Source organism: Nicotiana tabacum, chromosome 15, assembly GCF_000715075.1.
Source record: "Nicotiana tabacum cultivar K326 chromosome 15, ASM71507v2, whole genome shotgun sequence".
Classification (NCBI taxonomy): Eukaryota; Viridiplantae; Streptophyta; class Magnoliopsida; order Solanales; family Solanaceae; genus Nicotiana; species Nicotiana tabacum.
The window spans coordinates 44,311,560-44,383,648 of NC_134094.1; the positions used below are offsets into that span (position 1 = coordinate 44,311,560).

Here is a 72,089-nt window from a genome sequence, read left to right on the forward strand (position 1 = left end):
CTGTATTCTGCTTCAGCAGAAGATAGAGCAATAGTGGCTTGTTTCTTAGACTTCCAGGATACAGGACACCCAACCAATAATAAAACATAGCCACTGACAGACTTCTTTGAAATAGAGCAACTTGCCCAATCAGAATCACAATAACCAGTCAAGGCAAATGAAGGAGACTCATTAAACAACAGCCCCAAGTCAGGTGTACCAATAAGGTACCGTAACACATGCAAAGCTGCCTCAAAATGTGGGACCCTCGGTTGTGCCATGAATTGATTAAGTTGTTGCACACTATAAGAAATGTCAGGGCGAGTGTGTTGCAGGAAATTTAGTTTCCCAACTAACTTCCTGAACAAAGAAGGGTCAGGAAGAATATCACCAGAATCAGCAGAGAGTTTAAAATGAGCATCCAAAGGAGATACCACAGAAGTAACATGAAGACAATTAAATTCAGCAAGTAAATCCAAGAGAAACTTTTGTTGAGTGACAAGGAGACCTTGAGGCTTCTTGATGATCTGCAATCCCAGAAAGTAATGAGCCTCCCATAGGTCTTTAATTTTGAATTGCTCATCCAGAATCTGTTTAAGGCTTGTATTTCACATAAATCATCACCAGTTAAAAGAATATCATCCACATATACGGTTACAACCGTGAGAGAAGAACCATACTCTTTAACAAACAAGGAATAATCATTTTTGCTAGAAACATAACCTCTAGATTGCAAGGCATTGGACAACTTGGCATACCACTGTCTGGAAGCTTGTCTACGTCCATAAAGAGACTTGTTAAGCTTACAAACTAGAGTGGAAGGAGAATCAGAAACTTGCAACCCAAGAGGAACTTTCATATATACCTCCTCCTCTAAATCACCACGCAAAAAGGCATTATTAACATTCAGTTCGAAAATAGGCCAGTGTCGCTTAACAGCAACACTTAGCAAACACTTAATGGTGGTGAGTTTCACAACTGGGAAAAAAGTTTCAATGAAATCTATACCTTCCTGTTGGGTGTCCCCCCTTATCACCAACCTAGCTTTATATCTTTCTATACTACCATCGGCTTTCTGTTTGATCTTATAAACCCACTTAAAAGATATAGCTTTCTTACCGGGAGGCAAAGGGACAATTGTCCATGTATTGTTAGCCTCCAATGCTTGAAACTCTTTCAACATAGCATCCTGCCATGCAAGATTAGAAACTGCCTGATGATAGAATTGTGGTTCAGGCAAGCAACCTTCAGGAACAAAGTTAGTATTCTTAGAAATAAAAACATTGGTGCAAACATAATCTTTGAGGAAAGATGGGGGATTGGTCGGTCTAGAGGACCTCCTCAAAGGTATAGAATCAACAGGAACAGATAGAGAATGGGTTGTTACACCCTATATTTTCGTACATAAAAATGCGTCGTAAGCAAACTAATGTAGGACCAAAAATGAGATAATATTTAAAAGTATATAAAGTAATTTAATTATGTTACCTCTGAGGTTACAAATATTGAAGATCATGAACAACAAGTACAAAGAGGGTTGGACGGTTCAGAAGCTAAAGCAATTGAAGAAAATAATGTTTCGTCAAAAGTCGACAAGTTGGGAATGTTATAACATATACCTTTGGGGTGAGACTAGGGTGCTTAACATGATAAGGAGATTATGTTATGATTTATATTAGTCGTATGACATCCGTGTGTTATGTTTTGAAGTCAAGCGAGTTGTGGAACAAAAGTCGATGAAAGTCATCACAAGTTACATTCATAAGTTTTACTGAAACTTTGGGTCAAATGTAACTGCGATTTTCTCCCAATATACTTAGAGTTATGGGGTGTTCCACCCATAAAATTAAATATCTATGAGTCTATTTTCCAACGCATTAAACCGTTTATCAATACGACATTGGAGTAGAAAGATATGGGCATTTGTGCGATACTGCGCAAGCTGCTAGGTGACAAGTAGGTGTGTCACCTACTTGCTTAAATGAGAGCCCAAAAAAATAGGCCATTTCGGGTCGTCCAAAGAGGCCTTTTAAGGGCCTATTTTCTTCATATATTAGACTTAAAATAGAGCATAATAACCAGACATAAGCTCTGCAAAGAATCCTCCCAAAAATTTCCCACAAACCCTAATTGATTTTCTCTCCCTTTCAAGTTCCAATTGGAGGTAAAACCTAGAGTTTGAAGAACCAAGATAAGAGCTGAGTTATCCAACAAATAAGGTGAGTTTACTGCTCTCTTTCATCCAATTTTTCTTCTATAAATTCATGGTAAGTCGTTCTATACTTGTAAGAACTCACGGGACGGTGATCGGAAGCCGTGAGTTCGAGTTATTCACTTGTAGCGGACTGTTTTGTGGACTGTTTTGTGTTGCTGTTGGGCTGCGTGTTTTACTACTATTTTGTGGAGTTTTGGAGGAGGAAGGGGGTTTATAAACACCATATAAATGTAGGGTGATTGGCTGGTCGTTCGTCATAATATTTTCGGGTCGTTTGACACTACTACGGTGGTCGTTTTGTGTACGAAGAGATTGGGGTGTGTTGGGCTATTTTGTAGTATTTGATGGTGTATATAGGGCTGGAAAATGATGTATATATGTTGTTATTGTTCTGTTCTTGTATTGTTGGTGTTATCTTGAATTTGGAGGAAGTAAGGATTATAAGGGAGATGCTGCCCGTTTTAATACAAAATAGGTTTGTCGTTCGTTGTGCGATAGTTGTACCTTTCGTAACTTAACGATAGTATTATTATCATTCTTGTATATTAAGGTGCGAAGAGGTGAGTTCAACTTGGTGATTGGAAAGATTGTGATAAGGTATGTTAAGGCTAAGCCTTCCTTCATTTTGGCATGATCTCGTAGCTACATGTGTTAGTAATGAGACAAAAAGAGAAGTTCATATTCATGAATTTATTCACACTATTCTAGTCTCATAATTTACAATATTATTCCTTATCGAGACTCTATATTCAATTTTAGTATTGTCTTCTTCCAGTCAAGAGAGCAGCAAGCCTATATATACAGTATTACAGTATTTTCATTACCATCGAGCTATAATCGATGGGCAGGCCCCTATTGGGCAACCTCTGATCAGATGGAAAGTTATATACTGAGCCTACTGTGGCCGAGCGCCTATGAGCGAGCCCAGCATGGCCGAGATACATAGCCTAGTATGGCCAAGCGCCTATGAGCGAGCCTACTATGGCAGAGCAGTTATATATATACCGAGCCTTATAAGGCCGTACAATTATTTTACTTACTATATTGAAGGAGTTGAATCAGTATCAGCAGGTAAGTATATCTCCAGATCATCTTTGACTCCCAGTTACTTCCAGTTATTATATTATCAGTTCAGTTTTGATTTTCAGTTATGTTATTGCCTTACATACTCGGTACATTATTTCGTACTGACGTCCCTTTTCCGGGGACGCTGCATTTCATGCATGCAAGTTCAGATAGACGGACGAGTAGATCTCCTCAGTAGGTGTTTCCCGAGTTCAGCCTGATCGGTAAGCTCCATGTCTTTCGGAGTTACCAGGTCTAGAGTGTTGTGTACATCTTATGTATATCTGTATATATGTTATGGGTAGGTCGGGGCCCTGTTCCGATCATAGTACATCTATCAGTAGAGGCTTGTAGACATATCCTGTTGGTTAGTGCAGTATGTTGGGTTTGTAGGCCTGGTATGTATATTTGATGGTTTGTCAGCTGTAGTAGCTATGACGGCCTTGTCGGCCTAGCTTTATATTGATGTTTAGTTAGCGCTAGTTTCCATTCAGTTTTATATTTTGCTTTGCAAATTGTCTTGCAAGGTGGCCCCATGGCGAAAGTATGACATTATATGTTCAGAGTCCCTTGGTCGCAATTTGGTACGCCAGGTTAGGTGAGGCACCGGGTGCTTGTCTCGCTCCTAGGTTCGGGGTGTGACAAACTTGGTATCAGAGCAGTTCTATCCTAGGGAGTCTACAAGCTGTGTCTAGTAGAGTCTTGTTTATAGATGTGTTGTGCACCACATTATATAAGCAGGGCACTACAGGGAATTTAGGAGTTAGTTACCCTTCTTTGAAATCTAAATCGTGCTACAGAACTGAGTTATAGGAAATTTGAATTAAACTTATGTGTTGGTGTTTGCATGCACAGATGACGGTGACTAGGAAGACTACGTCTAGCCAGAGGAGAGATACACCCATACTCAGCCATTACCGGCTCCTCCACCAACTATGGAGATTCCTAGGGAAACCGCACATCCAGTTCCCCCTCCACTTCCATCAGATCAGGACTTGAGGAGTGCGGTGCATTTGTTGACACAGTTGGTAGCTACCCAGCAACAGGCTAGGGCATCAGCTAGTGCAGGAACTTCTGAGGGGTCTGGGAGTTCAAGGGTCCGAAAGTTTATTGCTTTGAGTCCCCCAGAGTTCACGGGGACAGATCAGAGGGAGGACTCGCATGATTTCATAGATCAGCTTCACAGGATCTTTCGTGTTATGCATGCCACGGAGAAAGAGGCAGTTGAGCTAGCAGCTTTTCGACTCCGAGATATAGCCATCCTTTGGTACGAGGGATGGGAGAGGTCCAGGGGACGTGATGCACCTCCAGCTGTTTGGGAGAATTTTTCAGATGCCTTCCTTGACCAGTACTTACAACGGGAGATCTGACAGGCTCGAGTCGATCAGTTTCTAGCCCTCAAGCAGGGTAATATGAGTGTTCGAGAGTATAGTCTCCATTTTGACTCATTGGCCAGATATGCACCATCCATAGTTGCTACTATGCGGGACAGGATTCACAGGTTTATAGCAGGGTTAGCCCCAGAGTTAACTGAGGCATGTGCCACCGCTGCATTGCAGGATAGTATGGATATCTCCCGGATTCAGGCATTCGCCCAGAATATATAGAGAGGGCTGAGCAAGGGCAACGTAAAAGGATGAGATTTCCCAGGTCTCAGGAGCAATCTCAGGGTAGTTATAGGACCAAGTACTTCGGACGGCCACCTAGGCCTCCGCCACCTCAGTTACAGGGTTACAGGTATGACCGCTATATTCAGTCAAGACCAGGTGAGAGCTCACGGGCGTCGGGTTTGCAGCGACAGCGAGGATCTGCGCAGACATGGTCATTTCCTCCACGGTGTGACATCTGTGGTAGAGGACACTTGGGCCAATGCCGAGCAGGTTCTGATGCTTGTTATACATGTGGGCGTCCGGGGCATATGATGCGAGATTGCCCAAATAGAGATTCGGATGGAATGGCACAACCAGCGAGTTCAGCAACAGGATCATCTATGTCCGTGCATCCTTTAGGGCGCGAGTCTCAGTCTTCGGCTGGTAGAGGTCGGGGCAGAGGTAGAGGTTCCAGTTCAAGTGGTAATCAGAACCGTATCTATGCTTTAGCGGGTCGACAGGACCAGGAGTCTTCACCAGACGTTGTGACAGGTATATTAACCATTTGCTCTCACGATGCTTATGCTTTGATAGACCCAGGATCTACTTTATCGTATATTACCCCATTTGTCGCGAGGAAGTTTGGTATAGTGCTTGAAATACTAAGTGATCCTTTTGCGATATCTACACCGGTCGGAGAATCGATTATTGCTAGATGGGTTTACCGAGGTTGTACGGTGACAATTTGTAGTCGTCAGACCTCAGCTGACCTAGTTGAGCTAGAGATGATGGATTTTGATGCTATCATGGGCATGGACTGGTTGGCAGCTTGCTATGCCACAGTTGATTGCCGAGCAAAGGCAGCCAGATTTCAATTTCCGGGTGAGCCAGTCCTTGAATGGGTAGGTAATACACCAACACCCAGAGGTAGGTTTATTTCCTATCTGAAGGCAATGAAAATGATCGCAAAAGGGTGCATTTATCATATTGTGGGAGTTAGAGATGCAGATGCTGAGATACCTACACTTCAGTCTATTCCAGTAGTCAAAGAGTATGCAGATGTGTTTCCAGATGAGCTTCCAGGTATTCCTCCAGAGCGAGAGATTGATTTTAGCATCGATTTGCTTCCAGGAACTCAACCAATATCCGTCCCTCCGTATAGAATGGCACCTGGTGAATTGAAGGAGTTGAAGGAGCAGTTAAAATATTTGTTGGAGAAAGGTTACATCAGGCCCAGTACCTTACCTTGGGGTGCACCAGTACTATTTGTGCGGAAGAAAGATGACTCGCTGAGGATGTGTATCGATTATAGGCAGCTGAACAAGGTAACTATTAAGAATAAGTATCCACTTCCAAGGATCGATGACTTGTTTGATCAGTTGCAGGGGGCTAGATGCTTTTCAAAGATAGATTTGAGGTCGGGGTACCACCAAGTCAGAGTTCGGGAAAAAGATATTCCGAAGACAGCCTTCAGGACCCGATATGGCCACTTTGAGTTCCTTGTCATGTCCTTCGGGTTGACTAATGCACCCGCTGTATTTATGGACTTGATGAATAGCCTATTCCGACCATTTTTAGATCTATTCGTGATAGTATTTATTGATGATATTCTGGTTTATTCCCGTTCAGAGGATGAGCATGCGGACCACCTGCGAGCGGTACTCCAAACCCTCTGTGATTGTAAGTTGTATGCTAAGTTTTCTAAATGTGAGTTCTGGTTGAAGTCTGTAGCATTCTTGGGGCATATTGTATCAGATGAAGGGATAAAGGTGGACACTCAGAAGATTGAGGCTGTGAAATCTTGGCCTAGACCTACCACTCCGACAGAGGTTCGTAGCTTTCTAGGCTTAGCAGGATACTATCGGAGGTTCGTAGAGGGGTTTTCTTCCCTTTCGGCACCATTGACGAAGTTGATACAGAAAGAAACTAAGTTTCAATGGACAGAGGCTTGTGAGCGGAGTTTCCAAGAGCTTAAGAACAGGTTGACCTCAGCTCCAGTTTTGCACTTCCAGAGGGTCTAGAGGGTTATGCCGTGTATTGTGATGCATCAGGTGTCGGGTTAGGATGTGTCCTGATGCAACATGGGAAGGTAATTGCGTATGCTTCAAGGCAGTTGAGGAAGCACGAGAGGAATTATCCGACCCACGACCTCGAGTTAGCTGCGGTTGTCCATGCACTTAAGATATGGCGGCATTATTTATATGGTGTTCATGTTGATGTATTTACTGATCATAAAAGCCTACAATATATCTTCAAGCAGAAAGAGTTGAATTTGCGACAGAGGCGATGGCTTGAGTTATTGAAAGATTACGATGTTAACATTCTCTACCATCCAGGGAAAGCTAATGTTGTAGCAGATGCCTTAAGTCGCCGATCTATGGGTAGCTTAGCACATGTAGAGCCCAAGAAAAGACAATTAGCTAGAGAGATTTATCAATTGTCTTCGTTGGGGGTTCGGTTAGTAGATTCTGAGGATGGTGGAGTTGTACTCCAAAACACTACAAAATCATCCCTCATAGCGGAAGTCAAGGAAAGGCAGTACGAGGACCCAGAGTTGGTCGAGCTGAGAGAGCGAGTTCCGCAGCAGAAGAAGCCACTGTTAGAGCTCAAGGGAGATGGGGTTCTCAGATACAGGGGTCGTTTGTGTGTTCCAGATGTAGCAGGGCTACGAGACAGGATTATGTCAGAGGCACATTATTCATGGTATTCCATCCATCCTGGATCGACGAAGATGTATCATGACATTAAGGATGTGTACTGGTGGAATGATATGAAGAAGAACATTGCTGAGTTTGTCGCCCAATGTACTAGTTGCCAGCAAGTGAAGGTAGAGCACCAGAAGCCTGGAGGACTAATGCAGACTATAGAGATCCCGACATGGAAATGGGAGGCGATAAACATGGACTTTATCACGGGTTTACCTCGTTCTAATCGTAAGTTCGATTCCATATGGGTGATAGTTGATAGGCTCACAAAATCAGCTCACTTCCTACCGGTCAGATCTACATATACAGCAGAAGATTATGCAAAGTTATATATTAAGGAGATAGTGCGGCTACACGGAGTACCAGTTTCTATTATATCTGACCGTGGGGCTCAGTTTACAGCACATTTTTGGAGGTCATTTCAGAGAGGTCTAGGGACTCAGGTGAATCTCAGCATAGCTTTTCATCCACAGACTGATGGACAAGCCGAGCGCACAATTCAGACGCTCGAGGATATGTTACGAGTATGTGTGTTGGATTTTAAAAGAAGTTGGGATGAACATCTACCTCTTATCGAGTTTGCATATAATAACAGTTACCACTCCAGTATTCAGATGGCTCCGTACGAGGCTTTGTATGGGCGTAAGTGCAGATCTCCTATAGGGTGGTTTGATGTTGGGGAATCTGGGTTATATGGGCCAGACCTGGTTCAACAGGCTATAGAGAAAGTAAAGCTTATCCGGGAGCGACTGTTGACAGCTCAGAGTCGTCAGAAGTCATATTCTGACGTGCGGCGACGAGACTTAGAGTTCAGGATTTAATGACTGGGTATTCTTAAAGGTATCACCTATGAAGGGTGTGATGAGGTTTGGCAAGAAAGGCAAGCTTAGCCCACGGTATATTGGGCCTTATAGGATCATTCGGAGAGTGGGCCAAGTAGCTTATGAGTTAGAGTTGCCCTCAGAATTGGAGTCTGTCCATCCAGTTTTTCACGTATCTATGCTACGGAAGTGCATTGGCGATCCTACCCGAGTGGTGCCCACGGATGATGTACAGATTACAGAGGACTTGTCATACGAGGAAATTTCCAGTTGCCATCCTAGACCGACAAATCCGCAAGCTACGAAATAAGGAGGTAGCTTCCGTGAAGGTTTTATGGAGGAGCAAGAATGTAGAAGAGATGACGTGGGAATCGGAGGGAGAAATGAAGTCTAAATACCCCCACCTATTTCAAACTGAAGATATGGCTCGAGATGGGATGCTACAACACAGCTCTATTCAGGCTAGCAGGTCATCAGGTAAGCTTTTATTTTTCACTTTCAATATTTATGATTTACGGTCGGTGAGGCAAATTGCTGCTATTTATAAAGATTGGCCATGTGTGGCATGCATAGTATATTTTCTGGCTGCGTGCAGGTTGGTTTTAACCTAGTGTACGAAGGATACTCTGGCAAACTTTTCCAAAGTCTCTAAGAGTAAACATTCGAGGACGAATGTTCCCAAGGGGGGAGTGATGTTACACCCTATATTTTCGTACATAAAAATGCGTCGTAAGCAAACTAATGTAGGACCAAAAATGAGATAATATTTAAAAGTATATAAAGTAATTTAATTATGTTACCTCTAAGGTTACAAATATTGAAGATCATGAACAACAAGTACAAAGAGGGTTGGACGGTTCAGAAGCTAAAGCAATTGAAGAAAATAATGTTTCGTCGAAAGTCGACAAGTTGGGAATGTTATAACATATACCTTTGGGGTGAGACTAGGGTGCTTAACATGATAAGGAGATTATGTTATGATTTATATTAGTCGTATGACATCCGTGTGTTATGTTTTGAAGTCAAGCGAGTTGTGGAACAAAAGTCGATGAAAGTCATCACAAGTTACATTCATAAGTTTTACTGAAACTTTGGGTCAAATGTAACTGCGATTTTCTCCCAATATACTTAGAGTTATGGGGTGTTCCACCCATCAAATTAAAGATCTATGAGTCTATTTTCCAACGCATTAAACCGTTTGTCAATACAACATTGGAGTAGAAAGATATGGGCATTTGTGCGATACTGCGCAAGCTGCTAGGTGACAAGTAGGTGTGTCACCTACTTGCTTAAATGAGAGCCCAAAAAAAGGGGCCATTTCGGGTCGTCCAAAGAGGCCTTTTAAGGGCCTATTTTCTTCATATATTAGACTTAAAATAGAGCATAATAACCAGACATAAACTCTGCAAAGAATCCTCCCAAAAATTTTCCACAAACCCTAATTGATTTTCTCTCCCTTTCAAGTTCCAATTGGAGGTAAAACCTAGAGTTTGAAGAACCAAGATAAGAGCTGAGTTATCCAACAAATAAGGTGAGTTTACTGCTCTCTTTCATCCAATTTTTCTTCTATAAATTCATGGTAAGTCGTTCTATACTTGTAAGAACTCACGGGACGGTGATCGGAAGCCGTGAGTTCGAGTTATTCACTTGTAGCGGACTGTTTTGTGGACTGTTTTGTGTTGCTGTTGGGCTGCGTGTTTTACTACTATTTTGTGGAGTTTTGGAGGAGGAAGGGGGTTTATAAACACCATATAAATGTAGGGTGGTTGGCTGGTCGTTCGTCATAACATTTTCGGGTCGTTTGACACTACTACGGTGGTCGTTTTGTGTACGAAGAGATTGGGGTGTGTTGGGCTATTTTGTAGTATTTGATGGTGTATATAGGGCTGGAAAATGATGTATATATGTTGTTATTGTTCTGTTCTTGTATTGTTGGTGTTATCTTGAATTTGGAGGAAGTAAGGATTATAGGGGAGATACTGCCCGTTTTAATACAAAATAGGTTTGTCGTTCGTTGTGCGATAGTTGTACCTTTCGTAACTTAACGATAGTATTATTATCATTCTTGTAGATTAAGGTGCGAAGAGGTGAGTTCAACTTGGTGATTGGAAAGATTGTGATAAGGTATGTTAAGGCTAAGCCTTCCTTCATTTTGGCATGATCTCGTAGCTACATGTGTTAGTAATGAGACAAAAAGAGAAGTTCATATTCATGAATTTATTCACACTATTCTAGTCTCATAAGTTACAATATTATTCCTTATCGAGACTCTATATTCAATTTTAGTATTGTCTTCTTCCAGTCAAGAGAGCAGCAAGCCTATATATACAGTATTACAGTATTTTCATTACTATCGAGCTATAATCGATGGGCAGGCCCCTATTGGGCAACCTCTGATCAGATGGAAAGTTATATACTGAGCCTACTGTGGCCGAGCGCCTATGAGCGAGCCCAGCATGGCCGAGATACATAGCCTAGTATGGCCGAGCGCCTATGAGCGAGCCTACTATGGCAGAGCAGTTATATATATACCGAGCCTTATAAGGCCGTACAATTATTTTACTTACTATATTGAAGGAGTTGAGTCAGTATCAGCAGGTAAGTATATCTCTAGATCATCTTTGACTCCCAGTTACTTCCAGTTATTATATTATCAGTTCAGTTTTGATTTTCAGTTATGTTATTGCCTTACATACTCGGTACATTATTTCGTACTGACGTCCCTTTTCCGGGGACGCTGCATTTCATGCATGCAGGTTCAGATAGACGGACGAGTAGATCTCCTCAGTAGGTGTTTCCCGAGTTCAGCCTGATCGGTAAGCTCCATGTCTTTCGGAGTTACCAGGTCTAGAGTGTTGTGTACATCTTATGTATATCTGTATATATGTTATGGGTAGGTCGGGGCCCTGTTCCGATCATAGTACATCTATCAGTAGAGGCTTGTAGACATATCCTGTTGGTTAGTGCAGTATGTTGGGTTTGTAGGCCTGGTATGTATATTTGATGGTTTGTCAGCTGTAGTAGCTATGACGGCCTTGTCGGCCTAGCTTTATATTGATGTTTAGTTAGCGCTAGTTTCCATTCAGTTTTATATTTTGCTTTGCAAATTGTCTTGCAAGGTGGCCCCATGGCGAAAGTATGACATTATATGTTCAGAGTCCCTTAGTCGCAATTTGGTACGCTAGGTTAGGTGAGGCACCGGGTGCTTGTCTCGCTCCTAGGTTCGGGGCGTGACATGGGTAGAAGCAGAAATTGGAGCAGATGTAACTGGAGGAGATGGAGCAGAGAAATCAACAGATATATGTGCAGTAGAAGGAAAAAGGCAAGTAGGAGAAGGAGAGAAATATGGGAAAACAGATTCATGAAAAAGGACATCTGCAGAGAAGAAAATATTGTGTTTGGTCAGATTCAACAACTTAAAAGCCTTTTTAGTCATGCTATATCCAAAAAACATACAAGAAACAGTCCTTGAATGAAATTTATCCCTATAAGGCTTAGGAACAGCAGCAAAACATAGACAACCAAAAACTCTAAGGTGAGAGTATATAGGAGGAATACCAAAAAACAGCTCATAAGGTGTTTTGTGATTTAAAAGAGGTGAGGGAAACCTATTGATCAAATAAGTGGCAGTAAGTACACATTCCCCCCAATATTTTAGTGGAAGTTTAGACTGAAAAAGTAAGGATCTAGCAGTCTCTAACAAATGTTTGTATTTTCTTTCCACAACTCCATTCTGTTGAAGAGTATGTGGACAGGAAGTTTTGTGAATGATTCCCTGAGAAGAGAAGAAAGAGGTGGCTTCAGCACTAGATCCTAACTCAAAAGCATTATCAGACCTGAGTGTCTTGACAGAAGAATGAAACTGATTTTGGACAAGAAATATGAAGGATTTCAATAAAGTAAAAGCATTAGACTTGGTAGACAACAAATGAGTCCAACTAGCCCTAGTAAAGTCATCTACAATAGTCAAAAAATACCTAAAACCATTGTATGTTTGTGTATGGTAAGGATCCCATAAATCCACATGGACAAGTTGAAAAGGCTTGGTAGTCTTAATGGAACTATCAGGAAAAGGATGTCTTTGCTACCTAGCCATTGGACAAACTTCACAAACAAAAGACTGTTTCTTAGATAGCTTATCTTTAATATGAGTAATAGATTTCATTTTATGAAAAGGCATGTGACCAAGTCGAAGATGCCAAAACATATCAAAATTAAAAACAGGAACAGAATCATTTGTAGAAGACACAGAAGTAGAAATAATTTTATTAACATCAATGGTATTTACAGTGTTGTCAGGAACAAAATCATTTGTAGAAGGCACAGAAGTAGAAACAGTTTTATTGGCATCAATGATATTTATAGTGTTGACAGGAGCAAAACAAGATGAAGAATTAGTATAATCAGCAGTCGTAGCATTGACAACTTCACCAATTGAAGTAGCAGAAATTGAGTTAGGGGCGAATTGTAGCAGATAAAGTCCATTTGAGATTTTACCAAAAATCAGTGGCCTCCTCAGAGAAAGGCCCTGTAAGACACAATCATAGGCAGAAAATAAAGCATTACAATGAAGTTGCAATAAGGGCTGATGTAGGGAAACTAAATTGTACTGGAAAGAAGGTATAAGTAAAACATTTTTCAAAATCAACTCGTTAGATAAAGGAAGTATGTCAGAACAAGTGACCTTCACCCTATAACCATTGGGAAGTATGACAAGGTAAGGGATTGCTAGTGGTTTAAGATTTATTAAGAGAGATTTCTGATGAGTTATATGATTTGTAGCACCTGAATCTATTATCCAAGGATTACCAACTAAGCGAGAAAGATTGCAAGCAAACATACAACAATGTCTAGTATCAACACAATGTACCAAACCTGTAAGGTTGGCAGATCCAGAGGTAGTAGCATCATGAGAGATCTTAGACTGTTGAAACATGTTCAACAAGTGCTCATACTGCTCCTATGTGAAACCATGGTTCTTAGAATCAAACTGTTCAATCCTATTATCAGAAGCATACCCATCTGTTGGTCCCAGACTTTGAGTCTCTGAAACATAAGCATAACCAGTAGGCTTCTTAAATCTGTTGGACTGGACAGTGCTCTGAAAAGTGTTAGGATACCCATGAAGTTTGTAACATTTTTCTATGGTGTGGCCAGGCTTTTTTGCAGTACTTGTATATGACATTTGCCCTTTTAGGATCGAAATTAACCTTTTGTGAATAAGGTTTTCGGATGCCAGCAGGGGAAGAACCAGTATATGGCTTCTGAACACTAGTGGAGAAAGAAGCAGACTCAGAAGAGAAAGATGGAACTAAAGCTTGTGACTCACATTGACTTTCATCATTAACCAGCATAGCATACGTTGTGTCTATGTCTGGAAGAGGTTTCATAGCCAGAATGTTCCTTCTGATGGTAGAATAATTATCGTTCAAACCCATACGAAACTGATGAAGCTTCTGAACTTCTTCCAATTTTTTATAAGCCTCTTTACATCCACATACACAATCAGGATATGTTATGGAATATGCTAGCTTATCCCACAACTTCTTAATTCTGGAAAAGTAGGAAGCAATATTTGAAGCTCCTTGAGAAATAGATGAGAGAGCCTTACGAATCTGATACACTTTGCTCCCATTGGGCTGTCCATATCGTTTCTCAATGTCCATCCATAACTTTGCAACTGACTCTGTATATATAACACTTTCCCTAATTTCAGCTTCCAAGCTATTCAGTATCCAAGAAATTACCATGTCATTACATCGACACCAAGGCTCATACAATGGAGATGTAACATTAGGTTTGGAAATAGTCCCATTGATTATGCCTAGCTTATTCTTACATGACAAACCAATCAGCATTCCCCTTCTCCAACTTCCATATCCCATACCATTGAATCGATCGGCAACGATAATAGTACCGGGGTTGTCAGTAGGATAGAGGTACAGTGGATTTGAGGGCTCAACAGTAACCGAATTGGCAGATACGGTAGAAGTAGAAGTATCAGATGCATTTTCTAGTGGAGCCATAACAGATTTAAGAAACTAGGGTTTCAAATTCAAATCGAACAAAAAAAAATGGTAACAAAATCGAAGAAGGTACCAGTCTTCTCCACCAAATCAACAACTTTCTCCAGCAAATCGAAGAAACAGAACCTTGGATTTTCGTAGAAGTAAGAATTTATCGGAAACAACCACAAACTTCACCAAACTCTACACCGAAAAATGAAAAATAACTCCAAAATTGTCCGTCAAGGGTAACATCGGACGACGGTCGATGCTCCGATTCACCCAAATTCGGGCTCTGATACCATGTTACGCACAAGGATCGAAGCAATTTGATGAAATGAAGGGGTGAACCCCATGCTTACCAAGAGAGAGAAAATATGGACTCTTATTTTAGATGTGTCTCTTACGGAGAGAATCTGAATATTTTAGAACTATACATTTTTATATACAACTAATAAAAATGGCTATCCCTGTAAAAGAAAAGGCTACACTTGTAAGTTAACTTGTATGTACAGCTAAGTACTTCAAGTTGGGCCTTCAGTTTTGTGTTGGGCCGCTGGACCACTTGTAACTTCAACAGTTTCTACATAAAATATTCAAATTGAGAGAAGTTTTATTTGTATTTCTTATTATGTCAATACTCCAGTGCTTCATAGCATTACATATATATATAGTCTATGCACGCGCGAGTGGCTAGGTACATTTTTTGGTAGGTTTAACGTCATCTGTATTTATTTAGACTTGTTCTGATGTATTGAATTCTAAATAGGGAGATTGTGACTTGCATATTCAGGGTTATTTCCTTCTCGGTGTTGTGTACTCCATTGAATTCTCTTTTTGTAAGGTGTCTCCGACTCCGTGGATGGTAATTTCTCATATAATTAGTGGGTTTACAGAGGATATCCACCGATGACAAACATCTTCGTTTTGCATACTGCTACTTGATAGTGTCGGTGCATAAGACACTTGGTAGAAAAGATTCATTAGCAGAAGTTGGTACCTTTCTAGGACAGATTAGAACTATTTCCTCTTAAGATAGTTTGAACTTCGAAGCACCTGCATGGGAAATACACTTGGCAACTAATTTAAAGGATAAACTAGAACTTTTTATTTTGTAGATGGTGATAACTGTCTGTCCCGCATATAGCAGGTAATAGTTTCTAATTTCGTTATTGGAATTTTGTAGTAGTTGATTGTTGGGAAAAATTAGGGGAAAAGAAATGAAATATATTGTGCAATAGAAAATTTAGACCTGAGAAGAACCGAAATAGAAAGCAGCATTTTCACCCCATAAGTACCATTTTCTTTAAAAATATCAGCAGACTATTTCCTTATGTCATGATTCTTTTTCTTTTATTTCGTAGACTTTTTTAAATGTTTGTAGAACTATCTTGACTTGGTTACCTCCTGGAATCTTCTGAAAATTACTTAATTTTTTTATTATAAAATGCTTCTGGAAGATAATTGTGATTTTCATTATTACATTTGCAGGCTTATGGTGTTAAAAATTAGCTCCAAGTTCGAACTCCGACGGTTTTGCCGTACCACTGGGGCTGTTGCAGTTGTAAGCATGCTGGTGTTATATAGAGCCCACACAAATATGTATTAAGAATCACACATATTAATACACATGTAAAACATGTATGTGTATTTATATATGCACACACCTGTATGTCTGTGTGCGCGCGCTCGAGCGGGCAGAAGAGTTCATTTCTGTTTATCCTAATATTCTTGTTTGATTGTGAGAACAGGTGAAGCTTAGCCAGCCAAATCCAGATGACCTCGGCTATGTTGATTCTGTTTCAGTGGAGGAAATCAGTGGTGCTAGGGTAATATTCATCTTTGTTCAATTTACAGTCAAAATCTTATAGGTCTTGTTTGCATTAGTAGTACCTTTGATTCCTTATATTTGCAACAGGTTACAGTTGTGAGGAATGAAGAAGTTGGAAATTCTGTCTCCACTATTGTTTTGCGAGGAAGCACTGATAGTATCTTGGATGACCTTGAAAGAGTAGTTGATGATGGCGTAAATACATACAAGGTAGCCAAAGTAGAAGAGGAAATTCACCTAATAGCTACTAATGGAAGCATTATGATTTATCTTTAAAAAACGTCCCTTTCACTGTGTTGGGATACATTTTATTGTTGGACATTGGAGATTAGGTACATTTCGAATATACGTTGCTACAGATGGAAGATCTATTGGGATCTGACTTTTGTTGCTTTATGTTTGTACCAGGCAATGTGCAGGGACAGTCGGATTGTACTTGGGGCTGCTGCAACTGAAATTGAGTTGGCAAGAAAACTGAAAGAATTTTCTTGCAAAGAAACTGGGTATTGTTTCTGTTGCTTTTGCAATGCAGATGAGCTCTCCCTTCCTGCTGCGTGCACTTACTCTTGTTCTGTGTGACATCACACTAATTACTTTCGAAATGGTTCCTAAGACGCTAGCTGAGAATGCTGGCCTCAATGCAATGGAAATTATATCATCCTTGTATGCTGAACATGCATCTGGAAACATTAAAGTGGGCATTAACTTGGAGAGAGGTGTCTCTGAGGATGTTTCCACCATGAATGTATGGGACCTCCATGTCACCAAGTAAGCTGCCTTTTCCACCGGTTACTGCAACCTGCTATTTTTATTTTGTTCAATGAGTGGAGGAAAGGTTTTACTTGGACATTGAACATCTATCTTGAAATGTGACAGCCTAAACTTGACGTATGTGGTTCACACTCAATTGTAATTGCTGAAGTGAATCACTTATAAAAAATAAAGCAATTGCTGCAGTGAAAGAGGTCTCACCTAGCTCATTATTGATTTCACTCTTCATTTTGTATATATCCTGACAATTAAAGTATTTTTAGTTGAATATTGTTTCTCGACTAAATTTCTTCATAAAAGATTTGATTGTTGTGATGCAATTCCCATTCCTCATGACTGATGCCTCCCCCTAAACAGGTTCTTTGCTCTAAAATATGCTGCGGATGCCGTTTGCACAGTGCTTCGGGTAGACCAGGTAATCAGCTATTAGTCATTCATAAACTTATGTAGCACAATGAATAATAGTAAAGTTTGGAGTTTGGAATGAGGGGAAAAAGCTGCTAATCTACCAACATTATAATAAGGAAAATTGCGGCTCTCCAAAATGCTGATCGACATGAAATTATCACTAATTCTCTTTTGCTTGATGAATCGTCATTTATTAAATTTTGTCTTCATTTTGAAGTCTTTTAACCTTTATGCATTCTCTTTAAATTTTGTATATTGTTCAGATTATTATGGCAAAACCAGCTGGTGGTCCAAGCAGGAGAGATCAACCGGCAGGGTTGGAAGAGGATTGAATCTTTATTCACATCATATTATGTCGAGTCTTCTTTCATATCAATGCATGATACATCTTCTCTGGGCTTGGTTTCTTTCTTTTTTATTTTTTTGACTTTATTTTCTTGTTAAGAGAATGACTCAACAAAATTTTGATAACTTTGGAACTGTTTGTATATGCCACTTATATTACACTTGCTTAGGTTGGTGCCAAAAGCTGTAGTCCGTTGGGTTCCTCCGGTGATCTTGGGTACTGTAAGCAAATTGGGTGTCGTTTGCTGTATGTTAGCAGTCTGTGATAGTCTGTGATAGCATTGTCAATTTGTATGCGAGAGCAGAACCCTGCACTCGAACAATTCTTTTTGTTCTGGTGACTCGTCAGGGAGCATCATTGGTTTGAAACACTAATGATCCAAGCTGTTTTGGCACTGTCCTGTGTTGAGAGTATTTTGAAATATATCTCTATTTATACTTGTTTTTCTCACACACATGGACACCTATACGTTTGTATGGTTCGACTTGTAAAACAGATTTCTGCTGGATTCGAATTAGATCCCTACGGGTTGAGGTCAGACCGTTATTTCTAAAAGTTTGCTGCTTTGAGAGTATCTGAACGTCATCCCAATATCTATAAGCCACTTCATTCCCCTTCATGTACCCAAAAGAACCTCAAACAGAGATTTTTGCTCTAAAGCACTCTCCAATTAATCTGAAACTGTTCCTTTTTATCTCTTGAATGTTGCATTATAGGATCAATAATGATACAGAAGTACTCTATGTTTCTGACATAATCCAACACTAAATCTCAAATTCTTAACCAAATAAAGTATCCGTAAATCCTTAAGTATCACATCTTGAAACTTGAACCCACTAGAACCATTCTCGAGAGTCACCTACTGTCACGACCCGAAATTTCCCACCGACGGGACCGTGATGGCGCCTAACATTTCACTTGTCAGGCAAACCAATGTTAGAAAATCGTTAAACTAATTCCTTATTTCCATTCAGTAAATAACAATAATTAACTAAGATGAAATAAAATAAGTACGGAATATTATAAAACTGTATTATTTACTACCACCCGGATCTGGAGTCACAATTCACGAGCATTCTAGAATTTACTACAAGTAATAGTATGAAAGAAATACAATTGTCTGAATGAAAGAAAACAACAGTGACATAAAAAAGGTAGACGAAGACTTCAAGGTCTGTGAACGCCGACAGATCTACCTTGAGTCTCCGGACAGCGGACCAATAGCAAAACCTCGATCAACCTGAGTCGGTATCAAAGTCTGCACAGAAAGTGCAGAGTACAGCATCAGTACAACCGACCCCATGTACTGGTAAGTGTTGAGCCTAACCCCGACGAAGTAGTGACGAGGCTAGGACAAGACACCCACATATAACCTGAACAGTATAATCATGCTAGTGGCAACAACAGTAAATAAAGAAATAACGCAGAAATAATGGGAAGGGAACATACAGTGGGGGAATACAACATAAAGAGTGAGAATAATGAAAAGACAGAAATAAACCGAAAATCCTTAAATGAATTGAGCAATTAAAACAGCAAGGAAAACTGCACGGCATCACCCTTCGTGCTTTTACTCTCAACCTCACCAAATAAATAAATAAATAGAACGACATGGCATCACCCTTCGTGTATTTACTCTAAACCTCACCAAATAAATAAATAGAACGGCACGGCATCACCCTTCGTGCATTAAACCTCTCATAATATACACTGCATCACCCTTCGTACTTTAAACCTCTCATAATATACACATCACCCTTCGTGCTTTACACTCTTCCTCACAATATAAATAATGCATGCACAGCATCACCCTTCGTGCTTTACACTCCTCCTCACCAATCACAGAATCAATAACAACGGATAGATAAGAGTATCACAAAGAAACCAGTATTTTACCCATAATCAATAGCACAATGTAATCTCAACCTTGAATTAATATTCGAAAGTTACCAAATCTCAGTGAAACCAGATATGAGTCACCCAACATTTCAAATAACCCGCTAAGCACGGATAGTAGAATTTAAGGCTACAAAATAGACAATAATAGAATTTCACTCGCATGCTATGACTCGACAACGACGCATAGATGCTCGTCACCTCACCTATACATCGTATTTAACAACCAAACACGTAGCAAATGAACACATAATACCTATTCCCTCAAGCCAAAGTTAGACACGACACTTACCTCGCTCCGAAGGCCACATAATTCTCAATCACAACTTTTCCTTTGGAATTCACCTCCAAACCACTCGTATCTATTCAAAAATGACTCAATAATATCAAACATTGCTAAAGGAATCAAGTTTAATGAATAATTACAGATTTCTCAAATTTTTCCTCCAAAAAGTCAAAAATCGACCCCGGGCCCACTTGGTCAAAATCCGATGTTCGGATCAAAATCCATTTACCCATTCATCCCCGAGCCCGAATATGTAATTAGTTTTGAAATCCGACCTCAAATTGGGGTCTAAATCCTCAAATTTCTGAAATCCCTAGTTTCTACCCTAACCCCTAATTCTACCATGAAAACTCTAGAATTTAGGTTGATAATTCATAAAATGTAATGGGTAATTGAAAGAAAATGGTTTAGAATCACTTGCCAACAATTTGGAGAAGAAATGGCTCTTGAAAAATCGCCTCTCACCGTTTGGTTTTTGAGAAAAATAAATTTTTGGCTAAAATCCCGTTTTTGGATTCTGTTAAGTGCTGGGCGACAGTGTTCATCGTGTTCGCGAAGGGTACTAGCTGCCAAGCCTTCACGTTCGCGAGACCCAGCTCGCGTTCGCAATGGTTACTCCCCCTGGCCTTCGTGTTCGCGAGGCATTGCTCGCATTCGCGATGAAGGAGCGACTGACTCCCCCTCCCCAATGCCTAACACTACACGTTCGCGATGGGCTTGTCACGTTTGCGAAGGGTAACACCCCCATTGCTTCGCATTCGTGACCAAGTCTTCGCGAAGAAGAAATCCCTGCCTCATCAGTTTACTCTTCGCGTTCGCGAGAGGACCTTCGCGAACGCGAAGAAGGATATGTGAGACACCAGAATCTACAGAAAACCAGATTTTTTCCAAGTCCAAAATATCCCGTGGCCTATCCGAAACTCACCCGAGCCCTCGGGGCTCCAAACCAAATATGCACACAAGTCTAAAAACATCATACGAACTTGCTCGCACGATCAAATCGCCAAAATAACACATAGAACTACGAATTTAGCACCAAATCAAATGAAATTCTCAAAAAAACTTTAAAATTTCTATTTTTTCAACTGGATGCCCGAATCACGTCAAATCAACTCCGTTTCTCACCAAATTTCACAGACACGTCTTAAATATCATAACGAACCTGTACCGGGCTTCGGATCTAACAATGCCAAATATCAATCAATTCTTAAAAACAAATAATTTTCAGACTTTTAGTTTTCATCAAAAATTCATAACTCAAGCTAGGGACCTCCGAATTCAATTCGCATACGCCCAGGTCCCATAATTCGATACGAACCTACCGGGACCGTCAAAGCACGGATCCGGACCTGTTTACCAAAAATATTGACCGAAGACAACAAAAATTAACTTTTAAGGCAAAAATTCTTATTTTCCTTAGTTTTCAACATAAAAGCTTTCCGGAAACCTGCCCGGACTGCGCACGCAAATCGAGTAGGGTAAAAATGATATTTGTAAGGCTTATGAGTTCAGATTCGAGTTTTAAGACATAAGATGACCTTTTGGGTCATCATATTCTCCACCTCTAAAATAACCGTTCGTCCTCGAACGGACATAGAAAAGTACCTGGGCTGGTGAAAAAGTGGGGATATCTACTCCGCATATCGGACTCGGACTCCCAAGTAGCTTCCTCAATAGGCTGACCTCTCCATTGCACTCGAACTGAAGGGTAACCTTTTGATCTCAACTGGCGAACTTGCCGGGCTAGAATTGCCACCGGCTCCTTCTCGTAAGTCAAATCCTTGTCCAACTGGACAGAGCTGAAATCTAACACATAGGACGGATCGCCGTGATACTTTCGAAGCATGGACACATGGAATACCGAATGAAAAACTGCTAAATTAGGTGGCAATGCAAGCTTGTAATCCACCCCTCCCACTCTCTCCAGAATCTCAAAAGGTCTGATATACCTAGGGCTCAACTTGCCCTTCTTTCCGAACTTCATTACACCCTTCATGGGTGATACCCGAAGTAACACTCTCTCTCCAATCATGAATGCAACATCACGAACTCTACGATGGGCATAACTCTTTTACCTGGACTGAGCTGTGTGAAGTCGATCCTGAATAATCTTGACCTTATCCAAGGCATCATGTACTAAGTCTGTGCCCAACAACCGAGCCTCTCCCGGCTCGAATCACCCAACTGGCGACCGACACCGCCTACCATATAATGCCTCATAGGGATCCGTGTGAATGCTCGACTGGTAGCTGTTGCTGTAGGCAAACTCTGCAAGGGGCAAGAACTGATCCCACGATCTTCCGAAGTCTATAACACAAGCGCGGAGCATATCCTCCAAGATGTGAATAGTACGCTCGGACTGCCCGTCCATCTGAGGATGAAATGTTGTGCTCAACTCAAATCGCGTACCCAACTCACGCTGAACTGCCCTCCAAAAGTGCGAGGTAAACTACGTAACTCGATCAGAAATGATAGACACGGGCACACCGTGAAGACGGACGATCTCACGAATATAAATCTCTACCAACCGTTCCGAAGAATAGGTAATTACCACAGGAATGAAGTGCACTGACTTAGTCAGCCTATCCACAATGACCCAAACTGCATCGAACTTCCTGTGAGTTCGTGTGAGTCCAACAACAAAATCCATAGTGATACGCTCCCACTTTCACTCAGAAATCTCTAACCTCTGAAGTAAACCACCAGGTCTCTGATGCTCACACTTCACCTGCTAGCAATTTAGGCACCGAGCTACATAGGCAACTATGTCCTTCTTCATTCGCCTCCACCAATAATGCTGCCTCAAGTCTTGATACATCTTGGCGGCGCCCGGATGAATAGAATACCGGGAACTGTGGGACTCCTCAAGGATTAACTCACGAAGTCCATCCACATTAGGCACACAAATACGACCATGCATCCTCAAAACTCTGTCATCTCCAAAAGTAATCTGCTTGGCACCACCGTGCCGCACTGTGTCTCTAAGGACAAGTAAATGAGGATCGTCATCCTGCCGATCTCTGATGCGCTCAAACAAAGAAGACCGAGCAACTATACAAGCTAGAACACGGCTGGGCTAAAAAATATCTAACCTAACGAACTGGTTGGCCAAAGCCTGAACATCCAATGCAAGCGGTCTCTCACCAACTTGAATATATGCAAGGCTACCCATACTGACTGACTTTCTACTCAAAGCGTCGGCTACCACGTTGGCCTTCCCGGGATGATATAATATGGTGATATCATAGTCTTTCAATAGCTCCAGCCACCTCCTCTGCCTCAAATAGAGTTCCTTCTTCTTGAACAAATATGCAAGCTCCGATGATCAGTGAATACCTCACATGGCACGCCGTAAAGATAGTGCCTCCAAATCTTTAGCGCGTGAACAATGGCTGCCACCTCCTTTGCTGTGGCCTTCGGTTCGTTCGTAAGGCACAAACCGGCCCCTCGAAGTCCGCCTGTCCGCGTCATAATCATCCTTTGATTTTTCCTTGTTCTTTTCTCATCCTTTGGTCGACGATGAAAAACCAACATGATCATCTTCGATCCTTATTTTTGATTCATACCGGTTGTGGACGTCCGCCCAGGTCGTTGCTTGAAACTCGAGTGGGCTCTTCTTCAATTTCCTAGAAGCGTCTGAACCCTTCGGATTCAATCCTTTGGTGAATCACTTGGGGTCTAAAGTTCCGTAATACTTTGGCATTTCAGGCATTTTGAACCGCTTCGGGATTAACTCTGGTGCCGTACTTGGCTTGTACGGCAATTGAGTATACTTCTTCGAGTCCGGACCTTTTAGCACTGGTGGCGCGCCCGGGATCTGGTCCATGCGGGCATTTACTTCCCTCGTGAATCGTAAAAATTCATTCTTGAAATAATCATTCTCGTTGTTGAGACCGGATCCGTTCCCCCCTACCCCATCGGAGCCAATTTCACCCTAGGAGTGTTGTTGTCGATCCTCCATGTTGTTTGATTCGTGAGAATCCCGGGAGGAATCAGATCTCGTATGTTTGCATTATTTGAAGCTCCCGGCAGCACTTACTTCAACTCCGTCATAACTTTATCATATTGCATGAGGTGGCTTAGAATGATCGCATGTTGTTCTTGCAAGACCCTTACCGCGTCGACGACATGCTCCTCATCAGCGTCATCGGGAGTGGTCCCCCGAACATGTCGAGGATATTGCCTATCATGCACTGGTGTATCGTCACTCCCTTCGTTATGGGTGTCGCTGATTGAGTCCTCGGAATAAGGCTGATCCCCTCGAATCTCGGGGTTGTACATGTCGTTAACAGTGTTATCTGCCAATTCTTATGATTTTTTTTAGACAAAAACAATCAAAACATGTTAGTAAAAAAGGCAAGGATCAATTTAGTTACACGACTATCTAGGCCCCACGGTGGGCACCAAACTGTTTACCTGAAAAATGGTATAAATGAATTTATACGTGGTTTCTAGATAAGTGAATTAATTTGATCCCGAAATAAATAAATAATTGAAAAGTTACGCAATACTTAGCCTTAAGATATAGACGAAACAACAGAAGCAACAATTTCAGGAACAGGATTTTCGGGCACAACAACAAAAGAATCAAAAAATAAGAAGATAAGATTGGATTGAGCTTTGAATAAAATATAGTGCAAGTTTTCCAGAAAATTCATCCCCCTTACAATAACAACTGAGCTCACTATTTATAGCTATGAAGAAGGTCCTAGGGTCGTGCCCTTCTTTAATGTCAATTATGAGGGGCATTGATGAAGATATAACGGTGAACATAAATGTCAAATTCCTTATAACGGGTAACTGCTCTTAATGCTATGAATATTCTCTATTGAATGCTATCGGGAGAATAACACTTATCACATCTTTATGAGCATTATTCTTCCCGGTGACAAACGAAACAGTTGTCTTCAATCTTCAGTCATCCCCTATCTTGAGTTCCACGTGTCCCTTTCTTGGACGGCTACATGTCATAACAGATTTTACCCTATACAATTTCCCAGCCACATTATTCACATGCCAAATAAAAGAAATGAAAAAAATAATTATCATATATTAACCTATATAACAATTTACATTGCTAAAAAATATGTTAAAACTTAAATGGCAATCTACATTCCTTGATTTCTGATCATTTATCGAGAGTAAGCCCCTCAATTTTGAAATTGAGTTTTTAGGTACGCGCTAACCCTCTTCCAATGGGGAATCATTGACCCATAAAACTGCACTTGCACTGATCTTTTTAGCCCCTCACGAGAAAAATCCAAGTCTCTGGCAACATCATAATCAACATTTTCTGGAGTTTCAAGCAGAGGCAATGCAACTGATCCATGGGACTCTAAGCTCCTTACCCATCCACGGAGCAGAAAATTCACGACCTGTACATGTAAAATCGCCTTCACATGTCTGAACTTACACTAATAATAACTTATAGACTATTCATTGTTTTCATTTGTATATCTCATGTTGCCCCAGAAAAAAACTGTCACAATCAAGAATCAGTCCAGTGCCAAGTGCCAGTGCCAACTTAAAATGTAAGCTATTTATCTTTGAAAGAATTACAAGCGCAGTTAAATCGACTTCAAAAGCAGTCTCAGAATGTTAACCAAAGATGATGAGAAAATTTATTTACTAAGCTTTTCCTTGCATTACTAAGCAAGAACGTGCATAAGCTCTTACAGTTGGCTATGATCCATGCACCAGTCAACGAACGTAAAAGCATAATGTAGGATGACTGAAGGGTCTGGGACAAGGCTCTTTCAGGAAGACGACAAATTTACAGATTTTGTGGGTCTACGACAAGGCTCTTTCATGAAGGCAGGAGAAATTAACAGATTTGAGTGTCTGTGACATACCTCTGGAGCTTCATCATGGGGACAATGGCCGGCAGGGCTAATCTCATAATATGGAGCTTCAGGCAGTTGCCGTTTCACCTGTAAACCCCAAATAGGCTTCACCCATGGATCTTGTTTCCCATACATGAGACAGACAGGCACATTCTTCATTTGACACCTACGAAAATGTAAAAACTGGAAGCTTTGTAATCTTGTTTAGTAAAACTAGTGATAAATAAGCCAAGTGCAGCAATGTAATGCGTTGCTCTACCTACCCAGATAAAGCCTCTTCAAAAGAAACTTGTCCTCTAGGAGCAAACATTATTGAGGCAAAGGCTGCCGCTGCTGCAGGATGTTTTGCCGTCTCAAGTATCCGAGTGAAAACTTTATCAAACTTTGTGGTGTGATCAGCATAAACTTGTTTCAGTACCTTAGCAATAAATTCAGGACCACTAATTTTCTCCCATCTGAAAGCATAATAAAGCAGACGCATACATTTAGGGTACAACAGAAGGCAAACTTTTGTTTTTTTTTAAGACAAGCCGTAAAACAATCCTGAAGACTTCAAAAGAATAACTCACATTATGTTAAACCAAATAGCCAATGACACCATGCATTTTGTTTCATGTAAGTTACAACACGTAATAGACATATTAATTGAATAATATTTGGTTTCTGTAGGTCTTAACTGAATTTAAGAAAACTAGTTAACCTGACTTAAAAAGGCTCTCTACTTCAGGAGACAAGTTTACAGGCCTGAGGGAACTGCATAATAACATTCTTAAAAGAATCATATAACTTACAGAAGTTCTGTGAGCATTCTGACAGAGGTGGGAAGAGGAAAGCTCCCAGTCCAGGGAAATACTCTAGATAATCTTGGGGATTTAACAGGATTCGGAAAAAATCCCCAAAATGGTGTTGCGTTCAGCAAAGTTACACCTTTAACCAAATGAGGATAACGTGCTGCGAAGTAAATGGCAACATACCCACCAAGAGAATTCCCCACAATGTAAACTGGCTCTTTAATAACCTGCACCATAAGATCTGTTCGAGTTTATGTATTCCTCATGAGCTATAACTGATATAAATAAAGTTAAACCAACCAAAACTAAAAGACTTTGTCAGAAAAAGATATTTTTCCAAGCAATTTTATTTAGCCAAAATAAGACGAAGCCTCTATAAAAGTCTATTTTCCTATTATCACAAAATAAATCAAAAGCAGTAAAGAGCACCAGCAAAACAGATATGACCGCAGCAGAGTAATAGAATAGCAAGAAACTATACTCCAGGCAAATATACAAGACAGTAGAATAGCAACATGAGCAAACAGATCAATAAAAAGTTTAATAGCCTGGCTGCAATCAACACATCTGCTTAGAGGTAGTTTACATTATAGCAAACATTCAAACCAGGATACTTGACGCAAACGAGAAATTCCTACTGATAGGCTGGGATCAACTAAAGCCTTTCTTATCTTCTCACATCCACATCAAATCATCCTGAGGTAATAGAAGGTGTGTTGGTAACATTTGGTAGCTCAAGTTACTTCATAAACCGATGATGTTAGTTTTACAACTGTAAGAAAGAACCAGAAATAACTTCTTGATGCTAGGTCGTGAAGCACAGAGGATGCACCTGAAGGAATAAGGAACTGCCTAACCTCAGACTAAAATCATTCTCGGTTCAGTCATTTTCTAACTGTAACCGCAAAAAATCTGGTCATCACCATGCCAGCAAGAGTATAACTTCTTCCTGCCTTTCAGTCCAAAATCCAACAACTTTATGATAATTCATTTCTTGCTTGTCTGAATTAGTAGATAAATACAAGTCAAAGAAAAGACAAAACTGAGAATAAAGAGAGAGAGAGAGAGAGAGAGAGAGACTAGTGCCATGGAAGATAGCCTGCCACATATTATCATTCGATTGTCTACTGCATTAGGAAGAAGACATAATGTGATACATGAAAATGGAATCCTACTTAACAAAATTGATCAGTGTTTAAGAGCTGGGATTTTCTTTTCTTTGTCGGTTAAGAGCTGGGAAAACTCGTTGAATTTGTAACAAATAATTACTGGAAAAGTGCACCAAATTTAAATATCAAAGAAACAAATCCATGCCAACAAATTTTAATTCTATATTCTTTACAAACATCGCAAAAAGTGAAAATATAAAGACACAAAGTACTACCTCTTCAATGAAATAGTGCACTTGCTCCTTCCATAAGTCAATAGAGTAGACAAGTTCTTTTGCCCAGGGTTTTGCTTCATCTCCAAAGCCCCACACATCTCCGTCAAGTTGTTCCTTGGACGTCGAGGTCAGATCTTCACATGGTAATGACTTCCCCTGGCCGAGAAAATCTATTGCCCATATTCTGTGATCACGGCCAAGATCCTTTAGCTGTTTTTCATAGTGAAAGGAACCAACACCAAAACCAGGAAGAAAAAGCACTGGTGGGGAATTAACATTTTCGCAACCTGATTTCTCATAATGAACATTCAATTTTGGCTTCCATTCCCAAAACCAACTGCTAATGGGAGCACCCAAATCACCTTTATTATCTTCGTCGGGCAAACCAGGAATGATAACCTTGGGTACTGATTTGCCAGCACCAGTCACGTCTTGCTTACCCTCTTTTCCATCAACTGCATAAGAGTTATAACTTTTACCCAAGGCACTTGAATCAAAATTATCAAATTCCTTGAATGCATTGATAGGGCAACAAATTCTGCTCCGATTTGGTCTCTTTATGCTAAACTGATCTGCACCAGAATACCCGAGCGCTCCCCGAGAAGGTTTAAATAGAACATAACACATCCTTTCCTCTTTTAATATGGGAAAACTTGCCTGATTTGAACCTGGACATTTACCCGTTGCTTTCCCTCTAACGTTTACAACGTAATAAAATGATGTGGAATGGCAAGATATAATTTCCATTCCTGAATCAACTTTCTGAAATGAAAAGATTCAAATCAAGAAAATACCATAACTAGCAATTATGTTATTGTTAAACAGAAATGTAACATGTAGAGCACAAGTAATTCGATGCACAATACCAATTCACCAAACAAAAAACAACAACAACAACAACAACAACAACAACCCAGTATAATCCCACTAGTGGGGTCTGGGGAGGGTAGTGTGTACGCAGACCTTACCCCTACCCTGGGGTAGAGAGGCTGTTTCCGATAGACCCTCGGCTCCCTCCCTCCAAGAACTCCCCACCTTGCTCTTGGGGTGACTCGAACTCACAACCTCTTGGTTGGAAGTGGAGAGTGCTCACCGAACAAAAAAGGAATCAGCAATTCACTTGCTAAGGTAAGGCCCCAAAATACAATTCCCTTACTTTAGTTCTAGCATATCAATATCAGATTCTTTTGGAATGTATTTGTTGGTTTTCATCATTAGTGCTGAAAACGAGTAATATCAAATAGTCAGACCAGTGGTTGATGTAGCTTATTAGCTATGAGTTCAATCGTACCTAGTGTTTTGACACGGTTTGAAAAATCACAAATATTTCAACAAATATTACCTTCTGAACTCATAATTTCAAAAGTCGATGCTAAGAACCTTAAAAGGTCGAGCCCATCCAAGTTAAAATCCTCAATCCGGCTCTAAGACAGACTATCTGTGATATTAATTAGAAAATCAGATTCATTGGCTACGGCACCAGTTCTACCACTTCTTTTTTAAAAGTGAAGTCACTCTTCATTCCATGTCATCACCAAAATAGAAAGAATAATGGCAGACCGATCTGAGGAAGTTAGAAGCATATCTACAAATTCTTCAGTACCCAAACAGAGTTTTGCATGTAGACGATAATTCAAACAAAAAAGTCCAATTTTTTAGTAATAAAAAATGATAAATATACGAAGAAGGAAGGAAAGAATATAATAGTACCACCTCTAATCAGATATCATTAGCAGAAGCTCCAAAACAGTGGGAAAGATGGTTAAATATTTCCTATTTCTCTGCTGAGTAGAGAGAAAAAGAAAACGAGAATAATCATGAAAATGTGTAGTAGAATTCAACTCTTTCTTTCCCACTATAATTTGCTTATTTTTGGTAATTCTTTCAGGCAGAATTTGGAATTAACGAAAAGGAAAAGGAGTGAACGGAAGGATTTGGTTTAATCGTTTGGGCCACCACGTGTCCGGTGATCATGGCTGCTGATTGGCGTTCCATATTTGTTCATGGGTTGCGGTGGGCCCACAGAAAGTGGGATTTTCAAAGGAGATTTGCAGACAATATAACAAAAGTGGTTCCTTTTATTTGGAGTTAGATTTAAAATACGTAGTCTCTTAAATATACTCTTGAGCAGTCTTAATCATTTAAATTTATCAAAAATGAGCATTTTTGGTTTTTGTCAAATATTTAACAAAATTTGAGTATTAGATTTAAGGGTGAAAATACATATTTAACCATAAACACCAGGATAGTCCAAAAACTATTACACCAAAAACTACACCAAATATTAGAAATAGACAAAAAAAAAAACAACCAAAACTGCACCTCAAGAACTATATCAAACATCATATATAGAACAAAATAGAAAAAACTATAAAATAAAATAAAAAACTTCACCTCCAAATGTGATTCTGATCACATCTTTATTATTTATCACATTTATATTAAATTTAACGGCTCGAGTTTGTTAAATATTTGACGCTAACAAAAATTGCTCACTACTAACAAAATCAAATAACCAAAAGTACGCTGGAGTACATGTAAGGACTAAACAAGTTCTTTCCCTCGAGGAAGACAGAGATGGTACGGAGTCAGATAGTGGGATTTCATTAGAACAATAGGGAAACATTGCGTGAAGCATTAAATAGATTTAAAAAGTTGCTCAGAAATTGCCCACATCGTGGTCTCGTGGAAAGATTACATGACCCATCAAACATGTCACGACCTAAAAAATTTATGATGGCGTCTAACCGTACTCATTAGACAAACCAACTAACACAAATACATCTCAACTCCATGATTTTCATAAAAATAATAAAGTTGAAATGCAAAATCCAATACATACTGTCGCAAAATTTGATGTCATAAGTCATGAGCAACAAAGAGTAGAAATATATTACTGATATAAAAAAAAATATAAAATCTATTTGAATATATATTAACATAAATACAGACTCTAGACTACCATGAACAAAGAGCAACTCACAACTAAAATATTGTTATATCTTCAATGCTCGCTTCGAACTCTGTAACATTTCAGCTCCAATATCTGCAAATAGTGTGCAGAAGTGTAGTATGAGTATACTGACGTAGTACTCAGTAAGTATCCCGACTATTATTTAAAAAAATAGTGCCAAGGGTTTAATCAAAATATTCTCTTTTTAAACTGTGCAGTTCATATACATAGCAACAATAGAGAAATTTTCAAAACAATAACATAATAAGCTAATTACGGTCAAATAAAATATATCAATATGCACAGATATAACATATAAAGTAATGCACTCTATCGGCTAATTAACAAGTCCAATGCATGAACTGGTGCATCAAAATATCATATATATAATGATATCCACACAACTTTTATATGAAATTAAACCCGCTAACAAGTTCTGTGCATGTCTGTAATGCATCAAAATAACATATATAATAATATGCATTGGTATAACATATAAGAATGCATGAACAGATATAAAGAATCACTAAAACCATACAAAGCTTCTACTTTTATGATCGAACACTAGCGATATCATGATCAAACTAGAAACCTGACTATTTCTCATAAACCCGTGTATATGCCACCGAGAGAGAAACATGGAAGGGCTACTCGAGAGGGATAGATCCTTATCTATATACAAATAGGAACGTAAATCCTTTGCGTCCTATAGGAACATGATGTACATGCCTTAATTGATACCTCAATCAGAATGTGGATCCACATGCCTTAACAGGAACATAAAGTCACATGCCTTAACTGATATCTCAACAGGATCGTGAATTCACATGCCCTAATAGCTCAATATCTCATAATCATCTCACATAAGTAATAAAAATAATTTATGCTAACAAAGTGCATAAAAACATTGTATGATTGAGAAGTTTAACTATGTAAAATAGATACATGAGATTTATATAGATATACAAGCATATGAAGGATGCCTATAATATTATACAAGCATAAATAAGATGCTTAAGTAGTCCTACAATAACTAATCGTAACATACTATCATATTGAACTAGCACGTGAGAGATGCCTAAAATATGATACTATTACGTGCAAAAGCACAAATAGTCATGAACGAGTAAGCAAGTAAAAACAAGTAGGGCAAGTAATGCATACGAAGCTATCATTCCATCCAAGCAAAGAAGACATGAAGTTCGCATATGTGCTCATCAACTTACATATATGTTACCCCAAACTCGTAGCACATAAAAAATAAGACAATTTATAAAATATTTCCCCGTTGAGGTCAAGTCTCAACTTACCTCAGTCCAACCTATCCTTTTCCTTCAAAAATCATCTTTCCTTGCTCCAAATGTATCAAACTATCCCAATTTGGCCCAAAGAATTCTCCACAATGTCCAACAAAGTTATAGGACTTAATTCACTAAGTAAAAGATGAGGTTTTAGGTCAAAGTTAAAAAGTCAACCCCGGAGACACCGAGTATGTTCTGAGAGAAATTCATGAAGGCACCTGCAAAAATCACTCGGGCGTCGAATCATTAGTTAAGAAAATAATTAGAGCCGGCTACTATTGGATCGACGTGGAATAGGACACGGAGGAGTTCGTATGAAAATGCGACGTATGTCAAAGGCATGCTCCGATGATTCATCAGCCCGGGGAGCTGCTACATTCGGTCTTGTCGCCCTGGCCGTTCATGAACTTGGGGATAGACATCGTCGGCCCCCTTCCCTGGGCACCCGGTAAGGCTCAATTTATGTTGTTTATGACTGACTATTTTTTTAAATGGGTGAAAACCCAGGTGTTTGAGAAAGTCAGGGAGAAGGAATTCATCGATTTTATCTGGGAGCACATAATATGTCAGTTCGGAATGCCGGCCGAGATCGTGTGGGACAATGGGAAGCAGTTCATCGGCAGCAAAATAAGCAAGTTTCTCGAAGATCATAAGATCAACCCTATCACTCTAGTGGGAACGGGTAAGCGGAGTCCACGGACAAAACCACACTCCAAAACCACAGAAAGAGATTGACCGACGCCAAAGGAAAATGAAAAAAAATCTTGCCCGAAGTCCTATGGGCTTACTGTATGACCTCAAAGTCCAGTACCGGGGCCACCCCGTTCTTGTTAGTTTATGGTGCCGAAACTCTAATACCGGTCGAAGTCGGAGAACCAAGTCTCAGGTTCCGACATGCAATCAAAAAATTAAACAACGAGACCATGAATACGAGCCTGGAACTGTTGGATGAAAGGCGCAAAGCCGCACTCGTCTGAATGGCCGCCCAAAAATAATGGATCGAGAGGTATTACAATCGAAGAGCCAACCTTCGAAACTTCAATATCGGGGACTTAGTGTTGAGGAAGGTCAAATTAAACACCCGGAACCCGAATGAAGGGAAGCTGGGGCCGAACTGGGAAGGTCCATATCAAATTATCGAGATCACCGTAAATGGGTCATACAAACTCGGAACAATGAATGGTGAGCGACTACCGAACAACTGGAACATAACTCACTTGAAACGATATTACTGCTGAGGTACGACCCCGTTTACTTCTTTTATTTATTTACATTTTGGACTAACACTTGCAGGTAACTGTCAAAGAACGATACAATGTTTTAGGCCTGAAAGCACGCGTTGTATTCTTTTTCCCTTAAACCAGGAAATAATGGATCGTGCTAACTTATGATCGAAGATCGGTTGTCAACAGTATCCGAGACTTCTCTATGATCGACCTCAAACACTGGGAGGGGGGGGGCATCACCCTCAGATAACGATTATGGTAAGGAAAGAAACTTTTGTGCTCGAATAGTTTATGCTCGATCGATAAGATTTACTGTAAGGGCCAAACGGTCGAATGAATCGTGCCCACATAGACTGCCTGATCCCGGACACAAATCTTGAACACATGTGTAACTTTGTATATTACGCACAAAATTGAAAGGAAGTTTCTACCTTGCAGATAAATATTTTGCCCTTTGAAAATTTTTCTTTCTTACATTTGATCCCCTAAAGACATTGAGCCCAAGGGCCACCTCACTCGAGGACTGCCGCCCAAGGCAGATTCGGATAGCCCGGGATAATAAAGCCCGGGGCACAAAGCTTATTTGGAAGTGCCCGAATTTTAAAGGCTAGGGCCACCCCCATTCGGCAACGGTTATCTCGGTTAAGCCCGGATGACTCGGGATAACAAGCCCACTGGGCAACACCCGAACTAGAAAGGCTATGACCGTCTTAAAATGGCTCGGAGACGTCCGAGACTCGTAACCAAAAAATTCTAAACCGGTTCAAAAGGCTACTCTCGGCGAATTGTAATCTAAAAAATTCTAAGTACTTTAGGGAAAGCTTCCAGTCATCCCGAGCCCCCCACGAGGTTTAAACAAAATAATATCGAGAACAAGGCCTGTTCGAACCTCCGAACAAGACCTAATTACTACGTACTAAGGCATTCAATATCTTTACAATCACAAGGAAAAAAGCAAAAGGAAACGAGCTTAAAAATTGTCGAAGGGAAAAAGAGCCTTATATATATTTATATGAAAAGATCTTTACAAAGGCAAAACGACCTTGACAAAAAAGAACAAAAGTACAAAACAAGAAAAAATCTACAAGGTACTTAAACGGCTTGGTCTCCACCGGAGCCTGCCTCGTCGCCGAGACCATCAGAGTCTTTTCCGTCCCTGGATCCGTCCGAACCCTTGGAGTCTTCTTCGTCCTCGGGATATACTAACTTCTTGGCCTCGACTTCGAGCCTTTAGCATTTTCGACCTCGACCGACAAATCAAAACCCCGAGCATGAACTTTCTCGAGGGCCTTCCTTCTGGACTGCCACTTCACATACTCGACAATATATTTCAGGCGGTCCTCGACTGCCTCGACATCAGCTTTGGTTACTTCAACCACCGACTTGGCCACCTTAAGCTCCTTGGAAAAATTCTCTCGATCAGAAACAACCGAGCTTAGCCTAGACTAGAGCTCCTCAATATTTTGTGACCTTGCCTCAGCCTTCTCCCTCGTTGCTTGAAGCTGGACCTCCACCGAGGTCAACTGCGTCCGGGCAGTATCCTTTTCCGAGGCCAGGCGATCCATCCTACCTCTCTACTCTTCGGCCTCGACCTTGACTGCATCCATCTTGGCTCGGAGCTGGTTGATCCGATCAATCTTCTATTGAACCTGCGGGTTCCGACCATTAGACACCATGTCTAGCTCATCGTCACTAACTTTAAAATTTTTTACCTGTTCAACCAGGTTGGCATGTTCTTTCCGAGCCATTTCCAACTCAGCTCGAAGGCTCTTAGCCTCTCCTTCACACTGCTCGCTGAGAAGTTTGTACGTGTCTCTCTTCTCAGTAAGCTCTCTGACTTCGGCTTCGAGTTGGTTCAGCTCATATCGGTACTGGAGGAAAGTTTCACAGTGAAGCACCGAGGCCTACAAATACGAAGAAAAATATTAGGATTATCAATGATTTAATTCAAGTATAAAAGGAGAAATTGAAATCATCGAGAGTTATCTAAATTTACCCGGTTCAGCGCGTGTTGTGCTTCATTGAACAGGCATGGTGCGTCAACCTCGTTCATTTTGGCCTTATATTCTTCGGTCACCAGGCACCGGAGGTAACTGGCCACCCCTACGGGGGCGGAAAGAACCCGGGCATCCTCCGGAAAAGTAATGACAATGGACCGCTTCTGATCAGGATCCACACTTGGGGCAGGGAACCAGTTGACCAATTTCGGGCTCGAGTTAGGCCCGCCTGCCCCTGAGGTCGGACTCTTCCTCGGTAACTCTATGTCTCCCAATCTGGTGACATCTTCCGTGGCGGTGGAATCCAAGCCATCAAAAAAGTAGCGGAGGGGTTCGTCCGCTCCGTGGGCCCCCTCGTTGGGGCACTCTTTCACCGTTTGGGCCTTGTTGTATATGGACTCAGTGAACGAGGGTGACTCGGTGATGTCTATCACACCGAGTGCCTCCTTCGGGGAACTGCCCACATCCCGGGAAGCCTCGGCCCCAGTCTCCTCATCGACCTCCTTGGCTTGAGGCAGATCTACCTCACTGATCTCTGGTTTGGAGGCCCCCTGCTTTTCAAATTGTGATGGCTCGCGGGCCACTAGAACAAAAGGTTCTTCTTCTTCAGATTCGTCCATCAGCCGATAGAGCGAATCCGAAGCTGGTGCTCGGGCGCTGGTTTTTTCTCTTGACTTACGCACCAGCCTTCTCCTTGTTTTCTTTATCTCCGAGCTCGGGGAACTCTAAGCCCTCTTCCTCTTCTTTTCTTCGGTCTGTCTCAGATTAGGGGACTCGACAGGAAAGTCCTCGCCACAACTGGAGGCCTCAGCTCGACATCCTTGGATAAACCTGCAAAAAGAAGTAAAGGGAGTAAGGACTTAACGTAGAAACGAGAATCCTAATACTACGTACTCGGGAAAGAAGTCTCACCATGGGAACGGACCTCCTAATAGCCCTTCGATAGTTTTCACCACGAGCGTTCGGAGTAGGGCACCTGTGTTACGATACTCTCGATCCACTCCTCGAGTCGAAGGACCTGAGAGACGGCTGCACCACCACAAAGCACCGATAAGGAAAAAAGAAGTAAGTATGAAATCGACATTCGAAAGTATGTTATACTTACGTGATGTATTCCACTTCTCGGTGAAGGGCCTGCACTCAGCTGGGATTAAGTCCGAAGTCCTCACTCGGACAAAATGGCCTTGCCAGCCCCGATCCTGGTCCTCATAAATACTGGAGAGCGGGGCTTTACTGGCCCGACGCAAGAGCTTTATCAGTCCCTTCCCGAAAGATTCGGGGACTGTATAAGCGAAAAATATGGTCGATGGTGAACGAGCTCCCACCGATTTTGTTCACAAAGAACTAAAGGAGGATCACAATCCTCCATAGTGAAAGATGAATCTGACCGAGGCATACCTCGTATCTCTTACAGAAATCTATAATGACCGGGTCCACCGGGCCTAGTATAAAGGGATAAGTGTAAACACTTAAGTATCCCTCGACATAAGTGGTAATGGCCTCATCGAGGTCGGGGACCACTATGTCTTTATCGGCCCAGTTGCAATCTTTTTGGACTATATGGAGGACCTCTTCGGTGATCGAGCAAATGTATCTTGAGACATCCTCACACTGGCCTTGTATCGAGGAACGCTTTTCGACCTTGAAATTGACGTTGATCGAGCATCCCCCGGGGATGAACATTTTCAAAAGGGTTTCGGGTACTGGTTCGTCGACGGCCTCGCGCAAAGCGGTCTCCTCGGCCTCAATAGCCGACCGCAAATAAGAAGGAGTTTATTTCTGGGGAATGGTTTTAGAAGTTTTTGCCATTTCTTTAGAGAATTAAAATGTAGGAAAATCTGAGAAAGGAGAAGAAAGAAAGAAAGTTGAAGGATTAGACTTTTTGGCTTGAGAATGAAGATGGGTAAAAATTCTTGCAAAGGACCTTGAATAATCGGGGTAAAAGTGCGAAAGAGTATTGAAATCTTAAAGGTACGAGGGTAGAAGGTTTGGATGTAAAGTTAAAATGAACAAATGAGGGGGTATTTATAGTAGTTCAGAGGCGTTTCACATCCAGGGACGGCCGACCAGCGACTGACATGCATTTAATGCCATTATGACTTGACTGATGAGACGTTTCGGTTGTTTTGTCATTTCTGTCACGATGTATCGAAATAAGAATCGGAAGCTCATGTAGTTTCTCATCGTTTACTCTCCAAAAAATGAGGGGAGTATCTGTATACAGTGAAATCGAGCTTATGGTGCATCCTAGCCTCCGACAAAATAAGTCAGGCTTGAGACATGGCAACAAGGGACCGAAATCGATCCAAAGTCCCACCGGGCCAGAACTCGGGGTCATGACACGTGCCTTCGAGAATATCGAGGCCATGGTCTCGAAATCGGTCTTAGCCTCGATCTACTTCGAAGGAAATTGTTGGACAATCTAGCATAGACAACAGAAGGCCAAAATATTTGTAACCTGCCGAATATTACAGCGGGATCTTGACACGTATCGGTGAGGAACCGGCAATCAGTGAATCAAAAGATTTTTTTACTTTTTATAGAGTTGTACCTAAAATAGGACTCCCCTACTATATAAAGTGGGTCTGATAATTCATGAAAAATATTGTAACACACACTTAAAAGCAATTATTATTATTTTCATTGTCTCCAGCTCTAGTTCTTTTTCGTCTATACCGGTCTCAGTGAGCTCGGTTCGAGAGTGGCTATTTTATTAAGGCTGAAACTATCCAACTTGTGTGGTTCGAATTTATTTTGTCTTTGTTTATTCAATAGCAACTTAATTTATCACTTTTTATCAAATTAATCCGCGTATCTTTAAAACCACTTACAAATTTAATTGTTATCCGATTTGAGGATAAACACAAACTAATCTCAAACCTTTCAAAAGTAGGTGATAAGTCTTTCACAAGTCCATAGTACCATTCTAACTTCCACTCATGGATATCCAAGTAAGTTCCTAATCCACTAGTCTCACCTGCTAATATCTAACTAGTTATCAACTCAAGTACCAGAAAGCAATTCTTGTATTGTAAAGCCTCATAAATTTCTACAATTAATTCAGGTGACTTTTGAGCCTAAAAGTATAATTTAAGTAAAACCCATGGTACACGGGGTGACTCGAGCCTAACAAAGTTATGGGAACACTTGAAATAACTATTTTATTAATGTATAATAGTTGGGTTAATAAAGAAATGTAAAAAGGTTGAAAAAACAAGGTATTTAACTAAGAGATAAAAAACAAAGCATAAGACGAGCTTAAGAGAGAAATTAGCGAATCCTCAAAGTACGGGGGACCTACCTGAGGGTAATGCGGTCATTGGGATACTTAGAAACCACCATAATGTAAGTTGGATGGCCAAACGCATAACTGACGAGAATTGGACTAAAGATGAAGTTAGGGGGACTGAGACAACCGTGCCCTCTATCCATTGCCACAATGCATTTTCCAATTAAGAAGAGGGAGGGAAGCCTTAGCCCAACCATGGACATCAACCATTTCCACTGTTAAACTGTGTCCATAAATTGTTGCAACAGTTGAGCAAAGTTTATGTATACTCCCCAAGTCAGGTAGAGAGAAAAGGGAAGAAAATTGTAGAGTTTTAGAGTACTAGTGAGAGAAAGAGGTGTCCTACCATCATTAATTGTAATGACCCAGTCGGTCGTTTTGAGCATTTACATTTTGTTCAGCTATTTGAAGTTTTGAGCAGTATCGTATGATGTATTATGACTTATGTGAATCATCAATTTTGGCTTTCAGGTTATTCAGAATTGATTTGGAAGAATGAATTTCATGATTGAAGCTTTAAAGTTGGAAGAGTTGACCAAGTTTGACTTTTTAGTATTTTAGACTCGGTTGTATGCTTGGATTTGCATTTGGATAATTTTAGAAGGTTTCGACGCTAATTGGCGAAAGTTAGAAATTTGAAGATTTGGAAAGTTCATAAGTTTGACCGAGAGTTGACTTTGAGGATATATGATTCAAATTGTGATTCCGAGAATTGGAATAACTTCGTTATGTCATTTGGGACTTGTACGCAAAATTTGAGTTCATTCCGAGTTGATTTGATATGATTCAGCACGAGTTTTGGAAGTTGACATATTCAAAGTTCATTAAGTTTGATTTGAAAAGCGATTCATAGTTTCGACGTTATTTGATGTGATTTGAGGCCTCGAGTAGGTCCGCATTATATTATAGGACTTGTTGGTATATTCAGACGGGGTCCGGAGTGGCTCGGATGAGTTTCGAACGAGGTTCAGATCATTTGGATCATTCTTGGTTAAGTCTAAGGGCATGTCTATTCTGGTGTGACCGCATATGCGGAGGGCTGATCGTAGATGCGAGCCCACAGATGCGGCCCTTTGGTCGCATAAGAGAAAATAGGATGGAAGTGGTGAGCTGCAGAAACAGAAGTTTGAGCGTTGAAGCGCGTCCGCAGAAGCAGAAATATGAGCTGCAGAAGTGACGTGTGGCGCAGAAGCGTGCGTGGGTGTCGCACCTGCGTGTGCGCATAAGCAGGGAAAATTCCGCAGGTGTGATGAGCTGGTATTCAGTGATTTCTCACAGGTGCGAGTCTTTTACCGCAGAAGCGGAGGTCACAGGTGCGACTACTTGTTCGCATTTGCGAAAGATCTGGACAGAAGCTATAATTCGAGAGTTGGTCATTTTCATTTCACGTTTTTAGATTTTGGAGCTCGGTTTGGGCAACTTTGGAGAGTAATTTCACCATATGGATTGGGGTATATGTTCCCTACTCGATTTTGGTTATATTTCGTGAATCTATCTTCCTTTTGGTAATTGGATTGTGAATTTTAAACAGAAAATTGGGGGTTTTTGTCTAAAGCTTCATAGAGTGAAGTTTTGAGGTTTGAACATTGATTAGGAGTCGGATTTGAGTGAAACTAGTATGGTTGGACTCATAATTGAATGAGTTATCGGATTTTGTAAGTTTTGTCGTGTTCCGAGGTACGGACCCGAGTTTGATTTTTTGGTTGACTTTCAGCTTTTGATTAAAGATTCAACCTTTATCGATTGGGTTTGATTCCTTAGGCATTATTTGATGTATTTGAGTTGCTTTTGGCTAGTTTCGAGCCGTTCGGAGGTCGGTATGCGTGTGATCGCATTTTTGGAGTATCGCTTGGCTTGCTCGGTATTGGATTTGGCTTGTTCGAGTTAAGTAACACTTCTAAACTTGGTGTTGGGTGTATGAACTCCTGAATATATACGTGATATGTGTTTGGTGTTGAGGTGACACACATGCTAGGTGACGGGCATGTGGGCGTGCACCGTGTGAATTATGACTTGGTTATTTCTGTGGTACTGTGTAGTTACCTAATCTTATTTTTATCCATGAGATCTCTACGTGCTAGAGTAATTGAGCTGTGATCCATGTTAGAAACCATGTCTAGGCTATATGCTTTTCATGTTGAGACTCACTGAGGTTAGTTCTACTGTTGAATTATTTACTTACATTGCAATTACATACTCAGCCATACTAATTCATTTGCATATCATATCTCAGTTTCTGTTGCCATTTTTTGATACATCATACCATCATTTTTGGGTTGATTTTCATGATATTGTGAGCCCGAGAGACTAGAGAGATTGATGGCTGAGTTGAGGTCTGAGAGCCAGATTTGTGAGTGATATTGATTGGATCGGGTTGCATGCCGCATCATGTATTATTGATTCATGATGAGATCGGGCTGCGCGACACATCAGTTATTATTGATTCATGCTATGATTGGCTTATTATAGCGCTTGGGTTGGATCTGCCCCTCCAGAGTCTGCACACCCACAGTGTGCGCAGTTGCTATTGATTCACGATGGGATCGAGCTGCGCGCCGCAGCAGGATTTATAAGCATTTGGGCTGGATCGGTCCTATACAATACTGAGTGACTGAGTGTGCTGAGTGATTAAGCGTGATGAGTGGGAATGTGAAATGTTGATACTGAGTACTCTGAGAGTGTGAGTACATGAGTTCATCACTGTGATGCATTGCATCTGACATGCATACTTGACACACATGCATAGAGGTGCATTTCCTCATGTTGCACGGTTTATCACATTTATGACTTCACATGCACATTGACATGTAGGCATAGAGATGTACTTTCCTCATGCTATCTTAGATTGAATCTTATCTATTGTTGAAAGTTTTTGGAAAAAATCAAAGATTTCTGACTTACTCATATTTTGGTGATTTCGGTGAAGGATTTGGATTTTAATGTTATACTTGAAAAACATGACTATTTTCCGTAACTGTGAACTAGCTAAGCATCATATCTCTGAGTTATTTCTTGTACCACTTTTATTATATTGTTATGAGGTATTTTTGGCTACTAGTGTTGGACTTTGACCCCTGTCCTAGCTCGTCACTACTTTCAACCTAAGGTTAGGTTTGTTACTTATTGAGTACATAGGGTTAGTTATACTCATACTACACTTTTGCACCTTGCGTGCAGATATTTGATGCTGATGTTGCTGTGGATGGCGAGAGCTGGCATTGAAGATGTACATGCGTTCCGGTCATTGCTGTCTTTTGTTCTTGGTAGCTTTAGAATTATTAATTTGTTAATGTATATTTCAAACGGATGATGTATTTATTTCATACCAGCTTTGTAAACTCTAAATCTTAGAAGCTCATGATTTGTATTACCAGTCCTTGGGAATTCTTTGTATAAAAGCACAATTGTATTATCATTACTTCTCTTAATGAATCTCATGGAATTGGTTTATTATTAATTGACTTACATAGCGGATTAGGGTTAGGTGCCATCATGACTAGTTGGATTTTGGGTCGTGACATTAATGCTTGCCAAGGTAAGTCTTTATGGACATTTATGTTAGATTTCATCATGTAAGTGCAAGTATTAACCTTCAATTACATTAAAATCTCTAGATTTCTAAAGAATCACCAAGAACACTCAAGAGAGAAGATTTTTAGGGTTATTCAAAAGGTAATATCTCAACTCCTTCTTTATTTCTGTTAATAAAACTGTTCTTGGGGGTTGTTAAGAGAAGGAAAATATGTATTGATTGAACTATTGAGTGAACCCTTGGATTTATGAAAACTTCACCATTGTTGGATTAAGTGAATGAAACGATAAATAGTAACCTTAGGCACTTTGAATCTTGGTGTCCTAAACGACATATAAAGTTAGCAGATACTGTTAATGAAAGTTATGAGAGTTGATTGAAGATCTTAAACTTGTCTCTGAATTGAAGGGCTTGTAACTTAAAGTTAAGCTTGAATGAGACTAGTTGACTATCGATGATCGATTCTTGATGCGAATTGAATGCTTTGATGTATATATCGAATTGTTGGCGATATTTGAGTATTTTACTCAAATTGGAGCGTCGTGGTATTTTTTTGGAGCTTAGACTTGCGGTAAGTTTATTAGACTTACTCTTCTTGAGGGATTTTGTCTAAAGCAAGATTTGAGTCATATGTGTGAGTTGTTCATGCTTGTGGGACAAGCGGGTAAGGGCGTCCCAATTAATATTGTCACGACCCCAGAAAAAACCCACCTATGTAAGCCAAATAATGAATAATACAACTCAAGTCAAAGATCATTAATATCAATGAATAAAATAGCTGAATACCATACAACATCCCAAGGATTAGTAGTACAAGTCATGAATCACTATGATTTTTGGATTACAAAACTGGTAGAAAAATAAATACAACATCTATTTGGAATATACATGAACAGAAGCACAAATCCTAAACTATCAAGAACAAGTGGTAGCTATATCCGAAATGGAGGTACATCTTCAATTATAGCCTCCATCATCCACAGTAGCTCAGCTCCAAGATCTATATGCAAGGTGCAAAAGTGTAGTATGAGTACAACCGACCCCATGTACTTACTAAGTAACAAACCTAACCTTAGGTTGAAAGTAATAATGATTTAGGACAGAGGATAGAGTCCAACACCAATAGCCAAAAACAGCTCATAACAATATCATAAAAGTGGTATGAGAAATAATTCAGAGATATAATTTATATATATGTAGATATATATATATATACTATGTGTGCAAGTCTCTTAACAATTTAACATATAAATAAGCTATACTTTTGATACTAAGAAGATATGCAGAGACATTGTAACCAACTAATAATTCAGCATATCAAGTAACTTGTCAGCAAATTCATATAGGGAAGATATGAATGAAATATCGAGTACCGTCAACAACTTGCATATAGAGAAGATAGGTATTAGTATAAATAATTCATCAGTAGTTGCAAATAGAGAAGATACGCATGAGCAGGCAAGTCAAGTTACACAGACTGACATATGGAGAAGATATGTACTGTGATTCATTTCATCAAGTAAAGCAGCATATAGAGAAGATATGCATAAACACCATGTGTACATTTCGGAGCTAGCATATAGAGGGGATACACAGTAAAAAATCATGCATACATCCGAGGAGTTTGCATATAGACAACTCATGTTCTATAATCATACATCCAAGAAACATGAGAGGACGACCCTAGGGGGATGGATCCTTATCCACACGATGCACAGATAACTCACGTGCCTAATCACCACAGACAACTCATGTGCTATAATCATAACCACCGCACGGACAACTCACCGTGCTATAATCCTAGCAACCACATAGACAACTCACTCACTAACAATCCAGTCTATTACACAGAAGCATTGTCACGATCCCATATCCCACCAAGTCGTGATAACACCTAACCCAACCCGCTAGGTAAGCCAAATAATATACGCTACTACCAAATTAGAGATATCAATCAATTTATTCATTAAATACTGCAACAGGATTCGATACAACTACCTTCTGACTGGTAGTACAAGTCATGAACCACTATGATTTAAATTTTACAAAGTTGGTAAAGAAATAAATAAAATATTTGTTTGAAGGTTACGTAAACACAAATGAGTTCCTAATCTACCATAAACAAATGGTAGCTCGAATCAGGAACACTGGTACATCTTTAATGCAAAGCTCTGTCTTTCACAACTCCTCAGCTCCAGAATCTGCACACAAGGTGCAGAAGTGTAGTATGAGTACAACCGACACTATGTACTCAATAAATATTTTGACTAACTTTAGAGAAGTATTGACGAAGTTTTTAAATCAAAAGATACTTACTTGCAGAACCTGTGCATCTCAATAATATGTATAATATAGAGAAAATATTCCAAAAAGACAGTTAGAGAATAAAGAATATCAATAGTTACGGTGCACAACTGGGATAGGGTAATAAACAACTCTACCAATTAGACATGTTAAAAAAATATGACTTGCACCAACCCCGCTCAGAAAGAGGCATGCACCATATAATATGTGTTCTCAATACTCATACATGTCTGTAAACCTGTGCCCAACATGATACGATTCCATATCAATTGCCAAATAACACATGCAAGAGAACTTTTCAAGAATCAAATATATCATTGCGTGATGAAAACTTCCTTATCACGTCAATATGATATGCTACCAATAACTCAACAAAAACATGAGATATCAACTCAATGTAGAAAAATTTATCTTTGACAACAAATCATCAAGTAAAAGTGGGGCAGGTGATATCATGTCAAATTCAACCAACAACTCATTAAAAATACAAGACGAAAACTTTTAAGAAATAGGTATGCAATCAAAATATCAAACCCGTTTCAATATATAAACAACATTAATAAAGACAACCCCGATTCTTCACATAACATCATCAATAATGCCACCCTTATTTTGCCGCATGTACATATAACAATGAAATTCCTCCCTTATTTTGCCATATGCGCATATCGTCACCCTTATTTTGTCGCAGTACATATAACAATGAATTTCCTCGCTTATTTTGCCACATGTGCATATCGCTACCCTTATACTCCACACAACATCAACATCAAAATTCCACCCTTATGCTCCACACATCAACAATCATCCCGAATATGTCCACATGTACCATAATATCATAACAATAGCACGACAAAAACCTCACAATCATCACAACAATGCAAGATAATAAATAGTCATCGAGCTCATAGCTCATGAAAAAGTGCACAAGGACATGTAAACAACAAAAATGCGGATAAGGAATGACTACGGTTAAATCAATTATAGCAGCCAAGTTCAAGTAGTCATAAAAGGGTTCACATATGTATCACAGAGTGTACATGTTCCAATCAACGTACAACACAAGAACACATACGGATGTGTGTTCATAACATGCGTGTATCTATCTCCGAGGAAAATATAGCATAAGTCTCAAGATTTGCTCAACTTGTTCAAAATACGGTACCAACTAGCCTTGAATTTCTCTAGCATGGTTTATCCTGCTCACGTAGCCAATAAATGCAATAATACATAGAATCAAGTAGAACACACAATCAAATAAAGCGTAGAGTAAGCTAGAATCTACCCCAAGTATGAATACCCATGGCACATATATATAAGCTCATCACCTCATACATATATCACCCCCTCATGTAGGAAACAATATCAATTAATAGGAATAACACCCTCAACCAAAGCTAGGGAAGACACTTCCCTCAATGAGCCCAAATCAAAACTCTAAAATAGCATTTCCTCTAAAAATTCACCTCTGTATGGCTCAAATCTAGCAAAAACATAATTCAGTAACATCAAATAATACTATAGGAATCAACTCTAATTAATAAAGTTACAATCTTTACTCAATTCTCGAAAGGTCAACAAAAGTCAACCCCGAGCTCGCACGGTCAAAACTCGAGTACCCATAACCCCAAGAGTCCAAATATGTGATTAGTTTTTAAACCCGAGTCCAAATCGTCTCTCAAATTTTAAATTTTTATTTTTCAAAATATAGTCAAAGATCCCCAAAATTTCCCTTCTAATTTAATGATTTTGGTAACAATATTTATAAGAAATCAAGATATAATATCAAAATTAAGTGAAAATCACTTACCCAATAGTTAAGTATGTAAATCTCCCTCAAAATCGCCTCAAGTCGAGCTCCCAATCTCAAAATATGATAAAAAAGCTTAAGTCCCGAAATACGCAACATATAACCAGCTGCAGATGTTGCATTTGCGACCAGAGGCTCGCAAATGCAACAACCGCAAAAGCGAATGAAGGCTCGCAAATTCGAACCACCCCAGAACCATAAAATACTGGAAATGCGACAAAACTACTCACAAATGCGATGCACCCAAGCTGGCCGTCGCAAAAGTGGCTCCTACCTCACATAAGCGAAAAGTCCAATAGTCACAACTGCGACAAAATCGTCGCAAAAGCGAGGCCCACAGCCTGCCAGTCCTAGAAGTCCAGAGTCGTAATAGTGACTCTTACCTACGCAAATGCGAGTTTCCTAGTACTACCATCTCGCAAAAGAGGCAACCTCCTTGCAAATGCGAGGGACACAAATGCGACCAGTACCTCACAAATGCGAGAGCAACAGTACCAACAACCTCAGCCTAGCTAAAACCATCCGGAATCAATCTGGAACTCACCTGAGCCCCTCGGGACCCCATCCGAACATACCAACAAGTCCCAAAACAAAACACGGACCAACTCAAGGACGCAAATCCCACAAAATAACATCAAAATCACGAATCGCCCCTCAATTTAAGCTTGATGAACTACTTCAAATTTCCAAATTCTAAGCTTACGCCGAAAACAACTCGGAATGGCCCTTAATTTTGCAGACAAGTCATAAATCACTATACGAACCTATTCCAAGGCTTGAAATTGCAAATGGAAATCCATAACCACAAACTCTCAAAATATTCAAACTTCGAACTTTTGAAAATTAGCATCAAAATCATCTAGGAACATCTGAACTCAAATCCGGGCATATACCCAAGTCCAAAATCACCATCTGGACCTAACAGAACCATCAAAACTCCGATCAGAGGTCAAATACACAAAAGTCAAACTTGGTTAATACTTCCAACTTAAGCTTCCAAAGTAAGGGTCATTCTTCTAACTCTATCCCGAACCACTTGAAAACCAAAACCGGCCATACACGCATGTCATAATACATCATATAAAGCTGCTCAAGACCTAAAAATTGTCAAAACGAACAGTCAGGTCGTTACATTCTCCCCCACTTAAACATACATTCATCCTCTAACGTGCCAAGAGTCATTCCAAAGCCATCAAATCATTGTATAAACTCACCATACACATACCCATGGGCAATCCCATGTTACCACAATCTGTAAAAGCCCATTAGCACAATCCCGACTGAAGATTCTTTCTTCAACCTTTATCCATCGACCATAACACCAAATTCCAGCATTCGAAATTCCTGATACAATCCAATTCTCGCATATACACATTATATCAATCTCAACAAGCTGTAGCCAATTATAAATATGTTTCCAAGATATAACCACACGATGTAACACATTGCTCATAAGTCCGTAGCAATATCTCTGATCACAATAGCTGCCCATTACCAAACACGGTACCGGTGACATGCCTCATATTAAATAGAATCTTATTTCAAACCCCCAGAACACTGCAAATGATAAAAGAAACATGTAGAAACTCTTAACGACCCACCAATCAACAAGTCGTGGAGTTATCTCTCCCCACAAGGACCGTTGCCGAATTCTGAGCTGACTAATGTCTTTATTCTTCTAAATATACCTTATCCAAATCTGATTACTCTAATTCTAGGTCCAATAACCTTATCTCACCCGGTACAAGCTGCTCGACCGACATGCCACACCCAATGCCACCTAGAGCCACATATGACGCAATCCACACCCAACAAGCGACAACTCAAACACAACCAAATATGGAAGGAGTTCCAAATAAGAGAACTACCCAACAAGTTCAAAAAATACCACCACAAATCACAACGCTATGAACCCATCTCTCAAGGGAGAAGCACAACACACGAAATAAGCACAACGATCATATCCCAACGTAACTTCGCTGCGGTGCGTGACCCGATCCAAACATACAGATCCTATGGAATACTCATCGAGCCATATTGCTCACAATTAACAACCACATGTATATAAACAGCAAACACGCAAAATGCTACCATAACCATAGAGAAATGGATAGCACAATGCGCAACAAATGATTCAACAACCCAAGATCCATCTCTCTCGAATCTCGCCACAAGACCTAAATAGAATCACATCAGGCATGTGAATAGTCAAGAAACCCCACATCTCATAGTGGCATAAGAGAGTAACACTTGAAACATACCAGAAACTGAATAAGATCAACTGTATCCAATGACACACACCTAACAATAGTTATGGTGAGTAAAGAAACCCGTAACGATGCAGAATGCACATTCTTATTAGGCTTACTAATAGGCCCCCAAATTAATTCCGATCGTTCCAAAATGGGTAGATAACCTTATAAAAGTCCATACCTATCCATAACACACACCATCAGCTGTCTAACTCTTAACATATCTTCACAGTCCACAACTAAGGAGTAGTCTGCCTCTGAGAACATCTAGTCTCAAACCTCAAGAATATAGGATTCTCCATATCTAACCCAACTCCACCACTCAATAACTGACACATCACTCATACAAAATCATCTCACAAACAATACTCACATAAATCTTTTGCGCGACATAGATAAAACCTAAACATCAGCAATCAAAATCTAGGCGATTATCGTAATATTAGTCAAGCATCCGCAAGTCAAAAACATAATGCCTCTCCTAATATGCACACCCTTCTTAGACGATACTAGATAATGCTAACATCCTCTTAAACTTCGGAAATCTCCCATGCCGTCCAGAACTCATGACCTTCCTTTCAATACCGAACTGCAACCTTACCTATGAAATCTCAATCCCACACAGCGTACCACCTCTATCATGCTATCATATAAAAACATGAGGATTCCATTCTCAACTCTGAATCACAAGTAGGATAAATATCCAATTCACCGAAAACCTTCCACTTAACTCAATCTCAGATAACAAAATCACAACAAGTAACGAACTCCCCATGCCTGTAGAGTACAACAACCGCGAGTCGTGGCCAAACTATCGCAAACTCTTCGGAGCCCATTTGTACATAATCAAATCATCAAACCTGATTTCTCTCTAACTTACCCAAGTCACGCAGGCTGCCAAACCCAAAAGTATCTCAATCCGAAATTCTCGCTCTGAAGGGACCTTTCGAAGCCGTTTCTTACATCTATCTAACATTGCCATGTAATGTCAATAATGATATAAAAATATCACAAATCTAGACACTATCTAGTATATATCTCAAGTCCTAGCCCTACACAAATTCGAAAATCCTTATATACAACATATGAATCTTGAACCGATTAGAACCTTCTCTATAGTCATCCACTCGGCTCCAATCTCCGCGCAGCCAATACGCACTGAACAACCTGTGATCCACCAACATATATATCCAAAAGAAGAAACCAAGTGATTCATTGTCCTTGCACATAACGTCCACAAAAAATATCAAATCCACAAGCGTTCGTTAATCCAGAAACATATATAACACATGGCCGTGTTATCCGATCATCGATAGAAGACTCTCCCACTTGGCTCGAAGCCACATAACACATTGTCAGTAACCCATAATACCCATCCTTCATAGCCGCCCTGATCCCGCACTGTTAATCAGCTGAATACTTTATATACTTATGTAACACTAGTCGTAAAACACTCGAAAGACTCTGCCATGTGCATAGTCATCATTGTGATAGTCAAGCCAACTCCCTCAAGTGCTCTGAAATGATAGTATATGCATCTCACTGAATAAAAGCCTCATACAAAACACATAACCTCAAATCCCACTGGCTAGCCTCAAATCAACATCTTCCCATGACCCTACCATGGTTACAACAACGAGGCAACCAATTAATCCTCTCGAGTTCGTACTCATCAACCAGATACAAGAATCCGCTACATCCCACAAATGAACAACTAAAATATCTACCGAAGCATCCGCTTCCAAGACTAGACAACATATCACAATAATAATCAAACATCGATAGCCCTTCGTAGTCCATCCACAGTATCACAAGTCATCGGTGCATAGCAGATACCCAGCGCGTAACATCACATATGAGTGAATGGAAGAAAATTGAAGATACAAGCTTCAAGCTGAGATAAGGTCACACGATAAGGAGAGAAAGATGGAAAGTTTTCCTAGATGCCCTGTAACCTCTCGAAGATAAGTATAGAGGTCATCATGCCGATCCGCAAGACTCTACTAGACACTTGCTCATGACTCATAGGACCTATGAACCTAGAGCTCTGATACCAACTTATCACGACCCAAAACCCCACCAAGTCGTGATGACACCTAACCCAACCCGCTAGGTAAACTAAATAGTACATGTTACTACTAAACAGACTGATCAATCGATATATTCAAGGCGTTTTCCCCCGTTCGTGAAGTGTAATAACTGGGCAGACTCTTTTAAATCCTATTTCTAGGGTTAGAGTTATTATATCATATTTTGGGTTGTAGAGCTCGGGTTTGGGCGATTTTGGAGGGGATTTTCATGATTTGGATAAAGTAAGTATTTTTGACTCGGATTTGTTATTATTCCATGAGTCCATATTTGTTTTTAGCATGTAATTAGCAAAATAAAGTGAAGAAATGAGGGATTTTTGTAAAAACTTCCTAAAGTAAAAATTGAGGATTTGAAGGTCGAATCGAGGTCAGAATTGGATAAAATTGATATGGTTGAACTCGTTGTTGAATGAGTGTTCAAAATTTATGAGTTTGACCGGGGTTCGGGGTGCGGGCCTGGGGTTGACTTTTTATGTTGACTTTTTAATTTTGATAAAGATCAAAACTTTATTATTTGAAGTTGTTTCCTACGATATTATTTGTTGATATTGAGTTGTTTGTGACTACATTCGAGTCGTGTGGAGGTCGATACGCGAGGGAAGGGCTTGTTGGAGTATTGATTTGCATGTTTTGAGGTTAGTAACACATCTAAACTTGAATTTGAGGGTATTTAACCTTGAGAACTACGTTATATAAAAGATATTGGGGTGACGTACATGCTAGGTGACGGGCGTGTGTGCGTACACCGGTGTGTTCATGGTTTGGGGAGGCCTTTAGGCTATTACCAGGCTTATTTTGCTATCATATCTTGTTATCCCCGTGCTTTCCCTACTTGTTTACTCATTTGAACTGTGATTCATGTAAGACATCATGTCTAGGCTAAGTGCTATTTGTTTTAGACTTGATAGGGCTATTCTTGCTGTCTCAGCGATATATGCCTTATTTGTACACATGTTCTCAGTCATGATGCTATATCCGTGTATGATATATTTGTCTTAGCACTTCTTATTTGATTCTTCACATGTTGTTGATCCCTCTTATGTGTAACACTGTTAAACTGAGCATTTTTAAATCTGTTTACTTGAGACATGAATGGTAAATAACTGAGTTTGGGCCATAGAACATGTTTGGTATTGATTTTGAGGTGATATGTATGGCAGGCCCATATCGAGCAAAGTGTTATTGTCTTGGGGTGACGTGTGCACTAGGCCTCACTATTGGACTAAATGATTATGATTAGCGCTTGGGCAGGATCCACCCCTCCGGAGTCTGAGATACTAACATTGGGCGCAGGTGCAGTGTTTTATACACATACTTGATGATGAGCAGATATGCCAGGAACCCGTACAACGCTAAGTGTGAATATTTTGATGGATCCACTATGATATTTTAATTTGACATGTATACTTGACATGTAGGCATAGAGATGTATTTTCCTCATGCTAACTAGTAAATGAAATGCTTACTTGTGTTAGGCTTTAACAGTTATACTTGAAAGCATGCCTAAATTCCTGTAATGTGTACAAGTTGAACATAATATTCTCAAGCTACTCATCTCTACTGGTTTTCCCTTCATATGCTAAATCGTTACTGGTTATTGATATTGGCATTTCACTTTTGTTTCTGAGCTCGTCAATGATTTCAACCCAAGGTTGGTGTTGTTACTTATTGAGTAAATGGGGTCGATTTTTCTCATACTACACTCTGCACTTTATGTGCAGATTCAAGTATATCCGGTCGAGGTGATTTCCAGACTTGAGTTGTTGCCAGCCTTTGGGAGACTATGAGGTAGCTGCTATGTCGTCCGTTGTCCTTGAAGTTCTCTTTCAGTTATTTCTATCTTTACTATTCTATTGTTCAGACAATTGTATTAGAGGATTTTACTTGTATCATGTTATTCGGTAATGCTCGTGTACTCGTTGGCACCAAATTTTAGGGTTGGTTGTTGCAGGATTATGGTTTTATTCCCAGATACTTTATGATATTCATACATTGTAGAGTTATTAGACAATGTTTATTCGATTTCATTGTTATTATGTGACTGTTGGCTTACCTAGCAGGTTGGGTTAGGTTCCATCACGACTTGTGGATTTTGGTTCGTGACAGGAACAATCAAAACCCGATTCCTAGTCCATTTACCAAAAAAGTCAAACCTTGGTAAACTCTTCCAACTTAAAGCTTCTTAAACGAGAATCATTCTTCCAAATCAATTCTGAACCACTCAAAAACTAAAACCAACTATACACATAAGTCATAATACATAATATGAAGCTATTCAAAGTCTTAAAACACCTAATGGAATGCTAAAGCTCAAAACGACCGGTCGGGTCATTACCTGTTACTTTCAAGTATCCAATTATGTCTTCATTCCGGCTTTGGTACAATAGTCAGGCATGGGCTGAAACTCCGAGGGTACACTAGGATGATTTGAAACTATGTCACGAATGGTGTCGAGCTGCAAAGTGAGCATCCCAAAAGGTCCCTAGGCCCGTGTAGCTTGTGAGGAAGATCCCTCACTTATAACCATCTCCATCTTCCTCTTCTTGCTCTTTACAACACTACCTTCTCCTCTCACTCTGTGGGTGAAAGGGTTTTTCCGCCGATATCCAATGATCTCCATCCCATTCAACATATGCACACCAGCATGACTTGTCATCAATAACGGGAACATCAAGGTCGGACTACCTTGAAGCATGTACTCCTTCAGTGACTGAATGATGTAATGACCGACATTCATCAGATGCCCTCAAGGATGTACACAATCATCAGGGCCCTGGCATATGGAACATCGGACACGTTCCCAGAAGGAGACACCCTGCTAGCAATGATGTACAACCACAATTTTGCTTTAGCTGTGAAACCACCATATTTGATGCCCGTTTTATTTTTAGCCCAACTCACTGTTGTGCCTGTAGGGAAATTCTTTGACACTAGCCAATCTCCATTATCGCATGTATCTCTTTATGGCATTGGCTCGAAGGGCGGTTTGAAAGCCCATAGACATCATTTATCTCTTCAAGTCCAAATTTCATAATCTTTCCTGTTATAGTAAGTTCAAGGTTTCGGAAATGTGTACTCTTTAAGTTGGCGTAATATTCCCGTACACATTCCTCATTGGCCTTACATGTAGTGGGGATGAAGCAAGCTGATCTGCTTGAAACCAGCCAGTCATGGATATCCGGAAGGAGCTCAGCCACTTTGTCATCAGTAATTCCTTTCTCAAGTTTAAGCTTCTTCGTGAGGAGATTATCATAATACCGGATTTGACAATTGGGAAACTTGAATCTATTGGTACCATAGTTCAAATCCTCTACCACTTCTTCAATTTCATGATCATGTGTCGCACCTTCATTTAGGTTTGATTCTATTTTTGAAGATCAAAGTACCTAAAAATATCAACATCATGTTAGAAGGCCAACAAAACTATATTAAGCACTTCAAAACACATCAACTAGGCCAAAGAATCAAGCTAAAAAGGTTCCGGAAGCTTTAGTTGCAAAGATACTACCTTCAAGAATTTTACCTCAGGAGCCGCACATGCAGAAAAACCATCGCAGGTGCAAACAGATTGATTAAGGCAAAGTCTCACCTGCATAAAAAGACATCACAAGTGCGGAACATTGGGTCAGTGTTCTATCGCTCCTGCAGAAAAAACCTCGTAGGTGCGCAAAATTTAGAATCAGTTCGGTCGCACCAGCTGATAAAGCATCGTAGGTGCGAAATTCATCAGGGGTTTCAGAGCCCAGCGACTGGCCATTTTTGTCGAGTCCAAATAAAGAGTCTACACGAAATTTGTACTTAGACTTCTAAGTTTCAAATAATTTGCACATACATGATTATCCAACTTGATTTCCTATGATTTTAAGGCAACAGGCAACCCAATTTCTTCCCAAATTTATCAACCCTCATGCGTTCCCTAAATCAAATTTTCTACTTTACTTTTTCCAAATTTCGAACCAAGGAAGGGGTTCGAAGGTAATGGAGAGAGAGCTACCATGTTTGACTGTGAATTAACAAAGAGAGAGAAGGGAAAACATACCTTGATTTGATGAACAATGGAAGGAGAGGGAGTATGCTGTTTTGAGAGGGAGGAGTTTTGAGACTTTGGAAATTTTGCCTTTCCTCAACTGGTTGAAACCCGTTGGACCATTTATGCGGATAGAATGGCGCAGTTGCGCACCCGCACATGCGGATTATTTCATGCTTCTACGGTGCTACCGTCTTCAGCACATTCCTGCACCTGCACGCTTTAGCTCGCTTTTGTGGTTAGCTGGCCGCGCCTGCAATGCTGGTGCCCGATTCTTCGATGTTATATCCTTCAGCAAACATTCGCACTTACAAACAAGAGGACCACATGTGCAATTGAACCAGATATCAGAACTGGAAATCACACCGCTTTTTGTTGCTCCGACATCTCAAACTGTTCAAATGAACTCCTAAAATTCTGATACTTTGCCGATTAGTCAAAAATATTATAATAAATATTCTAAAAAGGAAAGTTTCAAAAACTACTTAAAATTTTGAAAATGATGGGTTGCCTCCCACCAAGTGCTGCATTTAGTATCATGGCACGATAACTACCAACTTCACCACTTTTCTCGCCTCTTGAAGGATATAAATTGGGCACCTAACTTGGACTCAAGTTTATGACCATGTGCAGGGGAGGGGGGTATGTAGATGATCAAGCCAAACTTCAAGTTCTTTATTTTGCACTTTTTTGGGTTTCATGTGAGGAATGTCAAGACTTCTTGCACCTTCAAATTATAAAATGTACGTCCCTTGCCTATCCTCTTTGCAATCCCTTATTGATACGTGTTGTTCAATTCCCATATCACTATACAAATCCAATGTTGAAAAATATTTGGAATGAGACATCAAGCCTTCAAATTGCAATCTGCCCGAATCCTGACATCTTCATTTTTTCTCGAACTAGAGTCAATTTCAACAGTATTTTCAATGATGTCATTTATCCTAATTCCAATTTTTTTTCCGGCATTACCAACAAGCATGGAGTCGGTTTGCGGATGTTCAAGTCTTGATTCAAGCTCCAAAAGTAGGCACTTCATCACGAGCTTGAATTCTGCATTTTGACCATGTTCAACTTCTTCCACTTCCATATCCCTATAATTGTTATAACCAAAAGTAGAATCGTCATAGTGTTGATGACCAATTTTGACCCTCCTTTTAAAATTTAATTTATTTACACTTATTAATTTCCGATAGATATGTTAAAGATATTTTGTAATTAATAATATCTATTTTAAGTAATTAGTTGTGTTAATTAGTAATTTAGTCATTATATAATTATAAAAATATTATCTTTACTATTTTATCATTTTAAAAAAATTATTAAAATAATTTTCATATTCATCACATTGGTATATAATTAGTTTAATAAGTTATTGCTCAATTATTGGCAACATAGCCTATTATTTCAAAATGAATTCGGAATTAGTGTAGTAAATAGGAAAATAAAATATTTGATAGCTAATTAATTAATTACAGTAATTAGTAATGTATTTAATTATTATAATGTCTACTGCATTTTATTTAAATTATTTAATTTTAATAAAATTAATCTTTAAAGGGATAAAGACCAAATGGCTACATTTACAATTGCGCAATTAAATACAAAATGGCTATTCTTTAAATTATTTTTAGCCCAATACCCAAGCCCAAACGAATCTGATCTAGTCCAAACAACCCCATTTTATCCACCCCTACCTCCACGAACTAACCAGATCGTGCCACGTCACCCGTCCCAATTCACTCACAAAACAAATACAACCCATCCTGGCCGTTGATTCATATCATCAACGGACCAGGATCAATCTCGTTGTTTCAATTATTTTAAAAGCCCGTCGTATTTTATCTCTGTCTTTGGATCATAAGAATCCAACGACCATCGATTTTTCTTTAGAAAACTATTTTTAAACCCCTACTTATCAAATAATCGGAGCCGTTGATCAAAGAATCTAACGGCTCCCGTTCCATCTCCTACTTTTATCCCTAGAGATGACCAACCCATACCCAAACCCTAATTCATTTCCCCTTTTGACCCAGACACTACCCTTTCCCATTTCCTCTCTGTTCTCTCCATTCCTATCTCCATGTCTGTCAAGAGAACCTTGTACAAATTCGTGCAAGGTCTCAAATCACTCATAAAATCATACCTTCTGTCTCTCATCTCCACGATTCTCGCTGAATCTTTGGTCATTTCATCTTGGAGATTCAAAATCCCAAAATCTGGAACCCTAGACCAAATGATGTAATGTCAAGTCTTCAGAATCCTTCTATGTTTTGTTAAATCTGTGGCATGCATGAACGTTTCTGAGTGCTATCATGATTATTATTGGTACAGAGGTCAAGCGAAGTGACCTATGGACATTGAGGCTCTTGCCCGATGGTTCTTATCTTCAACGGTCAACTCCCCCCTCTCAGGTAAAAATTCTTGCTGATTTTCCCCTTTGGTCTTTTGATTTTCACTCATTTTGCTCGCATCATCAATCTTTCTATCATCTTCCACTCACAATTTGAATCAGCTGAAAACTTAAGTTATTGAATGACACTATAAATAGGGTCTTCAATGCTCTCACCTAAAAATATGACCTAACACCCAACACAACATAGAAAATGAAACAAAAAGCTTAAGAAAATTAAAGCCCTAAACTTTTGATTGTTTTCTTTTCCTTCTCCAGTTCTGAGATCGTCTACTATTTGAGCTTGAGTTCAGATTCTTAACGACTAAACCAGAAGCTTTTGTTTGGTTTGCTGCCCAAAAGAAGATTAGTGAACCTCAACCTTTCTTCTCTTTTGAACGTTTAACTGAAAGCATATTTGTTCTGTTATCTCTTGTTAAATGGCTCTATGTCTAATATGTTATGGTTGATTATCTCTATACATTTGTTATTAATCCATAACTGATTACTGAACTCTAGAATTATAAGTTCCTCAATATTCTGAAATTAGAGTCATGTACTAATTAGTTAGTCCGGGTTTATGGTTGATTATCTCTATGTGTTTGATATATATATATTGTTAAGCTTCTGAAGAATAACAAAAGAACTTTCAAATGACCTTAATAGTTGTCTTAATCTTCTGATGTTCTATTGTAGTTCTCATTTGTAATTTATTGGTTTGTCTTAGTTTTATTGGCATGATTTACTTGATATCTGGTCTAATTAGGATATGAACACACGCTGTTAAGTATAGAGCTACCATTTAATCTAAGCATGGCAGTTCTAATGCTTGAATTGTTTCCTTCTTTAAATGTGCCCTTCTATAACTCTGTAACTATTAGAAAATCAGTGTAAGAACCTTCTGTTAACTCCCACAATCATTTGATCACATCTGTGAGCTTCACTGTATGAGATAATGCCTTAAAGTAACTAGATTAAGCTCTAATGAACCTCTGGATTTTAGTTTTATCTGCTGCTATCTACTTAGCTTTAGTCATGTGTAGAAACCTGATTGAAATTTGCACCTGCTATAACTGAATACCATCTAACAGAATCAAGTATTGTAGAACTTCATCATGACAGACTAATCTACTTAGCTCATAACTTAAACATGCTTACCTAGTATAAACTTTCACTATTCTGGACCATTATAATGACAATGTTAGTCTAATCCCATGTTTTTTGGTACTCAATCATATGGTAATGTTGTAGTTTGGTTAGAATATAACATGTACATATTTTAATGTCAACCATTAGAAATTATGTATTCATCCCTGTCTCAGAAGGGAATTGCTGCTTGTAAATCATGTTGTGACTGTGTTTCCATATCATTGAAACTAATTAAGTTTACTGCAGTTTACTCATGGACTTAGGAGAGGCCCTTTGATGTTTATCTACCTTGTTTGAATATAGGACTGTCTATTTAACTTTTAACTAATCTAGATAGAATGAAAAAATCTCTTAAGAACCTTGAAGTGGATTGTTACTGTCACGACCCGAAATTCCCTCCTTCGGACCGTGATGGCGCCTAATATTTCACTTGCTAGGCAAGCCAATGTTAGAATAATATTATTCATTTTTAAGACAATTTTTAAATTTGTTAATAACAAAGAACAAATGTGGAAGTAAAGTTTAAAATATAGTGAATAATCCATAAAAATAACGGTGTCTAAATACTATCCCAAAATTGGTATGACAAGTGCACGAGCTTCTAGAATAAATACAATTAAAGGTCTGAATAAAATAAAGCTGTCTGGAAATAAACACTCAGCTAAAGTAAAATAGATGGGGACTTCAGAACTGCGGACGCCATGCAGTTATACCTCAAGTCTCCTCTGAGTAGCTGAAATCCGAGCAAGTCTATGGCACGTCGCTGGGACCAACTCCGAAATCTGCACAAGAAGTGCAGAGTGTAGAATCAGTACAACAGACCCCATGTACTGGTAAGTGCTGAGCCTAACCTCGATGAAGTAGTGACGAGGCTAAGGTGGGTCACTTGCATTACCTGTACGCAATATTAGAAACAACAACAATAATAGAAATAAATCAGGTAACTCATTTATAATAATTGAAGCCAACTCAGCAGTCATAACCAATTATCATTTCCATCAATTCTGTTGTAGTGTGCAACTCGCTCTCACAATACATTCACATTCAATTCTATTGTAGCGTGCAACTCGCTCTCACAATATATTCACATTCAGTTCTGTTATATATTTATTTCAATCAAGTATATATAGACTTTTTAATAAGTCTATTGCGGCGTGCAATTCGATCCCCCAATATTGACTATTAATAAGTCTGTTGCGGCGTGCAACCCGATCCTCCAATATGGAATTTTTAATAAGCCTGTTGCGGCGTGCAACCCGATCTTCCAATATGGACTTTTTTAATAAGTCTGTTGCGGCGTGCAACCCAATCCTCCAATATATCTATTTTAATCAATTCTTATAGAAGAAATTTCCCCAATAATTGCCACAATTAATATAAAATTATAAGACAACAAGCATACAATAATTATGATTTAAATATGAAACAAACAATGACAAATAGCAAATTATTATGAAAATCAGAGAGAAAATAGGTAGTTTAACATTTAATATGCTAAATGTCAAATAACAATTAAAACACATAATTCAAATAGCATGTAACAATTGATGCAGGAATCCAAAAATTAATATTTGACAAAGAATAGGAGAGAAACAATTATTATCATAATTAATTCATGATTTAAAATAATTTATGATTTTTCAAGTAAGCAGACAAACAATTAATTTGACGATGTATAGACACTCGCCACCTCGCGTATACGTCGTTCGCATGCAATTCACATAACAAATAATTTGAGGGTTCTATTCCCTCAAGTCAAGGTTAACCACGACACATACCTCGCTTTGCAAATTCCAATCAATTACTCAACCGCACCTTTTCCTTTTAAATTCATCTCCAAAAGCTTCAAATCTATTCATAAACAATTCAATATACTCAATACGAATAATAGGAGTTAATTCCGTACGAATTTACAAATTTTCCGAATAAAAATTCGAAATTCGTTAAAATATTCGACAGTGGGACCCACGTCTCAAAACCCAGAAAAACTTGCAAAATCCGAACACCCGTTTCGATACGAGTTCAACCATACAAAAATTGTCCAATTTCGATATCAAATGGACCTTCAAATCTTAATTTTTGTTTTTGGAAAGTTTTACAAAAATTCCAATTTCTTCCATCTAAATCCGAAATAAATGATGAATATAGATATGGATTTGTAAAATATAATCACTTTTGGTTATAGAACAGTTACCCAATTCAAAGTCGTGAAAATTCCCCTTGAAATCGCCCAAATCCGAGACTTGAAACTCAAAAATGAGTAAAAATGGCGACTTCCGAATTTATGGGCTCTACTTAGTCATTTTCCCATCTACGAATAAAAGTTCCGAATTTGCGGACTCGCATTTGCGAGACAAAGCTCGCATTTGCGATGCCAGGCTGCTAGGTGAAGTTCCGTATCTGCGGACACTCCTGTCGCACCTGCGATATCCGCTTCTGCGCAAAATGGCCGCACCTGTGAAGACCCCAGGCCAGCCCAGTCCCGCATCTGCGATGGAAGTCTCGCTTCTGTGAGCTCGCACCTGCTGTCAAAAATCCGCAGGTGCGATTACAACAGAAGGAAAAATTCAGATTTTGCTTAAGTCCAATTCTTGATCCGATTTCAATCCGTATCACTCTCGGGGTACTCGGGACCCCGTACGAATATACCAACAAATCCAATAACATAATACGGACTTACTCGGGGTCTCGTATCACAACGCTGAAATTATAATTCACACCCCGATTCAAACTTTGAGTTTTAAACTTTTTAATTTACAAATCTCGTGCCAAAACATATTAAATGAATCCGGAATGAATTCAAATTTGGCACACAAGTCATAAATGACATAACAGAGCTGTTCAAATTTTCAGAATTGGATTCCGGCTCCGATATCAAAAAGTCAACCCCGTGGTCAAACTTGAAAATCTTTAGCCTTTAAATTGCTAGTTCCGTTAAAGGGTCATATCTTGAGCTAGGGAACTCCAAATTAAATTTCGGGCATACTCCCAAGTCTCAAATTATGATACGGAGCTACCGGAACTGTCAAAATACTGATTCGAGTCTGTTTGCTAAAAATGTTGACCAAAGTCAACTCAGTTGAGTTTTATAGCTCTATTTCACATTTTAATCCATTTTTCACATGAAAACTTTTCGAAAAATTGTACGGACTGCACACGCAAGTCGAGGAATGATAAATGGTACTTTTTGAGGTCTTAGAATGCAAAATTACTTATTGAATTCAAAGATGACATTTTGGCTCATCACATTCTCCACCTAAAACAAACGTTTGTCGTCGAACGGAGTTAGAAAAAAGTACCTGAGCTGGAGAAAAGGAGTGGATATTTACTCCGCATGTCCGACTCGGACTCCCAGGTAGATGCCTCTACCGACTGACCTCTCCATTGCACCCGAACTGAAGGACAACTCTTAGACCTCAACTGTCGGACCTGCCGGGCTAGAATAGTCACCGGCTCCTCCTCGTAAGTCAAATCTTTGTCCAATTGGACTGAGCTGAAATCTAACAAATGGGACGGATCACCATGATATTTCCGGAGCATAGACACGTGGAACACCAGATGAACTGCAGATAAACTAGGTGGTAATGCAAGGCTGTAGGCTACTTCACCCACCCTTTCAAGAATTTCAAAGGGTCCGATATCCCTAGGGCTCAACTTGCCCTTCTTTCTGAACCTCATTACACCTTTCATAGGTGAAACTCGGAGCAATATTCTTTCTCCAACCATGAATGCAATATCACGAACTTTACAGTCGGCATAACTCTTTTGCCTAGACTGAGCTGTGCGAAGTCGATCCTGAATAATTTTGACCTTCTCCAAGGCATCCTGTACCAAATCGGTACCCAACAACCGAGCCTCTCCCGGTTCAAACCAACCAACTGGCGATCGACATCGCCTTCCATATAACGCCTCATATGGAGACATCTGAATGCTCGGATGGTAGCTATTATTATAAGCAAACTCCGCAAGTGGAAAGAGATGATCCCAAGAACCTCCAAAGTCTATAACACAAGCGCGGAGCATATCTTCCAATATCTGAATAGTGCGCTCTGACTGTCCGTCTGTCTGTGGATGAAATGCTGTACTCAACTCCACCCGCGTGCCTAACTCACGCTGTGCAGCCCTCCAGAAATGTGAGGTAAACTGCATACCTCGATCTGAAATAATATACACGGGCACACCGTGAAGGCGGACAATCTCACGAATGTAAATTTCAGCTAACCTCTCTGAACAATAGGTAACTGCCACTGGAATGAAATGTGCTGACTTGGTCAACCTGTCCACAATGACCCAAACTGCGTCAAATTTTCTCTGAGTCCGTGGGAGCCCAATAACAAAATCCATAGTGATACGCTCCCACTTTCACTCAGGAATTTCTAACTTCTGAAGCAAACCACTAGGTCTCTGATGCTCGTACTTAACTTGCTGACAATTCAGACACCGAGCTACATATGCAACACTATCCTTTTTCATTCTCCTCCACCAGTAATGTTGCCGCAAATCTTGATGCATTTTGGCGGTACCTGGATGAATATAATACCTGGAACTGTGTGTTTCTTTAAGAATTAATTCACGAAGCCCATCCACATTAGGCACACAAATACGACCCTGCATTCGCAGAACCCCATCTTTACCCATAGCAACCTGATTGGCATCACCGTGCCGCACAGTGTCCTTAAGGACAAGTAAATGAGGATCATCATACTGCCTCTCTCTGATGCGCTCATATAAAGAAGACCAAGCGACTGTGCAAGCTAGAACCCGACTGGGTTCTGAAACATCTAACCTCATGAACTGATTAGCCAAAGTCTGAACATCTGCAGCTAATGGCCTCTCACCAACCAGAATATACGCAAGACTACCCATACTCCAGCCTTTCTACTTAAAGCATCAGCCACCACATTGGCCTTTTCGGGGTGATACAAAATGGTGATATCATAGTCTTTCAATAACTCCAACCATCTTCTCTGCCTCAAATTAATATCTTTTTGTTTGAACAGATACTGAAGGCTACGATGATCAGTAAATACCTCACACGAGACACCGTAGAGGTAATGCCTCCAAATCTTTAGCGCATGAACAATGGCTGCCAATTCTAAGTGATGAACAGGATAATTCTTCTCGTGAACTTTCAACTGCCGCGACGCATATGCAATTACCTTTCCATCTTGCATTAATACTGCACCAAGCCCAATGTGAGATGCATCACAATACACCGTATATGATCCTGAACCTGTGGGTAATACCAACACTGGTGCCGTAGTCAAAGCGGTCTTGAGCTTCTGAAAACTCAACTCACACTCGTTTGACCATCTGAATGGAACACCTTTCTGGGTCAATATGGTCAATGGGCTTGCTCTAGATGAAAATCCTTCCACGAACTGACGATAATAACCTGCTAAACCCAGGAAACTCCGGATCTCTGTGACCGAAGTAGGTCTAGGCTAATTCTGAACACCCTCAATCTTCTTAGGATCCACCTTTATGCCTTATGCCGATACAACATGCCCCAAAAAGGCAATTGAGTCTAACCAAAACTCACATTTTGAAAACTTGGCATATAACTGATTGCAAACTCGGGTTAGGGCGATTTTTGAGAGCAGTTTCGAGGCATTTCTTGAGTTAAGTTCCTTGTGCTTATTTTTGGTCAATATTCTTGCCTTGCCATGTAATTTCCCACCTAGTTAATGTGTATTTAAGGTGGAAATTGGAAGTTGGAGACTAGGGATTTGGGAGTTTGAATTGTGGATTGGAGGACCATTTGGGGTCGGATTTTAGGAAATTTGATATGGTTAGACTCGTGAGTGAATGAGATTTCTAGTTTCGTGAATTTTGTCGGGTTTTGAGACGTGGGCCCCGGGGGGCGGGTTTGAGCCAATTTCGGGTTTTGGCCTAATTTTGTAGGTTTTCTTGTGGGATTCATTCCATTAGAGCGTATTGATAGTATTGTTCTGTTTTGAATAGATTCGGCCATTTGGAGTCGGATGCTCGTGGCAAGAACGTGATATCAGGTTGATTTGAGCGGTTCGAGGTAAGTGGCTTGCCTAACCTTGTCTTGGGGACTTTCCCCTTAGGATATCTTGATATTATTTGGTGTGTGGGCGCCGTGTATGTGATGTGACGAGTACGTACACGGGCTATTATTGCAAAAATAAATAAATCATGTTTAACCTTTTTAAATCATAAATTGCTTCTCTTATTAATTGCACTAATATTTTTAATTGTGTAGTTTAGACTAGAAAAGCATGCTTACGTGTTTTAGCTGCCTAATTGACATTTTGTGCGTCATGTTCAGTTAAGTCCTTATTTGCCTTATCTGTGTCCAGTATAAACTGTATAACTCGATGTCAAACCTGTCATTTCATCTTGCGTTGCATATTTAAATTGGGACTACGGGCGTATTCCGGGAGATCCCCCAGCACTGCATATTTACTTTGGGACTACGGACGTATTCTGGGAGATCCCCTTGTACTGTATATTTACTTTGGGACTACGGACGTATTCCGGGAGATCCCCCAGCACTGCATATTTACTTTGGGACTACGAACGTATTTCGAAAGATCCTCCTGTACTGCATATTTACTTTGGGACTACAGACGTATTCCGGGAGATCCCCCTGTACTGCATATTCATTTGAATCTATGGGACGGTATCCCGAAAGATTTCCCACTATGTTTACCTTGTTTTGAGCCGAGGGCTCCCTTAACTATTAAATTTTTGACAATTTTTTTAACTGTGTTACCGTAAATTTTACTTATATCTTTTACTATTTAATTTGTTATATTTACTCCGGTAGGGCCTTGATCTGACCTCGTCACTACTCGACCGAGGTTAGGCTTGGCACTTACTGGGCACCATTGTGGTGTACTTATGACCTTCCCTGCACATGTTTTTGTGTGCAGATTCAGGTGCGAGCTATCAGCCTCGGGGTTAGTACGTGCTGCTGATTCTAGGAGACTTCAAGGTACCTCTGCTTGCGTCCGCAGATCTTCGGAGTCCCCTTCTACTCCCTCGTTTAGAGATTTTCCTTATTATCTTTAGACTTTTGTATAGAGCTACATAGATTATAGCAGCTTGTGACTTAGTGATATTCCGGGTCTTGGAAAATTATTTTGTGTATGCCGAGTGGTACTACTCTTGGCTATTTAAAATATACTGTTTATCTTAAAAATGTTATATTTTTTTTATATTTTTCGCAAATGTTAGGCTTACCTAGTCGTAAAGACTAGGTGCCATCACGACACCTTACGGAGGGTTAATTTGGGTCGTGACATGAACCAATCCTTTATATACCAAAATATCATATTATATACCATTTTGGTTAATTCAATAGTGTATAATTTATTGCATTGAACTGGCGAAGAAGAATTTGTATTGTATACCAGAATGATATACTATATACCATTTTGGTATACAGTTCATTCCAATGATATACTATTATAGTATACTATATAATGTAACAGTATACTCTTACAATTAGGTCCTTTTAGAATTTTTTAAAATTTTTATTGACAACTGATATTATTTTAGTTTAATAATTGAATTAAAAGAATATTTTTTAAACTCTTTGCGTACAATTGTATACCTTGTTGGTATAGCTATATACTATACTGGTATCATATGCTAGTTGGAACATTTTTTGGTTGTATCAGCTACATTTAATTGGTACACTATTTGATTTTTCTTTAGTAATAGTAGAATAGTACAATATCTTGATTTTTTTTAATTTTCCTTTATGCATGTGTATTATGTAATCATTTTAATTTTTTCTTTATGCGTTTGTTTTATATAATAGTATTATAGTACAATATCTTGAAATATATTATTATATTAATATGTGGTACACTATTTTTTGATTTTTCTCTTTATGCATGTGTATTATGTAATAGTAGTATAGTCATATATAGTTGTTTGGAATTAATTAGTAGAATTGTATACCCTATTGGTATAATTATATGTCATATTGGTATCATATGGTAGTTGAAATATTTTTTTATTTGTTTTAGCTGCATTTTTAAGTGAATTCTATTTTGAAATGATTTATATGATCATGTTTTGCTGTGTTGGATTTTCTTGTACCTATGAAAATAGATTTTGTGTATTATGTAATAGTTTTTATAGTTATATGCACTTGTTGGAACGATCCCGTACAAATATATACCATATTAGTATAGCTATATACTATATTGGTATCATATGCTAGTTGAATTATTTTATGATTGTATTAGCTACATTTAATTAGTACATTATTTGATTTTCTTTTAATAATAGCAATATAGTATAATATCTTGAAATACTTTACTATATTAATATGTGGTACACTATTTTTATTTTATTTTTCTCTTTATGCATGTGTGTTATGTAATAGTAGTATAGTCATATTATTGCCGGGAATTAATCAGTAAAACTGTATACCATGTTGGTATAGTTATATGCCATATTGGTATCATATGATAGTTTGAACATTTTTTGTGGTTGTTTAGCTGCATTTTTAATTGAATTCTATTCTGAAATTATTTATATGAACATGTTTTGCAGTGCTGAAATTTGTTTGTGCCAATAGACATAGATTATGTGTATTATGTAATAGTTTTTATAGTTATAGAAAATTATTGAAACGACCCCATACTATATACCATGTTAGTAGACGGAATGAGCAAGTTGCTTTGCGAATATTTAGCTTGCAATGCGAGCATATAATTTTCTCATACTTTTATTGCATCATTTAATATTTTGGTATAGTAGTATAGTCGCAGATAGTTGTAGCAATATTCTAGAGCAATCATATACTCTGTTGGTATACATGTATACCATATTGGTATCATATGGTACTAGAAGTCTTTTTTGCTACTTATACTTTTATTGTATTTTTCAATATTTTATTATCATTTCTATTCTAAGTAGTATATATGGAGATTTGGTGGCGGTAGATTATGTTATCTTGCTCCATAACTGTAACGATCCGACCGGTCGTTTTGAGAATTTAAGTCCCGTCCGACGGCGTAAGGCCCTTAGCAACTTCATATTATGTGTATTGACTTGCGTGCGTGATTGAATTCAGTTACCGGATGATTCAGAGTGATTTGGGATACTTAGTCCCTAAAACGGAAGCTTAAGTCTTAGGATTTTGACCGGAGTCGGAACTATGTGAAGACGACTCCAGAATGGAGTTTTGTCGATTCCATTAGCTCTGTTGGGTGATTTTGGACTTAGGAGCGTGTCTGGACTGTAAATCTGAGGTCTGTAGCTGATTAAGCTTGAAATGGCGAAAGTCAAATTTTTGGATATTTGGATCGGAAGTGGACTTTTTGATATCGGGGTCGTAATGCGATTTCGAGAGTTGGAACAGCTCCGTTATATTATTTGGGACTTGCCTGCAAAATTTGACGTCATTCCGGGTTGATTTGATAAGTTTCGGCACGAGTTTTAGAAGTTGAAAGATTTGAAATTTATAAGTTCGATTCATGGTGTGATTCGTGGTTTGGACGTTGTTTGATGTGACTTTAAGGCTCGACTAAGTTCGTATGGTGTATTAGGATTGCTTGGTATGTTTGGTTGAGGTGCCGGGGGCCTTGGGTGAGTTTCGGGTGCTTAACGGATTAAAAGTTTGATTTGTGTTACTGCTAAGTCTTCAGGCTTCTGGTATTTTTGCACATGCGAAGAAGAGACCGCAGGTGCGAGGCAAACGCAGAAGCGGAAAGGTGGAGGAGCGCGAGGGGTCGCAGGTGCGAGGAAAATTCCGCATCTGCGATGCCAGCAGATGCGGATTTTGGCGCGCAGAAGCAAAAGGAAGCGCAGGTGCGGCTTGGACGTGCGCACCTGCGGTCGCGCAGATGCGGCTATTTATGCGTAGATGCGGTCACGCCTGGGCAGAAAAGAGAAATCCGAGGGTTTAATTTCATTCTTCGTTTTTGGACTTGAGAGCTCGGAATTTGGCGATTTTTCGAGGGTTTTTCAGAGGAAACTTTGGGGTAATGATTCCTAACTTGTTTTTGGTTGTTTTCCATTAATCCATAGTTGTTTTCTCCATTTAGTTTCGGGTTTGGATTGAAAATTTAGGAAAAATGGAAAGAAGTTCTTCAACTAAGAGTTTTGAGTTTTGATTGGGATTTAGATATCGGATTTGGATAATTTTGGTACGAGTGAACTCACAAGTGAATGGGTATTCGTATTTTGTGACTTTTACCCGTTTCGAGACATGGGCCCGGGTCTACTTTTTAGGGGGAATTTCGGAATTTTTATTAAATATTGATTTCATTGATTAGATAAGTTTATTATTGTTGTATTCATGTTATGCAATTGTGTTTGGCTAGATTTGGGCCATTCGGAGTCGGATAATTGAGGAAAGGACATTCTTACGGACTGTTTGAGCTTGGTTCAAGGTAAGTATCTTTCCTAACCTTGTGTGGGGGATTTTTTCCTTAGGATTGAGTCTTCTATGTTGATTCTAGTCCATGTACGCGAGGTGACGAGTGCGTGTTCGGACTTATTTGTGAAAAGTTTGCCTTTTAGGATTCTTAGGTCCTTATATTCACTGAGTATGAAGTTGTTCTTGATATGATTAAGTTCCTATTAAATAGTTTCACCTCTACATGCATTAATTAGAATTAATTGCATTCAAGATTCACTCTTATTGCCTATTTGACTTAACTGAAGATTTTACCTCCTCTATTGTCATGCTATCTTTTCATAACTATTTATCTTTATTTGAAATTATTATTGTATCATATTATAATTTGTTCAGTCTTGATTAAGGTTATGATTATCTTTCCGCAGCTTATCCTTAATTTAATTGTTGAAAAATCCTTCGTAATTTCTCAACCTTAAAAAAAGTTTTAGATATCATATTTCTTAATCGACTTGGTTTATTTGAAATTATTTGACTCGTATTAGTTTCCCTGTTGTTGAAATGTATATTGTGGGATCGTTGATACACATTAGTTTCTCCTTTGTTGAGTTGTTCTCTTTACGCCTATCATTCTTTACTGTGGTTGTTCCTTGTGATTTGGTCCCACATTTTCCTGTAATTTTAAAAGTTCTTGAGTTGATTTACTTGTCGTACTTTGTATTATTGCCATTGTTGTTATTGTATTTGTTGTGGTGATGCACGAGGTTTCTGCCGTGCGGCTGTTATTATTTTAATGCACGAGGTTTCTGCCGTGCGGTTGTTGTTATGGGGTTGCACGAGGTTTCTGCCGTGCGGTTGTTGTTATGGGGTTGCACGAGGTTTCTGCAGTGTTATTGTTACTATTGATTTTGCACTGCCATGCGGTTGTTGTTGTGTTGCACGAGGTTTCTGCCATGCTATTGTTACTATTGATATGTGCACATGCGGCGTGACAAGGCGGGCTATATATGTGGGTTGCGCATGTGGCGAGACAAGGTGGAAATATTATTATGCATGTGTGGCGAGACAAGGCGGGCATTTACTTTATTATTGCGCACGTGGCTATGTCAGGGATTGATCTGTGATGACGGATTGATTTGTAATGATTTATGGCCTGGGAGCATTCTTGTTGTTGATATTTGTATAGTGGTATACGTACCTGTGTGAGCTTTATCTTGTGAAAGCTGTGAGAAAATATTCTACGTGTTGTCCGTTCTTCTTCTTCCTTATGCTTATTTGCTGGTATGGACTATGTTAGGATACTTGCACAAGCATACACGTAGTTAAGCACTCTTATCGGATAAGAGGTGTTCTTGATATTGTTGAGCATAGATGCTCACCCTTGTTTACTTGCCTTCTATGTGAGAATGGCTCTATTGGCACGTGAGTCGTCAGTGTGGTTATGAGGTGTTATGAGGGCACAGGATGCCAAGTGTTAGGGTTCAGGTATTGAGACCCATGAGTTGTGAATTGTCCGAGGTTCCGTACCTCGTGGAGTTGTTGACTAAAACCTGATGTAAAAGCGGTTGTAATTACTGAGTTATTACTTGTCCTTGCTGTATTCGTGATTCCGAATTTAGGTTGTGTTCCATTCACTTTATCTGTATCATTTTCATGATATTCCGCTGATACTTGTTGTTTCTTGCTTTAATTCCATTACTGTATTGTGAGTCATATTGCATAGTCATTATGTAGACATCATACTTCTGTTATTCATGTACTTATATCTGTTCAGCTTATTAGACCAGTGGGTGTCTTGACTGTTCTTCGTCACTACTCCACCGAGGTTAGTCTTGATACTTACTGGGCACCGCTGTGGTGTGCTCATGCTACTCTTCTGCACATTTTTTGTGCAGATCTAGGTACTTGTTCGTTAGCTAGCTGGGTGGACTGTTGCTGTGGAGACTCAAGGTAAACCTGCTGCTGCGTTCGCAGGCTTCGGAGTCACTTTTCAGTTTTTGTTTTGCACTATTTATACTTATTTCTGGATAGTTGTATTTAGAAGTTTTCTAGCAAACACTTTGTAGAGCTTATGACTTGTACTACCGGTTTTGGGAATTTTATGAGATTCTATTTAAATAATGTTGTTTTTTAATTATTATTAGGCTTACCTAGTCCCTAAGACTAGGTGCCATCACGATACCCAACGGAGGGAAAATTGGGTCGCGACAAGTTGGTATCAGAGCTCTAGGTTCATAGGTGCTACAAGTTATAAGCGAGTTCAGTAGAGTCTTGCGGATCGGTACGGAGACGTCTGTACTTATCTTCGAGAGGCTACAGAAGTATTAGGACAATTTCACTTCTTTCATTCCTATCGTGCGAGCTTATTGATCTCGGAGTTTGAACTTTTATCATTCCATTCTCTCACAGATGGTGAGGACACGAGCTGCAGTTATCGACGACGCTGCTCCCGGAGCAGGTATTGCTAGGGGCAGAGGCAGAGGTCGATGAGGAGTATGTGCCGGAGCTAGAGCACCTACCAGAGCAGCAGTTGAGGAGCCGCCGGTAGTTCCAGTTAGGGAGCAGGTACCGAAGGCACCTATTGTTACCCTCGGACTTCAGGAGACCTTAGCACAGTTCCTGAGCATGATTGGTACATTGGCTCAGGCGGGGTTGATTCCGGTTGCACCAGCTATTTCACAGATCGGGGGAGGAGCCCAGACTCCTGCCGCCCATACCCTAGAGCAGCGAGTTCATGTTGGTCAGGTTCCAGGTGTCATGGCGACACAACATGTGGTCCCAGTTCAGCCCGTGGTCAGGGCAGCAACATCTGAGGAAGAGCAGCTTAGACTTGCCAGGTTCAAGAAATATGACCCTCCTACATTTAGTGGTTTGGCTTCAGAGAGTGCAGAAGGTTTTCTGGAGGAGTGTCACCGCATTCTCCGTACTATGGGTATTGTGGAGACGAGGGGGGTTGCTTTTACTACGTTCCAGCGCAGGGGAGCAGCTTATCAGTGGTGGCGGGCATATGATTTGGGTAGCCCAGCCGAGTTAGCTTCACTTGCATGGGTTCAGTTTTTAGAGATGTTCCTGAGAGAGTTTCTACCTCAGTCCCTTCGAGATACATGGCGTGCGGAGTTTGAGCAGCTGCGCCAGGGCACTATGTCAGTGTCAGAGTATGCCGTGAGATTCAGTGATTTGGCCAGGCATGCACCTACTTTGGTCGCCACAGTTAGAGAGCGTGTCCGTAGATTCATTGAGAGATTCAGACATGATATTCGGTTCAGCATGGCTCGGGAGTTAGAGTCAGATGTTTCGTTTTAGCAGGTGGTAGGGATCGCTCGCCGTGTAGAGGGCATGTGGGATCAGGAGAGAGAGGACATGCAGGGCCATAAGAGAGAGTACAAGCAAGATCAGGAGAGAGAGGACAGGGAGGTGAGGAGGCCTCGTAGACCGGAGAGAGCTACTGGTCCTTATTTTGGAGGCAGGGTATGACATGATAGAG

General features: G+C 39.7%; 2 protein-coding genes across 4 annotated transcripts; one reads left to right on the forward strand and one right to left on the reverse strand.

Moving 5' to 3' along the window:
- The first annotated feature begins 16,079 nt into the window (after positions 1–16,079).
- On the forward strand, positions 16,080–18,094 carry LOC107786281 (T-complex protein 1 subunit theta-like). Its single transcript, XM_075231825.1, has 5 exons — positions 16,080–16,208; positions 16,298–16,420; positions 16,619–16,978; positions 17,339–17,396; positions 17,653–18,094. The coding sequence occupies exons 3-5, from the start codon at positions 16,737–16,739 to the stop codon at positions 17,719–17,721; spliced, it is 369 nt and encodes a 122-aa protein (XP_075087926.1). The 5' UTR covers positions 16,080–16,208; positions 16,298–16,420; positions 16,619–16,736; the 3' UTR covers positions 17,722–18,094.
- A 6,434-nt stretch (positions 18,095–24,528) lies between these two features.
- LOC107786282 (pheophytinase, chloroplastic) lies at positions 24,529–29,838 on the reverse strand. Of its 3 annotated transcripts, none has more exons than XM_016607733.2 (6): positions 29,649–29,838; positions 27,936–28,697; positions 26,552–26,778; positions 26,024–26,215; positions 25,770–25,926; positions 24,529–25,292 (listed from the first exon to the last, which is right to left on the reverse strand). In XM_016607733.2, the coding sequence occupies exons 2-6, from the start codon at positions 28,680–28,682 to the stop codon at positions 25,068–25,070; spliced, it is 1,548 nt and encodes a 515-aa protein (XP_016463219.1). In that variant the 5' UTR covers positions 28,683–28,697; positions 29,649–29,838; the 3' UTR covers positions 24,529–25,067. The 3 variants fall into 3 exon arrangements, with proteins under 3 accessions (XP_016463219.1, XP_016463220.1, XP_016463221.1); XM_016607734.2 differs by having other exon boundaries at positions 29,646–29,838; XM_016607735.2 differs by lacking the exon at positions 29,649–29,838 and adding an exon at positions 29,278–29,410.
- Between the last annotated feature and the right edge of the window lie 42,251 nt (positions 29,839–72,089).

What these genes read in the sequence shown, in the direction of transcription:
- LOC107786282 (XM_016607733.2), bottom strand. Translation starts at nt 28,682, where the DNA reads ATGGAAATTATATCTTGCCATTCCACATCATTTTATTACGTTGTAAAC. An exon ending in AGAATGCTCACAGAACTTCT is followed by an intron (nt 26,216 to 26,551) that starts GTAAGTTATATG and finishes TTATGCTTTCAG; the next exon opens with ATGGGAGAAAATTAGTGGTC. An exon ending in CCCATGATGAAGCTCCAGAG is followed by an intron (nt 25,293 to 25,769) that starts GTATGTCACAGA and finishes TTACATGTACAG; the next exon opens with GTCGTGAATTTTCTGCTCCG.
- LOC107786281 (XM_075231825.1), top strand. Translation starts at nt 16,737, where the DNA reads ATGCAGATGAGCTCTCCCTTCCTGCTGCGTGCACTTACTCTTGTTCTG. An exon ending in TGGGACCTCCATGTCACCAA is followed by an intron (nt 16,979 to 17,338) that starts GTAAGCTGCCTT and finishes CCCCCTAAACAG; the next exon opens with GTTCTTTGCTCTAAAATATG. An exon ending in CAGTGCTTCGGGTAGACCAG is followed by an intron (nt 17,397 to 17,652) that starts GTAATCAGCTAT and finishes TATATTGTTCAG; the next exon opens with ATTATTATGGCAAAACCAGC.